This window comes from Camelus ferus, chromosome X, assembly GCF_009834535.1.
Source record: "Camelus ferus isolate YT-003-E chromosome X, BCGSAC_Cfer_1.0, whole genome shotgun sequence".
NCBI classification, from domain to species: domain Eukaryota; kingdom Metazoa; phylum Chordata; class Mammalia; order Artiodactyla; family Camelidae; genus Camelus; species Camelus ferus.
The window spans coordinates 56,648,950-56,721,038 of NC_045732.1; the positions used below are offsets into that span (position 1 = coordinate 56,648,950).

The window sequence follows — 72,089 nt, forward strand, 5'->3', positions numbered from 1 at the left end:
AGGGGAAAACTATTTAATCAGGAAGTGGATATTTTTTCACTTCTAAATTACATTTTAATTGAAAAGGATTCTTAGGGAAAAGAGTGATAAAACTGAAAGCTGATGAAAGCAAAGTTATAAAGAATGTGACTAAGAAAGCATTTTTAGAATATACTGTATCCTTTCTTTTTTTAACAAAATGAAGTTGAGGTTTCAATGCCACTTGAATAGCAATCTCTCTTAAATATATATTGTCTGATAATGGCTTTGAAACTCATGAGACTATTAGATTTGAAAATCAAAGAGCTTCTGGTAAACAAACAAGGTTCCATTTGAGATGCAGGTGACAGCTTAAATGACAGTAAATGGAAATTAGAGATTAGATGAAGGGAAATGTGAATACAGTTTAAAAAAATCTGTGATCTTAAAATGTGTTCAACTTCTAGAACAAAAAATGTGGAAGGGTTCAAAAGAGTCTGAAGAGAAAGTAATCTGAGACTATTTGGATAATTTCAAAGAAGAAAATGTCTAACTCTGATTTCAAGTGTTTTTCACTCTACTTAGAACTTCTTACCTGAGTATCTTAGGGTAAAAAATGTTTTTGAAAATTTCATGTCATTTGTTGTTCTCTCATATAAGGATCTTCAATTCAAGTCCTTTATAACATAATTTTATAAATCCAACAAAAACAGGATGGACAATCATAGCAATATATAGCCAAAGTGTTAAGATTTCTATAGATAATGTAAGTGCTGAATAGGTGAGCATAGTTACAATAGAATGGCATGGCTCAAACATAGTTATTGTATTTGATTTAACAAGGGAACTGGCAATAAAAAAAGAAATTTCTTTCCATGTGGAAAACTACTAGTTTGTCTGAATATTATACTGCATCAGGTCACAAGGGCCTTCTTATAGCCAGAAGATGCTCAAAAATTTATCAACAGCCAGAGGTTTTCTTCAATGTGATTGAATAAAATAGATTCTCCAAAGAATATATGAAAGGAACATTGAAGGGGAAAAGTTTCCTTCTTCAAAAATAAATGACTACAGTCACAATGAACTTGTTTGTTACCTGACTTCAATTTCCCAAGGAGACTTTGTCTACTGTCAATACCTATTCAGGGCTATTGCTAACTATACCACTTTAAGGAAGGCACAGACGTTTCTACAGAGCAATATCATTTTACCTCATGAAAGAATAAAACCTTAAAATGTCAATGATACTTTTCTTCCTCCAATGTCATCATCCAATCTTTTCTTATAGATTATATGCTTTTATCAAGAGGAAAGGGTGCACACAGAGAATCATAGGGGATACTGAGTTAGGCTGGATCTCCAAAAGATGCCACAATCCAAATGTCCCAGTCAATTAGCCTGGGGTGTGACCCAAAAGAAGGAAAAAACTTTCATAATATGCTGGGCAATTTCCTCTAAGTTTGTATGACATTCAAAGCAAATTGCAAGTTTTAATTTACACTATTAAGGGATTAAAGAAATTTCAATTGCCAAAAGGGAACCTTTATATAGGAGGCTCACAAGGTATTCAATAGGAGTTTTCTAGTTCAGGTCAACTCTTCTTTTGCACCTTAAACTTTTTCTCAGCTTTAATAGTCTATAGATCTATATAATACTTTAAAACTTTCCCAATAGCACCAAGCTCATAAGTGACAAAACTAGGATGAAACACATATTATCTGTCACTATTCCAAAGCTTTTCCTTTTTTTTTTTTTATGAAAAAAGTTTGCAAAATAAGGGATATAGGCGTAAATCTAAGACAAGAAGAGCCTATTGAGATAGAGCTTAAATGTGTTTTCAGTCCCTGAAAACATTTCATATTTTTTCTCTTAAATACAACGCAAACACACTGAAATGCATTTGTTTAAGTGTAGAAGTTGATTAGTTTTTTAAAATGTAAACATGACCCTAGTAAAAGCAAAGAAAATGTCCATCACCTCAGGAAGCTTCCTTATTCCTGCTTTTATTAAATCCCAACACCCATAAGCAAACACTATTCTTATTTCTAATAGCTGGGATAGGTTTTGCCTGTTCCTGAACTTCGTAAAAGTGGAATCATACAGTGTGTACAATTTTGTATCTCATTTTTTTCACACAGTATAATGTTTATACATTCATTCATGCTTTGGCATCTGTCAGTAGATCACATGTTTTCTTTCTTTTTTTTTTTTTGCGGAATAGTAATCCATTCTATGAAAATCAATAATCTGTTTATCTATTGTCCTCAGTCAATAACTAGAAGTAGAATTGCTGGGTCATAGGGCAGGGATATGTTTAGCTTTACAAATAATTGCTGAAACCTTTTTCAAAGTGACTGTACAATTTTCCAGTCCAACCTGCAATGTGTGGTAGTTCCACTTAATCTACATCTTTGTAAATATTTGGTATTTGTTGGCCTTTTTAATGTTAGACATTTTAGTAGGTGTGAAATCATATCTCATATTGGTTTTAATTTGCATTTAGCTGCTAAATAATAATGTTATATACATTTTCAGGTTTAATGAGTATTACATATCTTCTTGTCAGAGTGTCTATTCAGTCTTTTAACCTTCTTTCTCAAGATTTTTCTTTCACTTATTACTGAGTTGTAAGAATTCCTTATACATCTTGTAATAAATTCTTTGTCAGATATATGTATTATAATTTGTTTTTCAATCTGTGGTTGCCTACTCATTTTTTAAAAACTTTTTAAAATTGAGGTATAATTGACATATAATATTATGTTGGTTTCAGGTGTACAATACAGTGATTTGATAATTATATACATTGGAAAATGATCACGACAATAAGTTTAGTTAACATCTGTCACCTTACATAGTCACAAAAATTTTTTTGACGAGAAGTTTAAAATCTACTTTTTTAGCAACTTTCAGTTATGCAATACAGTATTTTAACTATAGTCACTGTGCTGTGCATCACATCCCTATGACATTTATTTTATAACTAGAAGTTTGTAACTTTTGACCCCCTTCACCTATTTCACCCCACCCCCACCTATGGCAACTACTAATCTGTACTCTGTACCTATGAGCTTGTTATTTACTTTTGTTTTGTTTTTTAAGCTCCACATATAAGTGAGATCATATGGTATTTGTCTTTGTCTGACATTTTTACCTAGCATAATGGCCTCAAGGTCCATCCATATTGTTGCAAATGGCAAATTTCATTCTTCTTTTTTTAAATTAAATTAAATTTTATTATTTTATTAGTTTTATTTTTTTATATTTTTATTGAAGTATAGTCAGTTTACAATGTTGTGTCAACTTCTGGTGTAATGGCTCAATAATGTTCCATTGTGTGCACTGTGTGTGTGTGTGTCTAAGGAAAAATCTAAGAGAGCATTAAGCTTCTACCTCTGGTTAACCTACAGGGTCTGTACAAGCAGGAAGTGAAGGCTAAGGCGTAGTGGTAAACTACAAGACTACATGCTGAGGGTGTGCTATAACATGCACACAGAATGCCTCAGCAAAGACTGGGAAACGTATTAGTCCCAGACTTTTAAGGAAGTCTCTGTGGAATCACTAGGTGACCACTAAGCTAATTGAGTACACCTCAGTGGCTATATAGGACAAGAAACATTCAGTGTGATGAATTAGTTCAGAAAATCCTGTGAAAAATCCCAAGAACTAATGACATAGCCCTTGGGGAGAGGAATCTTATTTCCAGAGTTACCACATTATATTTCTTTACATGTCCAGTTTTCAACATAAAATTACAAGACATGTAAAGAAATAAGAAAGTATAGCCGTTGACAAAAGAAAAAGGGGAAAAAAAAACCTGATGGACTCAATTGTCCCTGAGAAAACCAGACATAGCACTTTCTAGGAAAAAAACTTTAAATTAACTCTTTTAAACATGTTGAAAGAGCTAAAGTAAACAAATAACTAAAGAAATCAAGAACTATATACCAAGAAATAGAGAAAAGAGAGAAAAGCAATAAAAAGATAGTATGAAGAGGAACCAAGCAGAAATTTTGGAGTTGAAAAGTACAATAACTAAAATGAAAAAATCAGTAGAGAGGCTCAAGAGCAAATTTGTCAGACGGAAGAAAAAATCATTAAATTGGAGACATGTCAATTGAGATTATGCAGTCAGAGAAACAGAAAAAAAGAATGAACACAAAATCGAGCCTCAGAAATGATTGGGACAATGTCAAACATACAAATACATGCCTCATGGAAGTTGCAGGAGACAAAAGAGGAAGGAGCATAAAGAATATTTGATGAAATAATGGCCAAAATATTCCCAAATTTGATGAAAACCATTAATCTATATAGCCAAGAAGCTTAATGGACTTTATGTACAGTATGTACAGTTAAATCAAGGAGAACCAATCCAGTTGCTTCACAGAAAAAAATTTCAAAGCCAAAAGTAAAGAAAATCATAAATGCAGCAAAAGAAAAAAAATTACTCATTACATACAAGGGAAACTCAATAAAATATAATGGCTGATTGCTCATCAAAAATAATGAAGGCCAGAGGGAAATGGGATGACATCCTAACAGTGCAAAAAAGTATCTTGAAAAATGAAGAGGAAATTAACAGGCACCCAAACAAATAAAAACTGAGAGAGTTTGTTCCTTGCAGACTTGCCCTACAATAAATGTGAAAAGGAGAGCTTCAGGCTGAAATAATAAAGAACAATAGACAGTAACTCAAATCTACATGAATACATAAAGAGTACTTATAGAAGTAACTAGAATTAAATATAAAACATAGTATAAATAACTTTTGTTTGTAATTCCTTTTATTCTCCATGTCATTTAAAAGACAACTGATGATGCAGTAACAATAAATCATCATTGATGGACACACAATGTATAAAAATGTAATTAGTGACAATAACAGCATAAAGAGGGTTAGAAAGTAAAGTTCACATATTATTGAAATTAATTTGCCATTAATCTAAATTAGATTATTATAAATTAAGATGTTAATGATAAACCCAAGCCAAACAGTAAGATATGTGTGTGTGTGTGTGTGTGTGTGTGTGTGTGTGTGTGGAAATAAAATGACACATTAAAAATAACTATTTTACACAAAAAAGGCAGTAATGAAGAAGCTGAAGAATAAAAACAATGGACATAAGGAAAATAAATAGCAAAATGGCAGGTATAAATCCTAATTTATTAGTACTTTCCTTAAATGTAATGGGATGAAAGTCTCCAATTATACATCAGAGAATAACAGAATTGATTAAAAAACAAACTTAAACCAACTATATGCCATCTATAAGATATATACTTTAGATGCAAAGACAAAAGTAAAAACATAGAACAAGATGTTACATACAAACAATGACCAAAACAGAGCTAGGCTGATCACAGTAATATCAAGCAAAACAGACTTTAAGGAAGAAAATATTATGTGAGGAAAAGTACATACTATAACAGTAAAAAGGTCAATCCATGAAGGAGACATAACAATTATAAACATATACATCTAAGAAAAGAACCCAAAAGTACATGAAGAAAAACTGAAATAACTGAGAGGAAAATTAGACAGTTCAACAATAATAGTTGGAGAATTTGATACCCTAGTTTTGGTAACTGATAGGACAACTAGATAGAAGATCAGCAAGGAAACAGAAAACATTAGCAACGCTGTTAACCAAGTATATCTAACAGAAAACTGCAGAACACTCCACCCAACAATAGCAGGACATGCATTCTTCTGAAGTATACACTATAGGATAGGCCACACAGTAGGCCAAAAACAAGTCTCAGTAAATTTTTAAAAAAGTATTTCATACAAAGTATGTGCCCCAGTTGTAACAGAATAACATTAGAAATTAATAATAGGAGGAAATTTTGGAAATTCACAGATACATGGGACTTAAAGAACACTATTCAAAATAACTGATAGGTCAAAGTAGAAATCACAGGGAAATTAGAATATACTTTGAGACAAATATAAACACAAATACAACCAATCAAAATTTATGAGATGCAGCAAAAGCAATACACTTGAGGGAAATTTATAGCTGTAAGTGCCTACACTAAAAAAGAATGATTTAAAAACAAAATCAGTGTTCTCCTCTATATAATGCATCGCTTTCCTCTGGCTGCCTTTGGGATATTTATTACTAGTTTTTAGCTCTTTGGGTATGATGTGAATTTGTGTGGATTTATTTGTATTTATCCTTCTTAAGTATGACTGAGCAGCTGTATAATATTTAAGTTTATATTTTCCAGGGAATTTGGGGAAATAGCCACATTCACTCAAATATTTTTTTCTCCCCCATTCTCATTCTCTCCTATTGAAACTGTGTGTATGTCAAAATGATTGATATTGTTTCACAGGTCACTGAAGCTTTTTCTTTCAATCTTCTTTTTCCTTGTTCTTCCAGTAAGATAATTTCCATTTGCCTGTCTTAAAGTTCACTGACCCTTTCTTCTGCTGTCTCTAATCAAGTTAGAAGCCTACTGAGTGAAATTTTCATTTTACATACAGTAATTCACATTTCTGTAACCACCCTGTGATCCTTTTTATTATTCCCATTTCTCTTTGATAGCCCCCATCCATTTATTCATTGTGAATTGTTTAAAATCCATGAACCTACTTAGAATAGCTGCTTTCAAAATTTTGTTTGCTAATTCCAAATTGAGTCATCTTGGGCTTTGTTTCTATTAAGTGTTTTTCATTTGATGTTGGTTGACAATTTCAGTATCTCTTGCTATATACTGGACCTTTGGATACAATATTGTAGAGAACCTGGATCCTATACTCTTCCTCTGAAGAGTATTGATTGTTTTATTCTAGTATGCAGTTAAATTACTGACCAATCACCTTGGACTTCTGAAGGCTTGCGTCACACTTTCTCAGAGCCATCTATTTCATATTTGTCCCAAGCCTTAGTGAAATCCCCTTGCCCTAATACACAGACTTTACTTATAAAATTAGGCCTTTCTGGGATTTCAATGGAAAGCCTAAAGGAAATATCAAACTCTTTACTTAGAGACTCAAAATCAAATCTCTGTCTCTCTTGTGTTGGGCATTTAGCTGAAATCTCTGCTCAACTTTTATAGACTTGAAACAGCTGATTTCGGCTAAGCTCCCTTCAGTCTCCTGTGTGGGTATACAGTTAAGCAAGGATTTGAGGTGAGTTTATATGCAGATTTATGGCCCTCTATTTCTGGGGCTTCTTCTATTTTTGAACATATCCCCTCAATTTCAAGCTACTCTGCAGGTTCCCACTCTTTATCCTTGGGCACTTCATGTCAATAAACTGGAGCTTTCTATGTGAGTTCTATCTTCCCTCCATCATGTGGACTAGGAAATGCCCTCAGGGGAAAAGATTGTAAATGTGGCTCTCATCTAGTGCAGTTCTTTCTTCCAGCATTGAATCCTTACTAGTTTTTATCTGATTTTTTTTTCACTATTAAGTGCCATCACGTAATGGTGTAATATATTTTATCCAGAGTTTATAACTGTTAATTGTAACAGGTTATTCCAATACAGGTACTCAGCCACTACCAAAACTAGAAATCCTGAAAAGTAGTTTATTTTGAGCCAGCTTTTCAATGTTACTAAAGGGTTAGGGATGTAGGTGTATCAATGACCCTGGAAGAACTCACAGGAGAGACAAGATAGGGTTGCAAGGCTGCTGGTGATGATTCTTAAATAAAAACATACATGCTCTGATTCTATCAGATTAATCTGTTTGCTACATCATGCACACATTGTTTCTTTCATCTGAATGTGTGTTTTCACCTTGACAGGAATTAGGTTCTTATTTCTATTCTACCAGCTCACATACCTGACTCGTCTTCAAAATTCAAGGAGTGAAATCAGCAACATGGTAAACTAGGAAACTCCAGGGCCTCATTCCCCCATCCAGATAATAAAGGAATGACTGAAGACAAACTAAAATTACTTTGAAGAGGTTCTGGAAATCAGTCAACAATCTACAGTAACCAATCAAATGCCCAATCAGAAAAACAGTTACATTCCAAACTGTCAGAAATTGTATGGTATTTTTCTTTGCCTGTGCCCCACATCCTCCCTGGTGTGGTGCAGAACCTTTGGGAAGAAACGCTCCTACTACCAGTAGCTCTCTTGGGAAGAACACAGTCAAACCATATTCTAACCTGACTATGGGCTGCCTAAGGGACAGGTTTCTGGTTTGCCTAATCTGGCGCTGAGACAGAGAAAGAACTGTAGAAGGCAGTTGCAGCACCTGATTTGAAGGCCAGGTAGGGGAACTTCAATGTAGTTTGAATCTTCAGTTGATGGAATCCATGGAGTACAATGGCAGGCACTGAAGAGCATTAAAAATTGCACTTGGCCAGCATACATGTGGACACCTGGGGTATGAAAAAGTGAGAATAGAAATAAAATATATAAAATCTAAGGTTCCAAGTAGAAGCCACATGAAATTCCACAGGAATTAAGACTTTTATAAGTAGTTATGCATACAGAGAAACTGGAAAAAAGCACACACACAGGCTGGCAGAATAGATTAAAATATATATATATATATATATATATATATATATATAGCAAGTGCTGGTGAGGATGTGGATATGGATAAATTGGAACCCTCTGCATTGCTGGAAAGAATGTAAAATGGTGTAGCCACTATAGAAAACAGTATGGTGGTTTCCCCCAAAATTAAACATACAATCATCATATGATCCAGAAATTACATTCTTAGGTGTATTCAAAAGAACTGAAAGCAACAACTTGAACAGAATTTATAGTCTTGTTAATAGCAGCATTATCACAATAGCCAAAAGGTGGAAGCAATCCAAGTATCCACTGATGGATGAATTGATAAAATGTGATATATACATACAATGGAATACTGTTGAGTCTTAAAAAATAGAAATTTTGACCTTTGATACAATATAAATAAAACTTGGAGATATCATGCTAAGTGAACTAAGTCAGTGACAAAAAGAACAAATACTTTATGTTTCCCCTTATATGAGGTAGATTGATTAGTCAAATTCATAGAAACAGAAAGTTGACAGATGCTTGGAAGGGTCTGGTCAGAGAGGAAAACGAGGAGTTACTGTTTAACTGATATAGAGTTTCAGTTTGGCAAGAGGAAAAAGTTCTTGAGAAAGATGGTGGCAATGGTTACACAACAATATGAATGAACTTAATGCTACTGAACTGTGCACTTAAAACTGGTTAAAATGGAAAATTTCTTGTTATGTACATATTACCACAATTTAAGAAAACCTCAAGAAGTCTCTCTTCCTAGAGCCTTCCCTGATGAAGTCCACAAATTCTGGTTGCTCTGTTACTCAACCCTCAGCATTTTATACTTCACATTAAATTAAATTGCAGTGATTAAATGGTACTTTATATATGCTCTTAACCTTTAAAATGCGTTCCATTATATGTGTTTTGTGATTCGTAATATATGCTTTGAAAGTACACCACTCCTACAGTCAAGTATATAAGGTGGGCACTCAGGTTTGTTATTGTGATAAACAAAGTTGCTGTTTTATAGAAGTTGGAAAGTATTTAAAATTCCAAATGCTACAGAGCATCAGGAGGGAATTGTAAATTGAGATTATTTTGAAGATTCTGGGGAAAGAATGTGTATTCAGTATATTCGGTTATAAATACCTATTTAAATATGTTGATATTCAAAAGTAAAAATCTTCTTTTTAATCGAAGTATAGTCAGTTACAATGTGTCAATTTCTGGTGTACAGCATAATGTTCCAGTCAGTCTTTTTATTGAGAGCTGCAAATCTCACAATTGGATTGACAACAAATATCAGGGCACTATTTAAACTACAATCTTACTTACTTCACTATATTTCTTTCTTCTTAACTTTAAAATATACATAGTGACTATTTCAAAACAAACATATGCCAAAATATAAAAGTAATTGTTTGGAACTATATATTCAGATAATAAACAGAAATCATGTATTTTTAAGAATAATGACAGGGCATACTCAATATACCTCAGCATTCAGAAAAATATTACTTGTACAATATATTTTTCAGGTGGAAATATAAATTTACAGTTTGTGCTTTGGTTTTAGTGTTTCTCTAACATGAAAGAACAGAAATATATGCATCATTTGTGCACTTGTTAAAATAGAAATCTACAGTTTGTCACTTTCCAAAAGGTAGGAAATTTTGCTTTATTTTCAGTACCTTCTATTGGGTTGTACAATTTAATAGAAAAGAAAACATTTTGTTCCAGCAAAAGTTCAAAGAGGGAGAAATAAAATTTAAAATGGATTTTTGTAACCTCTACGAGAAGGAGCACTTGAATATTCCGAATATTTGTAAACAAAAATCTACAAAATAATGGTTAGTTTTGTCTTACTAGATTTATACTTTTGCAATGCCTTTAAAACTTTTCAGGGTCTGCAAATTCCCAATCAATTTAATTTTTTCCTCTGAATCTGTAGAAGTCAAAAATGGCAGGGGAAGTACTCCCATATCCAGTCTTACAGTAAAGAAGGGAGTGGCCAATTAGTTATTCATCTGGACACCACAGAATACACACTCTTGTCACCAAATCTTGCTCCTATTCCTGCTCTCACGGCTACAATTAGAGCCTTCCCTTAACAGTTACGGCATATATTTATCTCTCTTACCCAACATCCTGCCTCCGGTACCACCACTTTTGCTGCTGTCAATATTCTTACATTCACAAGATATACATTGTTTATTAAGTACTGAATGGTTTTTAGGGCAATGAAGATATAACAGGTGCATGAGTGATATGGCTTCTGCCCTCCAAGGGCTGATAATCTAGAAGGAGAGAACACAATGATGTGGTTTGTCAGTACCATCATTCTGGGTCTCCAAAGATTTTTGTCAGAATAATTCTGTGCCTTTGTAAATAAAGCCAATCATAATGCCCTTGGGACACACCTGAGTTTTTAAAAGCCAATAGTAAGTGCTTTCACTTACTGATAATTTCCTTCTGAAGATGATAATTTCCTTCTAAAGTCTTGGTTGACTTTTTGATGTACTTTTTTAAAAGAGAAGGGAAAAACAAGATTTTGCAGTTAATATATCAGAAGTGTAATTCTTAGGTAATGAAACAGAAGAGGTTAGCACATCTATAGGAAGATTTCATGGCAGACTGTTATATAAATCATTTGATATTTGTTTAAAATTTAAGCACAGTATGACTTTATTTCAAAAGACAAAATCTTTTAATGAACAAGTAAAACAAAACTATGAAAAATGTCTTTTTAACATTAAACAAAATTCAAGTTAAACTAACTTGTAAGGAAATTAGTATTTTTCTATTTTGCAAATAAATGCATCAGACGACTATCTTGTTTTTCTGAAACAGGTATGACTATGTACAGGTTCTTCAGTTACATCCAGAAAATAGTTCAGGCCCTATAAAAATCAAGTTTTATATGAGAAGCTACTAAATCCTTTGGAGAAAAAAACCCCACTATATATCTAAGGTATTCTTATGAACTTTCTCTTCCTCAATTCATGGCCCCTTCAAGACTTTTGCAAGATTTTCTTCTCAAAATTCATATGTTAGCTTTCAAATGTATTTCTGAAAAAAGTTGGATCCAAATACCCTTTGGTTCACTGTCGGTTCAAGGCTCCTTTTGTCCTTGCATATAGCAGAGACAAAGAAAAAACCTAGCAAGGTGTGTTATCTAAAAATAGAAAGACAAGGAGTGAGACTGAAATTTTTATGGTATCAGACTAGACAGCAAATCCTAATTCAAAAGGTGTATAATAAATCAATTAGCATACACCAGATGTATTTGCTTATGCTTAGTATTTTAGGCTTTGCTACCTGCTGTTAATACTCATCTCCTAGGTATTCATACATTTACTGCTAATCTGAGATAAACAAGATATAGTGATAAGCAATATAGAGAAAAAGATTCACTGAGGAAATCAGAATATAATGGATTTGATAAACATACAAGCAGAACATTATTACAGCTATCAGTTTGTAAGCATTGTGGACATTCTGCAAGAGATGCTTTATCTGCTGGAGAAAATTTACATCCATTTTTGATTCAATGAACATTTATTGAGAGTGTTTGAAGCCTAGGTAGCTGCATTAAAGTAGCTTATGATTATCAATTGATAAGTTTCCTGCATTATCTCTATTGTGCAAAGAATATACTCCAGGGACAACAGAATTGTTGCTCTTATCATATTTGGATTCTATCAATAGCACACACACCATTAATATCATCAGCTGAAACTCTTAAAAGGTTAAAAGAACAGTGTCATACTGATGTAGGTAGAATAAATTTTCACATAACTTCCATTGTCTAGCCTAAATGCTTCATTCTGGTTATTTTATTTTAAGGTATCTTTATATTATTTGGTGAGATGTCACATGAGATACATACTGCAGAACTGACGATAGAAAATGATTTTCAAAATTAGTGCAATTACTGTCCTAAAATGGTGTTAAAAAGGATACTCCCCCTATTATTAGTACTACTTCAATTACTACAAGTATCCACCAATGCTTATTAAGCACTTACCACGCACCTGGCATTGTGCCAAATGCTTTACCTACATTATTTCATCTAATCTTAAAATCATTCTATGAGTTGTCTAATGAACTCCATTTTGGAGTGAGAAGATTAAGTTTCAGAAAATTTTAGTTACTTGTTCAGGGTCCCACTACTAAGTATTAGATCCAGAGAGATAATTCCAGTCTTTCATGCCTGGTATTTTTAACCATTATTATACTATTCCATTTTACTCCATTCATAGATAGTAGTTCTTTTGTTCATTTTACTTTGTTGGTTCCCCTGCTACCTTGTACAGAACAAAAATCTGAACTTGACCAAGCTTTCAAAGATCTCAAGATACACACAAGACAGGATATGGTGAACTCCAGAACGTTATATGTATTTATGAAGATTCCAGTTTTTATTCCAAGGCTCTCACAGATTATTTTCTTCAGTTATAAAATAGCTCATCAACTAAACAATTATGTCCTAACCTACAAGGATACCAGAGAAGAAAATATTGTCAAGAATGAGATCTGTGATGTTTCTTTGCTAAACATAAGTACAAACTACATCTTATCATATCTCGACAGGAATTATTTCAACAAATATATATTAAGTATCAACTATGTCCCAGTCACTGCTTTTAGTGCTAGGGATACAGTGATGATAACAGAATTTACTAGTAGGAGAGACAGAATATTAAAAAAAATAAGAAAGAAACATGTAATATGTCAGTAAGTAATAAGTTTAGTAAAGAAAAATTAAATAGGAAAAAAGGTTAGAGAGTGAAGGCAGGGAAGGATGTTTATAGTAAATAAAATGGTCAAAGAGGAACTCTCAGAGGAGGTGATAATAATTTAAGCTGAGACCTGTATTATGAGATGTAGGTATCCAATTCCAAAATCTAAGGGAAGAACATTCAAGGAGAGGTAGCATCTGAGGCAAAGACACAGGCAGGAATTATGGTGGGTTTAAGACCAGCATGGCTGAAGCACAGTAAGCTTGTGGGAGAAGGATAGCAGTTGTGGTTGGACTGAGACCAATAAAATGAGGTATCTCAGACCCTTGGATTTTATTCTGAGTATGACAGGACTGCAATAAAGGTTTCTGAGCTGAGGAGTTATATGAACTGATTTATGTTTGTTTGTTTGTTTGTTTGTTTTTTAATCACTCTGGCTGCTATATTAAGAAAAGATGGAAGGGGTCTGAAACAGAGAAGTCGGGAGGCTATTGCAGTAATCCAGGTGAGGTGATGGTAGTTGGGCATTGATGCAAGTGGTGAGGAGTCGTCAGATCTATTTTGAAGTAGTGTTAAAAGATTTTACAATGGACTAAATTATGGAGTACAAATGGAAAGAGGGGTTCAGTTCTTTAAGCTGGGCCACTGGGTAAATAGTGATGCCATTTCCTGAGATGAAAAATGGGGATAAGCAGGTTATGCTGGGGGGTAGTTTAGGAAAAAAAGCAATAGTGATTTCCATTTTGGCTCTGTTTTGAGACGTCAATTAAACATCTAAATAGAGATGCAATTCAGGGTTCAATATATAAGTGTGGACATCAAGGCAAAAGTAGTGGTTAAGGATATTAATTTGGGTGGGATCCATTAGCATACAGGTGGTATTTAATGCTATGGGAATGAATATAATCACCCAGGGATGAGTATGAATAGAGAAGAGAAGAGAGTAAAGAATAAGAAAAAGACAATAGAGATAATCATGGATAGTTCTGTATTAGTTATCTATTATTGCATCACAAATTACCTTAAAATTAAGCAGTTAAAACAACAAATACTCATATACATCCACACAGCTTCTGAGGATAAAGAATCTGAGAGTGACTTAGCTGAATGATTCTGACTCAGGGTCTCCCACAAATTTTTAGTCAAACTATTGGCCAGGTTTTCTGTCATCTCAAAATTTAACTCTTGCAGTTGTTTACAAAAAGCTTCAGTTTCTTGCCACGTGGGCTTAGGACTGTTTGTGACATGGCAGTTTGTTGACCTAAAGGCATGGTCTGAGAGAGGGAGAGAATAAGTGTATCCAAGGTAGAAATTGCTGTCTTTTTAGCACCTTCTCTGGAAGTGTCATGCCATCACTTCTGCTGTATTCTGTTGGTTAGAAGTTTAGCACATCCTAAAAAGGGAATTAAGCCCACCTTTTAAAGGGAAGAGTATCAAATAATGTGTGGACATATTTTTAAAATCACCACAGTTTTCTGGCACATAAAAAGTTATAAAGATGAATGTTATAATAGATGCTATGATTTTATAATAACATATAATCCGTGTGTAGTTTTTGTTGTGTAGGAGGCATACATTAAATACTCTATGAAAGTCTAACTTCACCTTAAAATGATTCAAAAAATTAAACTCTTCTCCCAATGCCATAGTTATTAAGTAGAAGAATCATGTTTTCTGACTCAAATTCCAGTTTTTCCCATCAATTTTTCTGAAGAATAAGTTTTTTCTTTAATAGAAGTTGTTTTCTTAAAGGTATAGGTAAATACAATCTTTTGACAAAACCCAGATAAAGTTGCTCAGGCAAATACACTTTATAATATTTACTACAGAGCTATTACCAAGACAAACATGTCCCAAGTGAGTAGCTCAAAATAAGTTAGATAAGTTTTAAAAGTTTCCTTTCCCTAAAGCAGGAGACTCATATGAGTAATAAAAACCCCAAAAGAGGCCTTCATGTAAAGACTTGCTTGGGGCTCTAGAACTAGTTAAACTGTTTACGAATAGGGATGCTTGTGACATTTTAGATATTCAGTTCCACTGTAACTAATTGCTGCTATCATGATAAGTAAAGCCTATTTTGGGGGGTAGGCTAGCTCTAGCTAACTTGATGATATCAGCAGCAGCAGCAGCACTCAGTGTAGGTTAGTGGTCATCAACACAGGCTCTGGAGGTAGAAGAACTGACTCATCATCAGAAGGATCCAAACTTTCAGTGATAAGGTGACTAAGTTCTGGGGATCTAGTGCACAGCATAGTGACTATACTTAACAATACTGTGCTGTATACTTTAAAAAGCTTCCGTGAGAATAGAGCTGTAATGTTCTCACCATAACAACAACAACATGGTAATTATGTGAATTAGAGGATGTATTAACTAACTGTTTTGTGGTAAGCATTTTGTAATATATATGTGTATCAAATCATCACATTGTCCATCTTAATCTTACATAGCAAAAAAAACCCCAAAAAACAAAAAAACTGGCCATTCTTCAATGGATCTCCTATTGGGTTAGCTGAAGGAAAACTTAGAATGAGGACTGAAAATTAAAAGCACTTATTTATCTTTTTCAAGAAAAGACTATTTTTGGCCAAAGTCTCAAGTGGCGAATAAGTACCCAGCACTAATTAAGGTAACTCAGATTCAGGAGACATACTCAGAAAGTTAACCAATCAGTGACAGTGTCTTTCCAGTCGCCATGTTTCTAAAAATGGGATAGTCACCAATAGCCTCACTCCAGCAACTATGCCCTTCAAAGTTAGCAAACTATGACAGTTGGTGAAGTCAGCCAATGAGTGACAGGCAGTAGACAATCAGCAGATGCCTCATTCCAGTGACCGTGCTTCGGAAAAAACTGTTCCATAGCCACCTTATTCCAGTGATCACAAGCACAGAGCTGAAAATTCTACAGTCCCTAAACACTTCTGCTTCTAAAAGTCCACCAATCCCTGAACCCTCAGGCTAAACAAAACATTATACAGGTAGACCTCATTTTATTACACTCCACTTTATAGCACTTCACAGATAATACATTTCTGACAAATTGAAGGTTTGTGACATCCTTGCATCGAACAAGTCTATCAGCGCCATTTTTTCCAACAGCATTTGTGTCATATTTTGGTAATTCTCACAACATTTCAAACTTTGTCATTATTATTATATTTGTTATGGTGATCTGTGATCATTGACTTTAATGTTACTACTATGACTCCCTGAAGGCTCAGATGATGGCAACTTCTCTTGGCAACAAGTATTGTTTAATTAAAGTTTATACATTGTTTATTTTACACATAATGCTATTGCACACTTAATTGACTACAGTAGAGTGTAAACATAACTTTTATATGCACTGTGAAACCAAAACATTCTTCTGGCTTTTTTTTTTCTTTTCTTTTTTTGTTGAAGTATAGTCAGTGTACAACATTGTGCAATTTCTGGTGTACAGCATAATGTTTCAGTTATACATATACATACATATATACACTTTCATATTCTTTTTCATTATAGACTTGTCTCATTGCAATGTACACTTCATTATGGTGGTCTGGAATGAAATCTACAATATCTCAGATGTATGGTTATATAAAATTAACTTTGGCTTTGTTTGAGAAGCCTAGACTTTACAAGTACAGCTCTCTCCCAGGCAACTGGATGCAAGTAATTATAATGCAGGAAAAAAAATTTCCCTTTGCTTGTGCCATACTTTCTCACACATAGAAAAAGGCTTACTTATAAGGCTACTGGAAAGTGAAACTTTAGAAGCAGCACATTTTTGCAAAATTTTGCTTTTGGCGGAGATAATATAAATACAGATTTTAGTGTACTTTTGTGTAAAGATATAACGTGTATCCAAAGTTGAAGAAAAGCATGACTGATTGTATGGAAGGTGTTGACTACCCTACCCATACCCTGCACAATGCTGCTCATATAGTATCTGATGTCCTTTCTACGGACACTGAAGCAATTGTTGGAAAACTGTTCCCTTCCTTCTGCCTTTACTGTCTTCAAACTGAGTGACTAAAGACTTTCTTTTTAACTTTTGGTATCAGTATTCAGTATTCTTCAATTCTCTCACATTTAAAAATCTACTGGCTTGATTTAATAAATGCAGGTGAGAGAATCCTATTTTTTAAAGCCCTGAAGTCACACTAATTCTGAAGAAAAGGCTGAAAAAAAAATTGTTGACTTTTTAAATTATCCACTGAGTTAAGCCTCCTTATTCACTGTTCATAGTTTTTAATATCTCTTCAGCAACAGAATTATGCAAACTGAAGGAAGGCTAAACAGTGCTACTGAAGTACTCCACTGTTTAAGGAAATTACTAAATTTTTTAAAGAATAAAGTAACAAACATTTTATTGTTTTAGGTATCAAGGCTATTCTTGAGAGGAACATTACTTACTAATAGGAAAATAAATTTCAGCTTGAACTAAATAGTATTATGGCACTTACTATGACAATCTTTAAAAATAAATATCCTTTAATTTGACTCTTTATATGGATGCTATTAAATCCTATTCCCAAATGGGAACAAGCAGAATCATCATGTACAGTGTTGAAGAAGAGAGGGAAGAAATTGACAGCAATGCTCTTTTTTTGTCAATGAACAACATTTTAAAAAGCTGATCAAGAGATGCAAAGTGATCCTGATGAAGGGAAAGAAAGTTATGCCACAGAAGATGATATTATGCACATCTTAAAATGTTCAAAATAATATATGAAGAGCAATTCTCAGAGTTATGAACTTTATGCCAGGACATATTCAATATACAGGTTCATAATACTAATGTTGACCATGTTTTCTCACTAATGAATGTTCGACAGACAAAAGTATGAAGTAAGTTGGATGTGACCACTGTAAAAGCTATATTACAGTGTAAATAGAAGAAAGACTATAACTGTGAGAAATTTTATAAGCAAATTCTGAAAAATAGAAGACTCTTAAACAGAACCAAATTATGAAAGGAAATATAATTTTAAAAAGTTATTTAATTTAGATCCTTATAATTATTTCAGGTAAATATCAACTTCTAGTTAAAGTATGTCTCATGCAATATTTTCATTTTATCTCAGTGCTCATGTGCATTGGAAAATATAAATTATTCAAGTTTCCTGGGTATCCTGAATTTTTATTAATGACATCTGGCATCTCTAAAAGTACTTATTTTTTGAAATAAGTCAAACCGAGAAAGAAAAATACCATATGATCTCACTTATATATGGAACTTAAAACAAACAAAACCAAGATCATAGATACAGAGAACAGATCAGTGGTTGCAAGAGGTGGAAGGTGGGTAAAATGGATAAAGGAGGTCAAAAGGTACAAACTTATAGTAATAAAATAAGTCATGGAGATGTCATGTACAGCATGGTGACTGCAGTTAACAATACTACATTGCATATTTGAAAGGTGCTAACAGAGTAGATCTTAAAAGTCCTCATCACAAGGAAAAAAGATTTTTTAGTAACTACCTTTGGTGACAGATGTTAACTAGACATTGTGGTGAACGTTTCACAATATACAAATATTGAAACATTCTGTTGTACGCTTGAAACTAAATAATGTTATATGCCCATTATACCTCAATTTACAAAAAAGAAAAAGAATTTATTTTCTCAAAGCTTTACCAGAACTTTATAGAATTACACTTAATTTTTCCATTTGAAGTAAAAGTTAATATCTTGTGATTATTTTAATTTGCTGACACTAGGAGTATTTTCATCTATCTTGGGCTACTATATTTCTTCTTCTGTGAATTGACTGTCCATATATTTAGCACATATTTTCTTTTGTTGCTTTTTAAAATTTTGTAGGTATCCCTTATTTATTCCAGGCATTTATCTTTAAATGTGTACACATTTTAAACTACTTGGTAATAAAAAAAGTTAGATAATTCATACCAATGCTAAGATCATTAACAGAAGAATGTAAAAGATAAATGTAGAAAATTGAACTAAAAAATAAACTAAGAGGTGAACATTTATCTGATCTAAAAGTAAGGAAGCTGTTTTAGGTGTATATCAGCAAAGGCAAGAGTCACAAAGGAGAACAGCTGGTTAGATTACATTAAAATAAACGTTTTCATATTAAAACACAAATGCAATTAAAAGCAAAATATATAGATGTAAAATACACACACACATATATATTAATCAAATTTACCAATATCTAAAGAGATACACTGCACAGGCAAGTTATGTAAAACAAGCCAAATATATATTTTAAAAGTCAAAAGGGCTAATAATCAAAGAAAATCAAAGTGAAATAACAACGTAATACTTTTTACTTATCATATCACCAGACTTTTAAAAATTATTACATACAGTGCTAACTTGATAAACTCCTCCTGAAGATACTTCTGCCAACCCACCCTTCTCCCCTGCCTTTTAAACATCTGTCTATCTTCATTTTATCCACTCTCTTTTGTTCAGTATAACTAAATCTGTTTTCTGACAAATCTGCTCAACAAATTTAATGCACTTATATTCTTTACTAAGGGATCATTTTTTTTATCATATTGGCAGTCAACTCCAAAGGTTTTTAAAAAAGTATTTACAACCATTTCTGCTTATTTCTGCCTGAAGGATTCTCATGTGTCCTATGTGGGCCACAAGGCTACTTATCACTCTCAAGTAGACACCCATTTTCCTTGCCAGGCATCATGTTCAAGTTAAACTACAGCTGTTCTACTATTTACTCTTCATCAGCACCCAATATTTTCTTTCATATATATATAATGAAGGGCTTTCATCTTGTCACTTGCCACACTCTGCTGCAAGCTGAGCCCCTCAGTTACAAATGACCTCAAGTGTCCTTCCATTTCTATCATGACATAAATATTTGGTTTGGGGGATCTTTCCATCTACAAATCATACTTGCTTCTTACTGGCGTGTTTCAGGGATCAGAGGAATACCTATGACTTCTTGGTGTGTAATGTTCAACAGATGTTCAACATTTGCTGCTTTAACTGCTCTCAAGAAGTTTAAAAGGTCTGAGATTTCACCCTACATCAAAAGTTAACAAGTTAGCCTGCAATAATTTCAGAGATACTGGCAGAAAACCCAAGACTCCTGCATCAGAGAAGAAAGATGTTATTACTACATCTTCACAACAATATCCCCAACATTGCCCAAGTCACATGGTGGGGAAAATAGTGTTGGGTCCAGGTGGATGCTGAGTACACAGTGAGCCTGTGCCAGAGCTGAGAAACTCTGAGCTTAAGAAACACTCAGAGTCATATATAGAAGGGCTGGTAGGAAACTTGCCCACCCTTTGTCCTAGAGGGAGGTGTTTTCTTTCACATACTGGACAGCAAACAAATCTGCCATCACTCCAGGGGAAGATACTGTATCTATTTTCCAAAGCTGTTTGCCATACACATATCCTTGAAAAGCCATCAATGCCTCTGTTCACAAGACATGCAGAAATATAGGAAAGACCCTTGGAGGACTGTCTCCCAACACCCATAATGTTCTAGTAAAAACAGAACACCTGAATTATTATCCAGGAGATGGATAGGAGGGGGTCTTCTTCCCTAGATGAAGTGTTGTCCAGTTTGAACTCAAAGAAGTATGTGTGTTACTGTCTCTAGAAACTTGACAATATGTGCTGTAGAAAACAAAGGAGAAGGCTTAGGATCAGGGAACCTGGTTTTGAGTTTTGGGTACAGTGTCTTGGGGCCAATTAGTAATGTTCTTTTTTGAAGCCTCAGTTTCATCACCTGTAAATAGGGATAAAGCTACTTATCTTAAGAAGTTAGCTCTATTCAATGGCAAAATAAATGTGGAAGACAACTCTCAATTTTTAAAGGTTTTATAAATGCTATTTGTCTGTGTATGTGAATATACTCATTCGTTTTTTCATTAATTTCTTTTAATAGATAATAGTTAATATAGATAATAGATAATAGTTCCCTAAGTTCATACTTCAAAAATTTAAACATGTAGCACCATTAGCTTCAAATGCTAAAATAAATACATTTATTCAGTATAAATTACAGTGACATGGCTATCTGTCTTCCTGTGATTGCCAGTTAACACTGAGAGTTTTGACAAGCTGAGTCCTCTGGATCGTTTTTAATTTTACTTTTTTTTTCAGTGTCTAACCATTTGGTGCTTTATTAATTTTATTTTTAAATTGAAATATATTTGACATATAACACTGTAAATTTAAGGTTTACAATGTGTTAATTTGATATAATTTCATACTGTACTGGTTGCCATGGTAGTGATAATGTGCTAGCATCACCATCATGTTATATAACCATCATTTCTTTTTAGTGACTGGAATGATTAAGTTCTAGTCTCTCAGCAAGTTTGACGGTTAAAATACAATATTATTGTCTATATTCACTATACTGTGCATTAGCTCTCTAGGGCTTATTTACTATTTGTTGCAAGTCTGTACCCTTTAAAGACCATCTGTCATATTCCTCCACCCTCTGTCCCTCGGTAACCACCATTTTACTTTATTTTTACAAGTTTGGCTTTTTTTAGATTCCACATATAAGTGACATCATACAGTATTTGTTTTTCTCTATCTAACTTATCTCACTTAGCATGTTTTCAATGTCCATCGATGTTGTCTCACATCCCAGGATATCCTCCTTTCTAGTGTAGATTCAATGCAATGACAATCAAAATCCCAGCAAGTTATTCTGTGAATATCGCCACACTGACTCTAAAGTTTTTATGGAGAGGACAAAAAACAAACAAACAAACAAAAAAAAACAGAATAGGGAACCCAATATTTAAGGAGAACAAAGCTGGAGGACTGACACTATTTGACTTCAACTTTCTATAAAGCTATAATAATAAAGACAGTGTGGTATTGGTGAAAGAATGGACAAATGGATCAACAGAACAGAATAGAGACCAGAAACAGACCCACATAAATATAGTCACAAGTGATCTTTCCCAAAGGATCAAAGGGCAACACAATGCAGAAAAGATCGTCTTTTCAAGAAATGGTACAGGAACAATTGCACATTTCGATGCAAGGAAAAAAATGAATCTAGATACAGATCCTACATCCTTCACAAAAAGCAATTTAAAATAGATTATAGACTTAAATATAAAGTGAAAACTATAAAAGTCCTAGAAGATAGCACAGGTGAAAAAGATAACCTTAGGTACGGTTATGCCTTCTTAGATACAACAGCAAAGGCACAGTTGGTCAAAGACATTGATGAGTAGAACTCTATAAAATTAAAAACTTGTGCTCTGTAAAAGACACTGTCAACAAAGTAGTAAGACAAGCCACAGACTGGTAGAAAATATTTGGAAAAGATATATGTGATAAAGAACTGTTATCCAAAATATACAAAGAACTCTTAAAGTAACAATGAAACAAACAAAGCGATTAAAAATGGAAAAAAAATCTGAACAGACACTTCACATAAGAAGATATCCAGATAAATAAGCAGGCAAATAAGCACATGAAGTTATTTAACACCATATGCCATTAAGGAATTGCACATTAAAACAGCAATGAGATAACCACCACACACTTATTATAATGGCTAAAATCCAAAGCACTGACAACACCTAATGCTGATGAGGATGCGGAGCTACAGTAAAACTCATTCTTTGCTGGCGGGATTGCAAAATTGTACATCCACTTTGGAATACAGTTTGGAGGTTTCTTACAAAACTAAACATATTCATACCGTATGACCCAGCAACCATGCTCCTTGATATTCACCCAAATGATTTGAAAATTTATGTCCACAAAAAAATTTGCACAGGAATGTTCATAGCCACTTTCTTTATAATTGCCAATACCTGGAAGCAATCAAGATGTCCTTCAACATGTGAATGTATAAACAAACTACAGTGCATCCATACAATGGAATATTATTCTGCAATAAAAAGAAATGAGCTGTAAAGCCACAAAAATATATGGAGGAACCCTAAATGCATATTGTTAAGTGAAATAAGCCAAACTAAAAAGGCTACATATTGTGTGATTCTAACTATATACATTTTGGAAAAGGCAAAATTAAGGAGACAGTAAAAAGATCAGTAGTTTCTGGGCATTCAGCAGAAAGAAGTGTGGGATGAACAGGTGAAGCACAAGGGATTCTTTTAGTATAGAGAAACCATTATATTACATTTGCCAAAACCTACAGAATGTGGAACACAAACAGGGAACTATAATGCAAACTATACACTTCATGGTTAATAATAATGTATCAAGATTGGCACATCAATTGTAACAAATATACCACAATAATGTAAGATGTTAACCATAGAGGAAAATAACGGAGAATGAGCTTAGGGGGGTATATGGAAACTCAGCGTACTTTCTATCCAATTTTTCTGTAAACCTCTAGCTAACTCAAAAAATAGCCTATTAATTTAAAAAAGAAATTAAGTACAGATATGTGCTATAATAATCTTGAAAATATTATCCTAAGTAAAAGAAGCCAGTCACAAAAAGCCAGGTATTTCATGAGTCCATCTATGTTAAATGCCCAGAACAGGAAAATCCATTTAGTAAACAGATTAGTTTGTCACAGTACAAGGAAAGGAAGAATTGGGAGTACCTGCTGAAAGGTATGGGGTTTCTTTTGGAGGTGATGAAAATGTTTTGAAATTAAATAGTGGTGATGCTTTCATAACCTTGTGAATATACGAAAAATCAACAAATTGTGTGTTTTTAACGGTGAATTTAATGGCAAGTGGATTACATCTCAATAATAATTTTTGGAAGATACCAACAGATTCTCTCCACCATCATAGATAAGGATAAATTGAAAATTATATTGAGGTCCCCATTTTTCAGTCTGTGGGGATATTGGGTCTCTAAAGTAAACATAAACAAAAGCTGAGTTTTTATACAAATTATACAATGTCCTGTGTGTGAGACTTTGGACAAGATATTTAATGTATTAAGCTTCCATTTAATCACCTGTAAATACCAGTTCCTATATCATAGGGTTGTTTGAAGGTTAAATGGAATAATATATATAATGGGCGCAGTACAATCTCTGAACATATTATTAAGTGTTCAATAAATATTAACTGCTATTGTAATTCCATGTAGTCCCATGCCTTTTGGGAGAACCTTGAAGACTAGAAAGAGGAACTACAATCAGATGGAATACATGACACATATACAGCTCATCTGTTTTTCTGATACATGGAGGTCAGTAGGTAGTGATACTAGTAGTCCTCTCCATAATTTGAGGTGCCTTTCCTATCTCACTGGACAACTCAGCAATGATAAAGGGCCAACTTGCCACCAACAACTTAACAAAGCACACTGACCATGGCTAACACTACCCTGCTCAGTTAAAAAGACCCCAAGAATCTAGGATTTCAGGCCTTTTTAACATCTGTATTATTTAATATAGGCTAATTCTGTGATAACAAATAGACAAAACATCTTATCACACAATTGGGCTTCAGCAAGTATATTTTTTCTTTCACTTAACAGTCCTAGGCAGCTTCTCTCCAGGTAGTAATTTAAGGACTTAGATGAAGGAGATTCTGCTATGTCCAACACAGGGCTTCAACAGACTGCCCAGAAGATGCCACTGTAGTCAACTGAAAGGGGAAAACCACAAAGAAGATCTGACATAAAAGGATTTCATGGGCCACACCTGGCTGTGGTACAAATGCATCCACTGGAGAAGGCTCCGTTACACAGCCACATCCAAAATCAAGGCAGGCAGAGAAATGCAGTCCAGCTGAATGACAAAGAAGAACAGAACAGATTTTGATGTACAACCGCAAGTCAGCTACAATTGCCAAAATCAGGAGAAAATTTTCCATATCTCAGAACAGGTGGGTAATCCTGGTATCACTGTACCAAATCGGTATGCTTCTTCTAGGTTCATAGAAAATCAGATTCAGTGACTGGTACACAGTTATCACTCAATAACAATTTATTGAACAAATGAATGAATTCATGAGAATAAATAATGAATCTGGGAGTGGAAGCCTGGAAAAAAAAACCCTAAAATTATCAAGGAGAAGTATGAGTCTTTCAGTTAGCATAATGACTAAGAAATATATGCACTCAGACTAACATGAATTCAAATCCTAGCTCTGCCACTTAATACAATAACAATGACAACAACAACAACACTTACTACTACTACTACTGCTGCTATTACTACTACTACAGAATCATGGAAACTTGTTGAATGTAGAACCTATCTTTAACTAAGAAACTAATGCTAATAATGTTTTTTTGAAACAATTACAGATTCAACGTACTTTAAAAATAGCCTCATTCCTACTCTAAAATCCTACGACAGTTCATTTTTTTTTCCTAGCTGGCATATGTTGTAACTTTTTTATATGATCTTGGAAATGTCTAGAGCCAGACCATTTGGTATGTGAGCAGAGAAAATCCTTCTAGCACAGCAGAGAGCTATCACTAGCAGCAGAATGACATTAAGAAGAATTATCTTTTATTGATGAAAAACAATTGTCCCCTGTCCACATTGTTAATTAATATTGATTTAATGTAGGGTTATTCATAATAAGAAAAGTACAGAAAATGAACTTAATTTATTAATTGTTCTCCCATTTCTTTTTTATTAGTTTGCCAGAAATGTATAACGTCAAGCATGCCTGTTGTTTTACCAAGTACATTTGACAGCATGATAATGCATTACATATTTTGTTATTCAAAAGACTTCAGAGTCTGTAATCTCTGCAAATTGAATTGAGTATCTCGTTTCATTTTAATTTTCCATCAAATTCAGTATTCAAGCAGCAGAAAGAAATAAAAAATTTGAGAATTAGCTGTCCTGTGTCTGTTAGATCTCATTTTCAGTCAATTCTTTGTGTATGGGTGTGTGTTTTTCAAGTAGCTTGTCTTTATAAAATGTTTTAAAACCTCTAAAAACTGTCATATTGTTCATCTCTCTGGGCATCTATATGCTAGTATTTATGCTTCCCCTGACAACTTGTCACAAGACTACAGTAGCTAGGGACACAGGGTATATTTCTTATAGCCATTAGGACTTAGAAACTTACTCAATAACTGTAACTGCTTAAAATGTTTAAAATCTCAAGTGTAGCACTGAAAATGTAATACTTCTCTGGTATACAAGCTTCAAAATACACAATTCCTCTGTAATGCAGTATCTGATATTTCCAGCAAATCATCATGGGGGACTTGTGGATCATGTTTTAATGGAAGAGAGGTCACATTCCAAACACAGACGTTAGGGTTATTGGCAAACATTTAAGAATGCTATCCCAGTGTTTTCTCCACAAGAACAGTTAAAAAGCCATAATTCTTTGAGGCCTTAAACATCATCTCAGGAAATATAAAGAGTCAGAGTAGAAGAATACTAATATACTTCTAAATTCTTAATTTGTAAAATTTTTTATAAAGTAGATGAATCATATGACATCCATAATTGAGTTGGTATCATAACAATCATACATTTAAATAACAATTATCAATTTAGAGTGAATTTAACATACTGTAAAAAATATTGTTTATGAACATTATTTCCTTTGATTCATATAACTTTTAAATATCAAACTAAAAATCAACACCAGTATCTTTATTTACAGATAAGAAAATAACGACCAAAAGTTTCTCCCCAATATTCCATAGCTTGTGTCAGTATCAGAGCACAAAGACCAGGTCTTCTGACATTTTATTCTACTTGGGAGTATAGAGTACATTCAGGTAAAAAAGAGGGAGAAAAATATCCATGATTTGTCAGCATAAATTTTGTGTGTCTGACTCCATGATAATGAAGATGGGTAACTGGGTCATAGAAAGTGATGAAATACTCATACATTAAACTATTCTAAAATTATTTAATACTGTACTTATGCAACAACTTAATGAATGATTTAATGGTAGTTATTTAAGCATTGAACACCTGCTGCGATTAAGGTCAGTGGCAGTCCTTTCAGATTTCCTAGGAAAACACTGCTGGGGAAACCTCCCAGGAAATGAAGAGTGAAAAATAGTATAAACTATGAATAAAAAATAAAAATAAATCAACAAAACAAAACATACTCATAAATTTCCCAAGAGGCAGACTTGGTGACAGGTTTAGTTGAATCAAGTACTGCAATCAAATATGATTGATGAAATACAATGTGACGTACTGAAGGAAAATAATTATCATAGGGAAAATCAGCACTCTCAAAAACAAACAAACAAACTTTTAACAGCCTTTCCTCACAATGTTTTTAATATGTTTTCCTCTGTATGAAAAATTCAACTGCAAAGGTCCATGCATGATGTAAATCATCTTTGTATCTTCTCATATATTCTTATTATTTAATGTTATATGTCCTAGTAGACTGGTGTTAAATAAACAAACAGTACTGTTGCAAGGGTTATATAAGTCAGTTAATTCTTCTAAATTCCTGTGTCGTCCCCAGTTTTTCCATCTGGGGACCAGTGTGATGTGTAGCTTCAAATATGTTTACAGTTGGCCCTTGAACCACTCAGGGGTTAGGAGCACCAAATCTTCCTCCCCTGAACTGGAAAATGTGCCTATAACTTTACAGTCAGCCCTCTGTATACAAGGTTCTGCATCCATGGATTCAACCAATTGCAGATCATGTAGTACTGTAGTACATATTTATTGAAAAAAAAACCCATGTATATAAGTGGACCGAACAGTTCAAAGCCCTGTTGTTCAAGGGTCAACTGTATATCAAAACAAAATGAAAATACCTATACAAAGGATTTTGTGTATAACATTAGGATTATTCATTCACAAGGTAATAATTATTTTTATATAAATACTCTCATTTCCAACCCTTTTTTAAAGCTATCACATTCTAGCTAAAGGGAAACATGTTCCTTTGGAAGAAAGTCTTTATACCAACACTTGAATCTAAATTTTTAAAAAAAGAGTGCACTCATGCAGATACTAACAATGTGTAGTTACCTTCCATAAATATGTGTTGTTACCCTCCTTACTACCATAACAATATCTAAATCTTGATGGTTAACAAATCAAGTTGTGAGAGAATGCTAAGAACGTAGAAGACGACAGACAACCTCTGAAAAGAAACGTGAAGTAAACTGACAAATTCACCACCTTCCCTTAGACTCATTTAACAAAACTTCTCTTAACTGCCTATTTTTGACTATACATATTAACCCACAGGAAATACTAAAGGAAATATTAAAGAAAGTGGATAAAAATTTGTGTGTGCCAGTGTGTATCCACATCCTCCTATACCTTCTGTGGCAGACACTGTTAGCCATCTACCCAAGAGTCATTTACCCATTTTTCTTCCTCAAAAGTATCAGCTGTAAATCCCTTGATCTCAGGGATAGTGGTCCCACTCTTAGAGTAGTGGTAGGCACATGATCCAGTTCTGCCCAATAAAAATATAAAGAGACATTTGCTGGGGAAGGAGTACTTTTAAAAAATCATTTCCTCCCTGATATAAGATGGGCATGGAAGAAGACATTTTGTTCCATGCCTCTGCCCCTTTCCTGCCTTTAAGCACAGTTCAGAAAATGTAATAGATGCAGTCATTGTATCCATACCATGACCATGAGACAAAAGCCAATAAAAATACAGAGAGAACTATCCAAAGCCCTGACCTCATTAACATAATAAACTGGTGCCAGAATCTTACTCTCTGACTTGTTTATTGGAAAGATTCCTCTTATTTAAGGCACTAAGAATGGGCATTCAATTTCTTATACCCAATATATTACTAAATTAAACCCTCTTCTAGTCTTTCATATTATTTTTTTCCTCTACTGTTACCAATAGAGTATTTCAGGTGACCAAGATAAGGAGGCAAAAATATCTAAACATGGTTCTGCTTCAGCTGGACTGAGGCAAAACACTTGTGATAAGATTAAGAAGAGGATTATAATGTTGAAGGAAAATAAGCAGTTAAGAATGTGAGTAGACAGTGTGTCAAGTGTAGAGAATAGAATGGTGAAGGCTTAATGTGTGTGTGCTGGGTTGTCTCTACAATGCTACTTAATAGAGTGTGGCAGGGATAATATTCTTTAATAGCACCCCAGCACCCTGGTATCAAGCATATGTTGTTTACAGCATTTGTTCCAAGTAGTTGATACTCAGGCTGTATTGATTGTTAATCACTTTGAATATGGAACAATGAATTGTGGCAAACAGTGACTGACTTGAACTAAGAAAAGTCTAGAAGTTGTGGTATATTTATACAATGGAATACTACTCAGCCATAAAAAAGAATAAAACCATGCCATCTGCAGCAACATGGATGGACCTGGAGATCATCATTCTAAGTGAAGTAAGCCAGAAAGAGAAAGAAAAATACCATATGATATCATTCATACGTGGAATCTAAAAAGAAAAAAAAAAGAGACACAAATGAACTCATTCACAAAACAGAAACAGATTCACAGACATAGAAAACATACTTATGATTATCAGCAGGGAAAGGGAGTGGAATGGGATACATTGGGAGTTCGAGATTTGCAGATACTAAGTACTATATAAAATAGATAAGCAAGTTTCTACTATACAGCACAGGGGACTATATTCAACATCTTGTAGTAACCTATAATGAAAAAGAATATGAAAATGAATATATGTATGTATACGTATGATTGAAACATTATGTTGCAAACCAGAAATTGACACAACATTGTAAACTGACTATACTACAATAAAAAAAGAAAAAAAGGGCCGGCTATCTGCAGTCTATTCGGTGCGGTCATGTCTGTACTGACTCTGCTACTTCTGAGGGGCCTGACAGGCTTGGCCTGGAGGCTCCCGGTGCCATGTGCCCAGGTCCATTCCAAGCTTCTGCAGGAGTAGCTCGGGACCATGGATATTGCCATTGGGCTCACCTCCTGCTTCTTGTGTTTCCTCCTGTTGTCAGGCTGGGTCCTGTCACACCTGGACAGCTACAAGAAGCAGGAGTGAAGGGAGATGTCCTCCGCCTCACCCTGTGACCTGACCACCCCCAGCCTGTCCTGATCATGTCTGCTGCATTCCTGGCTGGCCTCCCCTGGATCATGTCCTTCAGTTATACTGACCTCTTCTGCAGTCATGACCTCTCCATTTCTCCATGGTGACATCCTGGGACCACATATTATCAGTTTATAAGGCCCTGCTCTGTAGGGCCCACCTTGTAACAATAAAGTCTATCTATTTAAACCCTGCTTCAGAAACTCAAAAAAAAAAAGAAAAAAAAAGTCCAACCAAAGACTTCGCTACAGTTCAGTATTGAAAGAAAATCCCAAATCAAAAGAGCAATTACACTTGCTATTACTTGCTTTATTTCCATTTCCTCATTTTGAGAAACCAATGCTTCTGCTTTTGTGAAGCCAAAGTAACTAACAATAGAGATCAATCAAGATGGTAAAGTAAGAGGATGTGGAGCTCATCTCCCCCAGCAAACAAATCTAGATGTGAAACAATTCTCACTGAAAATTAGCTGGAAACTGGCAGAAAGACTCCAGTATAATCAAGGTTGTAAGAAAGATACACATGTAATCAGGTAGGAAGTGAAGAAAAGAGATCAGATTAGGATCTGTGCCCCTGGGAGAGGACCTAAGGAAAAGAAAGATTACACAAGATACCCATCCTGAGTAGTGAGATTTGAGAGACAAAGATTGGATGAGTTGTGAGAGTCAAAGATTGGATGACCTAGTCTTGAGGGCATGATGAAAATAGAAACACAATACCCCAAAATATATGGGATGTAATGAAAGCAGTTCAAAAAGGGAAGTTTATAGTGATACAGTCCTTCCTCAAGAAACAAGAAAAATTTGAAATAAACAACCTAACCTACAACCTAAATGAATCAGAAAAAGAACAAAGCCCAAGGTCAGCAGAAGGAAGGAAATAATAGAGATCAGAGAGAAAATAAATAAAATAGAGATAAAAAATAGAAAAGATCAATACTACTAAGAGTCAGTTTTTTGAAAAGATAAACAAAATTGACAAACCTTTAGGCAGGCTCATCAAGAAGAAAAGAGAGGATTCAAATAAACAAAACAAGAAACAAAAGAGGAGAAATAATTGATACAACAGAGATACAAAAAAATAAGAGAATAATACAAAGAGGTATATGCCAACAAGTTGGACAACACTGAAGAAATGTACCAATTTCTAGAAACATACAACCTACCACTGAATCAAGAAGAAACAGGCAATTTGAATAAGCTGATCACTAGTAGTGAAACTTAATTGGTAATTTTAAAAATTCCCATCAAACAAAAGTTCAGAACTGGACAGCTTCACAGAGGAACTCTACCAAACACATAAAGAAGAGCTAATACCTACCCTCCTCAAACTATTCCAAAAAACTGAAGGGGATGGCATACTCCCAAATTCATTCTAAGAGAATGTCATTATTCTGATATCAAAACAAGACAAAGACACTGCAAAAAAATAAAAGTACAGGCCAATATTACCGAGGACTATAAATTTAAAAAATCCTCAACAAAATATTTAGAAACCAAATCCAACAATATATAAAAAGAGTCATACACCATGACCAAGTTGGATTTATTACAAGGACACAAGGATGGTTCAACATTCATGCAGCAATTGATGTGATAATATACCACATTAACAAAAGGAAGGCTAAAAAATCACAAGATCATCCCAAAAGACACAGAAAAAGCATTTGACAGAATTCAATATCCATTCATGATTAAAAACTCTCATTAAAGTGGCTATACAGAGAACATATCTCAACACAATAAATGATAAATGATAAACCCACAGTTAACATCATACTCAACAGTGAAAATAAAGCCCTTCCTCTAAATTCAGGAATAAGAGAAGGATGCCCACTCTCACTACATCAGTTTAACATGCTATTGAATATCCTAGCCATAGCAATCAGCCAAAAATAAATAAATAAATAAATAAATAAATAAATAAATAAATAAATGGCATCCAAATTGGAAGGGAAGAAGTAAAGCTGTCACTATTTGCAGATGACATGATACTTTATATAGAAAAACCTAGTCTCCACACCAAAACTATGAGAACTAAAAAATGAATTAAGCAAACTTGTAGGATACAAGATGATATACAGAAATTTGTTGCTTTTCTATATACTATTAATGAATTATCAGAAAAAGAAAGTAAAAAATAATCCTGTTTAAAATCACATCAAAAAGAATAAAATATTTAAGAATAAATTTAATCAAGGAGGTAAAAGATCTATATTCTAAAAACTATAAAAAACTGATAAAGGAAACTGAACATGATACAAAGAAATGGAAAGATATCCCATGCCCTTGTATTGGAAGTGTTAATGTTAAAATGGCCACAGTACACAAGGCAACCTACAGATTTAATGCAATCTCTATCAAAATACCCAGGACATTTTTCATAGAACTAGAACAAATAATCCTAAAATTCATATGGAACCACAAAAGACCCCAAAATGACAAAGCAATCTTGAGAGACCAAAGAAAGTTGGAGGTATCACTCTCCCACACATCAGACTACACCATAAAGCTACAGTAATCAAGACATATGATACAGGCACAAAAAAACTGACTCAAAGACCAATGGCACAGAAGAGAGAGCCCAGAAATAAACCCATGCATCCATAGTTAACTAATATATGACAAAGGAGCAAGAATATAGAATGGAGAAAAGATAGTGTCTTCAATAAATGGCTCTGGGAAAACTGGACATCTACATGTAAAACAATGAGATTAGAATATTTCCTCACATCATATACAAAAATAAACTCAAAATGGTATAAAGACCTAAAGTAAGACTTGAAACCACAAAACTAGAAAAGACAGATGTAGAATACTCTTTGATATACATCATAGTATTTTCTGGATCTGTCTCCTAAGGCAAAAGAAATGAAAGCAAAAATAAACAAATGGGACCTAATTAAACTTAAAAGCTTTTGCACAGCAAAGGAAACCATCCATACAATGAAAAGACAATCTATGGAATCAGAGAAAAATATTTGCAAATGATGTGACTTTCAAGGGGTTAATATCCAAAATATATAAACAACTCATACAACTCAGTATCAAAAAAAAAAAAAAAAACTACCCAATCAAAAAATAGGTGGAAGAGCTGAATAGACATTTTTCCAAAGAAGACATACAGATGGCTAACAGGCACATGAAAAGATGCTCACCATCACTAATAATCAAGGAAATGCAAACCGAAACCACAACGAGATACAACCTCACACCTGTAAGAGTGGTTATCATCAAAAAGTCTGCAAATAACAAATGTTGACAAGGATGTGGAGAAAAGGGAATCTTGTACACTGTTGGCAGGAATGTAAACTAGTGCAGCCACAATGGAAAACAGTATGGAGGTTTCTCAAAAAACTGAAAATAGAACTACCACAGTACCCAACAATTCCACTCCTGGGTCTAATACCAAAGAAAATGAAAGCTCTAATTCAAAAACATACCTGCACCCCAATGTTCATAGCAGCACTATTTACAATAGCCAAGACATGGAAGCAGGCTAAGTGTCTATCGACAGATGAATGAAGGAAATGTGTTGTATATATATGTATGTGTGTACACACTTATATACACACACAGAGATGCACACACTGGAATATTACTAAGTCATACAAAAGAATGAAATTCTGCCACTGTAGCAACATAGATGGACCTAGAGATTATTGTGCTTAGTGAAATAAGTCAAATAGAGAAAGACTAACACTGCATGATATCACTTGTGTTGAATCTAAAAAATAAAACAAACGAATGTATACAGCAAAACAGAAACAGATATACAGACACAGGAAACAAACAAGTAGTTACTAGTATAAGATTAAGAGATATAAACTACTATGTAAAAACAGATATGCAGCAAGGATAAATTTAGAGCATAGGAAATTATAACCATTATCTTGTAATAACTTTTAATGGAGTATAATCTGCAAAAATACTGAATTACTATCCTGTATACCTGAGACTAACATAATATTATAAATCAACTATACTTCAGTTAAGAAAAAGGAACCTACAATAAATTACTCTCAAAAGTGAAGTTTAAAAGGATAAAGTAAATGGGGAAATCTCAAACAAGATTATAGCACGCTGTCCCTTTCCCCCTCTTTCAGGTTTGCATTAGTAAACACAGCCATGGCAAACTATCTTTACAAATTATTTCTAGTGTATCTCAGCAAATACTGCCTTCAACAAACCAGTAAGTAAATGGTGTTCTTCAGGACCACACTGTTGTCTATTCCTTTTTTGGTATTCAGTGAATACCAATTATATATACTTTTGTACGGAGTTACTCTGAGTTACATTACAATACACTAGTTCATAATTAGCATTAATAGGGTCAACTAAAACAGCAACTGAACCTGATGTCATTAAATACAGAAGAGCGGTAATCATCTCAGTATCTTACTCCAATTACTCTGTCAAAGTTCTCACATATCATACTGTATGAAACCATGACTTCATGGGATTGTAAAATACTCAATATAACTGGACAGTTTAAGTGGAAAATCATGATAAATAGAAATGTTAATTTAATTTATAACATATTTATGATTTTTTTGCAGTAACAGCATTTCAAATAAACTTAATGTACTTTAGCAGCTAATGGAGTTTTATTCTATCAGAAAGTATCCCAAAGGAGTACAGTCAGTATATAATAATACTCATATTCAGAGAGCTAGTTCAATTATTTTAATACTGCTTTTTCAACACCCTTTTGTCTTTTAGAATACATACACACAGAATTATTAGATGCCACATATATAGTAAAGAAAATGCAACCATGATTGTTAGGTGAACTCACTTGGGTTATTTCCTTTAAAACATTGCTAAATTGGATATTAATACAAAGAATGTTTTTATTAACTCTAGCAAAGTTGTTAAAACCCTGGGTGCCTGTTAAGTATAAAATGAGCAACAATTCAAGTATGTGGATAATTTCCAGTGATACCATTGTATACTCAAACACATATTTAAATTACTTCATAAAGTAATCCAACCCCTAGATAATACCCCCATACTATACATATTTAAATATATCTTCAAGATATTTTTTGTTTGGTCATATTTCCATATGGGTTGCTAAAGTATGAATCAATGGAAATAAATAAATAAATTCCATTTTTTCCCTAAAAAGAGATGTCTTGACTTATAACTAATCTATTATCATTTACTTTGAACAAGAAAGATTAGATCAAACAGAAATACGTAGTTGGGTCTTGACAACAAATAAAAAGGTTTAAAAAATCATACAATCCACTCTATTTCAGTGCCTCACTCTAACGGGACATACTCAAAATCACTCAAATGTTGGCCATCTGATCTTGTGCTCTTACAAACAAGCCTCCCATATCCTAAATTGTGTCTCAGTTGTGTATGGAACTTCCTTATTTCCTCTAGCTCTCCCAGGTGATAAGGAATACTTTCCACTCTATCCTCAAAATTAGGCTTGCTTCAGAGGTTCTTGGAAATCCACCGAATAATAACACATCTGGCCTTAATTTCTACATCAGTCAATTAACTGCATTAATCCCCAAAGACCTTTGGGGCAGAAAGACTTGTTCAGTTTGTTTTGGAGTGTATTTTACTGCTCATTAAAGAGGACATTAAAATTTAGTAGTCTCATTACCAACATATAATTGGATTTATTCAAATTAAATTCTATACAATGTAACACTAATGGACCCCTCGTGTCACTGAAATACTTCTATTCAGGGTTATGCTGTCACAAGGGAAGTGGTGTACCCTAGTACTAGACAGACACAGGACAGGGTCAGGGGAGGCACAGGCTGTTGCTATAAATGGATGCTAGGAGACAACTGTCAAAATTCATTTACCAGTTGGTGAGCACTAAAGTGCTCACTTTTATAAGGACAGAGTGAGCATGGAGTTGTTCCTCTGTTTCTGAACTGATAATGTTCTGCTAGTTACCACCTTCTAAGTCCCTGAAGCATATCTCAGAACATAGCTGGAATATAGTGAGATCCTTTTGGACATAGTTTTTGATAGCTGGTGATACTTTGATATACATGGCAGAAATAAAAAGGATTACAGTAGTAGAGCACATGGAAATCTAGAACAGCAAAATCATCACTTGGGATCCAAGTAATTAAGATCCTCAATGTTTAGATCATTTTTTCTCATGCTCTAATTTGAGAAGAATGTGGGAAATTTTTAAAAAGACGAAAGAAAATAAAAATCTCACATAAGGTTTCTTGAATAACAGGCATAAAAGGCCTGAAAATAAGGCTCTGGGAACTGCCTTTTGGCAGGAAGCAGTACAAGATAGATGGTAAGTGGCATGTGGCAGGAAGACCGTAATGAAGACATTACAATAATGCAAGTATGAGTTTATAAACAGCTGTATGAGGGTGGGTAACGTAAAGAATGGAGAAAAAATCCGAGAGAGATTTAAAAGAAAAATATAGAGAACTCAGTGAGAAATTGTACATAGAAAAAGAGGAGATTAATCAGTTAAAATACCTTCAAACTAGAAAGAGAAAAAAAAAAGAGACCTACAAAAGATTTTTTTGGCTATTTGGGGTCTTTTTGTGGTTCCTTATAAGTTTTGAAATTGTTTGCTCTAGTTCTGTGAGGAATGTCACGAGAATTTTCATGGGAGTTGTGTTGGATGTGTGGATTGCTTTGGGTAGTATAGGCCATTTTGGTAGTGTTGATTCTTCCAACCCAAGAGCACAAGAAATCTTTCCATTTCTTTGTGTCATTTCAATTTTCAGAGTATAAGTAACCTCCTTGGTTAGGTTTATTTCTAGGTATTTTGTTGTCTTTGACATAATGAAAATGTCTCTGCTGGTTATAAAATTCCAGTTTTTGAAGTGAAAAAAAAAATGTGAATGAAGGGCTGCAAATGGCAAAATACCCTTCTTTTTTATGGGTGAGTTGTATTCCATTACATACATATATATGCTGCATCTCCATTATCTATTCAACTACTGATGTGCACCTAGGATGCTTCCATATCTTGGCAATTATAAATAATGTTGCTGTTAATAGCAGGGTGTATGTATCTTTTTGAATTAATTCTTATTTTGTGGTTGGCTTTATTCCTTTGATAACTATGTAAGTTTAAAAAGCTAAAGCTCTAAACATTCTTAGAAACAATGAACAGTACATATACGTAAATTTAAAAATATACGTGCAGTGAAAAAAAAAAAAAAAAAAGATCTATCAAGCCATGAAAGACATGGAAGAAACTTAAAAGACATATTACTAAATGAAAGAAGCCAGTCTGAAAAGGCTACAAACTGTACAATTCTAACCAAATGACGTTCTGGAAAAGGCAAAGCTACAGAAACAATAAAAAATGATTGGAGTGTATTTTATGGTTTCCACGGGATTGGGGAGAGGGAGGGAGGGAGGAATGAACAGATGGAGCACAAGGGATTTTTAGGCCAATGAAAGTACTCTGTATGATACTATAGTGGTGGCTACATGTCATTACGCATTTGTCAAAACCCATAGAATGTACATCAAGAGTGAACCCTAATGTAAACTATGGACTTCGGTTGATAATAATGTGCCCATGTTGGTACATCAATTATAACAAATATGCCACACTGATGAGGGATGTTGAGGGGAGGGGAGTAAATATGTGTGGGTGGGGAGGGCTAATGTGTGAACTCTGTATTTTCTGCTCAATTCTGTTGTGAACCTGAAACTGCTCTAAAAGAATAAAGTCTATTAAAAAAATAATAAAATTAAATAAAATACCTTCAAACCATCTAGCCTGGAAAATGGAAAGAGTAACAAAGTGTAGACAGAAACTGGAAGTTGATGTTAAGGGAAAGTAATTTCAGTTTCCAACACTTTGAATATGAGACGTCAGTGTGATATTCAGGCTATGTCTATTGGCTATGTCCCGTACAGTACTGCAGTGCATGTAAGAGCTCATGCCTATGTTGATTTGGGAGACACTTGCATGGAGCAGTAGCAAAGAATGTAGTTTGGTGCAGCCAATATGGAAAACAGTATGGAGATTCCTTTAAAAACTAAAAATAGACTTATGATATGATCCAGCAATCCTACTCCTGGGTATATATCTGGAGGGAACTCAAATGCAAAAAGATACATGCACCCCAATGTTCATAGCAGCACTATACACAATAGCCGAGACATGGAAGCAACCTAAATGTCCATCAACAGATAAAGAAGCTGGGGTGTATTTATACAATGGAATACTACTCAGCCATAAAAAATAAAAAATAATGCCATTTGCAGCAACATGGATGGACCAGGAGATTGTGATACTAAGTGAAGTAAGCCAGAAAGAGAAAAAATATATCATATGATATCACTCATATGTGGAACCTAAAAAAATGACACAATTGAACTTATTTTAAAACAGAAACAGACTCACAGACATAGAAAGCAAACTTATGGTTACCAGGGGGGAAACGGGGTAGGAAGGGATAAATTGGGAGTTTAAGATTTACAGGTACTAACTACTATATATAAAAGTGATAAACAAGTCTCTGCTGTATAGCACAGGCAACTATATTCAATAATCTCTTAGTAACCTATAATGAAAAAGAATATGAAAAGGAATGTGTGTATGTATATGTATGAGTGAAACATTACGCTGTACACTAGAAATTGACAGAGCATTGTAAACTGACTATACTTCAATAAAAAAAAAAGGAACAATAGTGAGCGAGGTATGGAGTTTAGGGCATAATCAATTAAGTGGTACAGTGTGAAGAAGATGTAAACAAAGGATACAAAAATGGAGTGGCAAGAGAAATAGGAATATCAGGAAAGTAAAATGCCATCACACTCAAGGAATATGCATGTTCTTCGGAAAAGTGGGAGTGGCTAGAAATACTGAGAAATACAGAAACATTTACTAGATTTAGCAAGACCACTAGTAATTTTTGAATGAATTGGCGGTAGAATTCAGTCAGCTGGAACTTAACAGAGAATGAGTGTATAGGGAAAGGAAGAGACGGGAAGTGTTTGGCAGTGAAATGAATTACAGTTTAGATAAAAGCTAGAAGAGGCAAGAATCATTTAGGTCATTACGACTATCACCAAGTCCTTAGAAAAAAATATAAGCAAGTATATTTATTAGATCACCACATTTTATTAGAAGACAAAGTCAGTGATTTGCTTTCTGAAAGGTTCTGTTAGAGAAGTTTAAATTATGTATCTCAGGTGCAATGCTAAAAATAAAACCATGTTTTCTTGGAAATAGTGTCTGTAAGGAAGATTGTTTCATATGTTAAGAGAACAAGGTAGAAATAATTGAATGAGTGAACAAAGAGAAGAAAATGCACTGCAAAGAAGATATATATATATATTTATTCTACTCTTCATTTAACAAGATAAAGCTTGCCCTTGAAAAACACAGGTATGAACTGCATGGGTCCACTTATACATGGATTTTTTTTCAATAAATGTATTGGAAAAAATTTTGGAGATTGGCAACAATATGAAAAACTTGGCAGATGAATGATATAGCCTAGAAATATTAAAAAAATAAGAAAAAGTTAGTATATCATGAATGAATAAAATATATGTAGATGGGGGAGGGTATAGCACAGTGGTAGAGCACATGCTTAGCATGCATGAGGTTCTCGGTTCAAACCCTAGTACCTCCATTAAAGATTAGTAAATAATTAATTTAAAAAAAACCTTTAAATACAGTAAGTCATTAAAAATAGGTAGATACTTGCTATCATTTACTACCAAAATTACATAAATCTATTATAAAAAGTTTAAACTTATTGAAATGTATGCACACAAATAAAGGCCGTACTTGGCACCATTAAATACACTAGGCTATCAAAATGCAATCATACTGCTGCTTCTTTGTTATCAATGCATGAATCGGTATACCTGTAAATACATATAAATTTCTTTTCACATTATCTTTTCATTTTCAACATCTAGTGATAGTAATACAGATAACATCTACAGGGTTTTGTATCATATAAGACAATATTGATGCAGGTACTGACAGACAACTTCATCTTGGAAACAGATGATGTAAACTTACCAATCAATAAAGGCAATACAGTACTGTAAATGTATTTTCTCTTCCTTATGATTTTCTTAGTAACATTTTCTTTTGTCTAGCTTATTTTATTGTAAGAATACGGTATATAATACATATACAAAATATGTGTTAATTGACTATGTTATTGTTAAGGCTTCTGGTCAACAGTAGTTAAGTTTGGGGGGAGTCAAAAGTTATACGAGGATTTTTGACTGTACTGGGGGAGGGGTCACTGCCTCTAACCCCCACATTGTGCAGGGTGAATTGTATTTTAACAACCATAAACAACACACTGTATTGTTTCCTTTACGGAAGTCTCCTTGTCAAAGGATAATTTTCACAAAAAAGATAAAATCATGACTCATATAGATATGAAATGAGCACATTTTAAGGATATTATGTAACCCATTAATGAGGAAACTGCTAAGATGTCACAACTAATTCAAAGGAGAATAAAAGGGACACATTCATACTCCAATACTGGACTGAACGGGCAAATGGAGACAACTAACTTCTTCAGCAGTGGGACAGGGATTCAAATTCAATCTCTGAAACAGAATCTGGATTTCTATAGTTAGGAGTTATTTTCATTTTATCTGTTAGCTATAATTCCCAGCATTGTAATGCAGCTCTTATCAGAATCAGATAACTCAGAAAGCTGTGTACTCTAGACAATACATAATTTTCCAATACATGCAAATGTCTGCCTATATCCTTTAGAGGCTAGACTCTAGTTCCAAGATGCTGTAATTATTCAAAACAGTTTCATAATCTCTCATTTATATTCCTCAAGAATCCATGGAACACTTTTTAGAGTACTATTGGTGATGTCATCATTGTCATTTGAGGGTTTACATGATTACTGAAAAAAATCAAAAGTTATAATGCCATGTCTTTTGAAAAAGATACATGATCCAAGCCTGAAATGCCACTGTAATAAGAATGTTTTGGATGACCATGCAAAGATTTGAATGAAAATTCTAAAAGAAGAATTTCAAAAATATTTTAATATACTTACATGGAAAAAAAACTCAAAAATATTTTAATATACTTGTATGGAAAAAAAATTACCATTACACTCAACCAAACTATACTGGCTTCATAATAGGTGCTGCACAAGTATGTATGCAATGAAAGATGAATTCATATTCTGGTCCTGAAAAATAAAATCAAGATATTATTGGTGGCATCACATCCCTCTCTGTTTCTCCTCTTTCTACGGTGTACACCTAGAACTAGTACTTAGTAACAGTGTTTTACTGGTGGACATAAATAAATCATTCATTGGTGTTCCATGACACTTCACAGAAGAAATAAAAATACTGTGCAGTTACTAATTTCCTACATTACTAGTTACCATCTAGTATTGAATATAATATGGTTGTTTGCAAATAACTCAGAACTATATAAACAATATTAGGACTGATTTCCTCATTCTCATTCATTGTAATTTCCATTGTTCAACTAAGATCTTTTTTTGCCAGGTAATATCTATATCTGCTTACTTACTCTGCTGAATTTACAAAAACATTAATTGTGATTTGAGATAGTGAAGTTTATACTGCAGTCAATTACTTAATAAGCATTTATTGATTTTCCATGCCATGGTATGCATTCTACTGTGCTAGGTGAAGCATAACAAAACAAACAAGTAAGAAAACAAACAACTAAAAAACGTCTAATTCATGGTCCCCAACTCAATGAGTTCACAATTTTACTCAGGTGAAAAAATTTGCATACATATAATAATTGGAATACAGTTAAGTAGAGTGATGCAGATAACAGTGAAATTATTAAGAAGAAAATATCTGGAGTAGGTTGAAGTCATCAGGAAGGCAGCATAAAAACAGAGAAAATCATCAAGAACAAAAAAAGTAAGTAATGGACAACGGACTGTTGAATTAGTCAAAATGATTGCAGTGACTTGTTAGATGAAATACTTCTCTGCATTTTACCTAGAAATATCCAGCTATTTGGGAAATGCTATTCAAATCTCTTGTATTAATGCTGATTATTGGAATCCATTGACACCAATAACACTCAGGTACCAGTTTGGTTTATTTATATCCTTGCTATATAGTTCACTAGGCCATTGACAGTTGAGGGAGAGATATCAATGTTATTCTATGGGGGCATTCTGAAGTGTCTGCAACAGCACTCATAAGCTGTAACTATTCCTCTGCTGATCTAGAAGTTGTCATGCGAAAACACTTGAGTGAAATTTGGCTTGAAATAGAACATTAGTTTGAAAAGAAGACTGTCACTTAAGATACTCCCTGGTGAAATACTTTAACATGTATACAACTGCTAACGTGTTTCATTCTGATCTGACAGCTACCAACTGCAAAATTCTCTAAAATTAAAAATTCCTTCTGTGTATTGGTTTTGACCAAAGACTATAGTTAAGTAAAATGAGAGAAAATTACTTCTAAAAGATTTGCATTGGAGTAAATTTCAGTGATGCATTAAATGAAAACTTTCATCAAATATGAAATGCGTGTGTGAAAATATAACCTATCCATTGTTTTATGGACTCACAGTTCTTCCAAATATTTCACAGTTATGGACTTAAAAATCCATTGATTTCAATTCTGAGTTTGATGAACCAAATCTGGCAGGTTTATGTTCACTTCCATTCCCTGAAGGCTAGCATTCCTTGGGCTAGAGAACTCCAGCAGAGTGGAGAAGCTCTCTATAAATGCATGCACCTTAGAATTCAACATCAGAGTGTTCAGTGCCTCCAAAGTTACAAAAGTCTTTTAAAGAAACGGAAAATAAAGGATTGCACTTGACGAAAACAGAAAAGTTGGATTGTGGTATCTTGTGATTCCCAGGGCGATGTGGGAAAACATGAATGAAGAAAAAAAAAGTCTAAAGATTCAGGATGCTCCAGATTTGTGTGCCATTTCTAATCATGTAGATTTGGGCAAGAACTTCATGCATGGTTTTCCCAGGGTGCCCAATTGAAGGTACAAATGGGGGCTGAAATCCAGACAGCTCCACTCACCAAGCAGTGTTTGCAGAGGGGGCACTATTTCTATTCCACACAAAGGCACTAACTAGGCTAGAAGCCCTGGATTTGGGAAACCCATAATAGTTGGCATAAATTTCAGAAGCTTCCTTTAGAAACCTCAATGAGTTTAGAATTTTCTAATATCAACTTTTGTGAGGATATTTTCAAATTACAATATTCCCTAAACTCCAATTTAATTGAAACACAGTAAATTCCCTATGATAACAAGTTCCAGGATAACTCTAATATAGAGATAATACACTTGGCAACTAGTTTTGGTCCTCTGCCTGCCCTCCATTCTCAAAAGGAGTAAAAAGTCTTATCTTCTGGGAAATGTGATGGAGTGGGTGACTTGATGAGAAGTATGATGATAAGATGAAAAATTAGCAGGCAACCCCACATAGGAAACTAACAGAAGTGGGAGGTGAACGCTGGCCCCCCTTCATCAGAAGTCCCCTGACTCAGTCTGCCCTATATTGAGTCACATTTTTCTACTAATATTTTCATGGTTTTTGTCACAATCCTATCTGAGCAAAGGGCATTGATATGATGACTGAAAAGCAAATACTCCTTGAACATTAGAGATAGTGTATCACTCTGGAGAGATTTAGAGACAGCTCCTGGAGACATCTGCTTATATTCTAGGGTAATATTCTGGAAGTCTCCACCTCACCTAACTGGAGAAGATTTATTTACATTCCAGCTGCCCTGTATAAGAGTTGAGGCTCGTTGCAGATCCTCTATTGTTACGCAAACTCACTGTATTTACAACTAGCATCTCACTCTCACCATGCTATTGCAGGGAAATTGGGTCTGGGAACCAGCACTAAAATGCTTCTGTCTATTTTTTTTTTTTTTGCCATAATAATCTATTTTCCTGACCCAGGGTTCTTGTATCTTTCAGGGAAAATATATACATACATACACACACACACACACACACACACACACACATATATATTATAATAAATTCTATGTCTGTTGTGGTTGAAGCAATGGGAACCAAACTGAGAGATTCTAGAATCCTTGCCTCCATCCTGGAAACCCAACCTGCCACAGGATCCAGAAGACAGAGTAGAAGAGTGACTTCACCATGATGGGTGGGGTAGGAGACCCCAGTCTCCAGTTCTCACACAAAGAACATTGACTAGATGGCCACCTACAAACAAAAATAGCTCTAAGAGTGCTCAAGTGTTCAGTTAAGAAGTTTTAGTAACACACTAAAGCAAAAAACTTGAGAATAACTGCACAAAAAGAGTAGGAAGAATAGTTTCATTTTGCCTACATTATCCCATGCTCCAGGTCAGCACTACTCAATGCTAAGAGGGAACTCCCCAGCCCAACAGAGTTCCTCTCATTAGGAATAGGAGAGTGAAGTAAGTGACCAGTTTCCCCAGCTTTCTGTGACACTGAACAAAGGACTCTCTTTGCTTTTACCCCACCAGAAACCAACAATGCTTCTTTGGTTTTACCCTACCAAGAGACCAGCAATGCTGAGACATCTAGAGATGGCTAGTAACAAGGAAGAAGGGCAGAAGCTACCAATATCAGCCATGCAGTGTGAGCAACCACAGTTCCTACTGGTCTGCTAGGCAGAGGATCCCAGCAGCCTTTGTCACAAAGGACCACCAACAACCCTTGAAGATACTACAGATGCCTCCAGCTTTCACTGAAGCTGAGGACCTCATCAGATCCCAAGAGACTGCTCCATGGAGGATCCCAGAAGCTTTTGTTACCAAGGAAACAAAAAACCAGCCCAGACACCATAGACACCCTGCAAATTTTGCCACTTAAATTTTTACCCCCTCCAAGGATTTTTGCACTTGCAGACACTAGCTGCCTAAGTGTCTCCCCATTCCTGCCTCCCCGCCTCTACCAGAGCCGAGGATACACACCTGCAGCTAGCCTTGGGTTCTGTGCTGAGCATGTGAAAGATGCTAGCCTAGAGCTGCACAGCAAACCCCCACTATCCTGTGTATGCCTATGGCTAATTCCTGTAGCTGCCTTAATGCACGGTGACAGCCAAGGCCACCACAGCTACTAGTGGGCTTGGATCCAGCCATGGCATCTGTCACTGGTCTCCACCACTGTGTATGCCAGCTGCAAAGCTCTGAAGCTGGGAACCTGCATGCCACTGGCCCAGAATCCCATTATTAGCCACCACTGGAGTGCACACACCATGGCAAACCCCTGCAGCCACACAAGTCCATGCCTATAGCCAAGGCCCCCATTGCTCCTTGTGGGCACAGATCTGGCCCTTTTTCCTGTTGCTGGCCTGCACTGTTGCACTTGGCTATAGTTAGCCTCTGCAGATGTGTCTCTGCATGCTGCCAGCTCAATTCCTGCCACTGGGATCAACTGAGATTTATCCCTGGAATGCAAAGATGGTTCAACATACAAATATCAATCAATGCAATACACCACATTAATACATAGAATGAAAGATAAAAACCATATGACCATCTCAATAATAGTAGAAAGTGCATTTGACAAAATTCAATATTTTATGATAAAAATGCTCAAAAGAATGGGTATAGAAGGAATGTACTTCAATATAATGAAGGCAAACATAATGAACTCACAAGTAACATGATACTCAAAGGTGAAAGGTTGAAAGATTTTCCTCTAAGACCAGGAAGAGGACAAGTATGCCCCTCCTCACTGTTCCTATTAAATATATTACTAGAAGTCCTAGACAGAGAATTCAGGCAATAAAAAGAAATATAAGACATTGAAATCAGAAAGAAAGAAATAAAAACATCTGTTTGCAAATGATATAATCTTGAATATGGAACATTTGCAGATGACATAATCCCGAATACAGAACATTGTAAAGACTTTACACAAGAAAACTGTTAGAATAAAGGAATTCAGTCAAGTTTTAGGACACAAATTCAACATAAAAAATCAAATGTGCTATATACACTAATGATGAAATATCTCAAAAAGAAATAAAGAAACTTTTCCCATTCATAACAGTGTCAAAAATGATATTTAACCAAAGAGGTGAAAGATCCATACACTGAAAGCATAAGACATGAATGAAAGAAGCTGAAAAAGATACAAATAAATGAAAAGATACCCATATTCATGGACCAGAAAAGTTAATATTGTTAAAATGTCCAAACTACCCAAACTCATCTATAGATTCAATGCAATCCCTATCAGAATTTCAATGGCTTTTGTTTTCACAGAAATAGAAAAAAATCCTAAAATTCATATAGAACCACAAATGACCCCAAATAGCCAAGCAATTCTGAGAAAGAACAAAGCTGGAGACATCACACATCCTGATTTCATACAATATTATAAATAGTATATATTTATATAGTATATAATTAGCAAAACAATATGATACTAGCATAAGAACAGACATACATATCAATGGAAGAGACTAATAAGCCCAGAAATAAGCCCACATGTATACAATCAACTAATATCTGATAATAGAGCCAAGAATAGTCAATGGGGAAAGGATAGTCTCTTCAATAAGTAATGTTGGCAAAACTCGATATTCACGTGCAAAGGAATAAATGTGGACCCCTATCTTACAACATTCACAAAAATTAACTCAAAATGGATTAATAACTTAAAAGTAAGAACTGAAATTGTAAAACTACAAGAAACAGAGAGAACGCTCCTTGACATTGGTCTCAGCAATGATTATTTTGGATATGACACTAAGAGCACAAGCAACAAAAGTAAAAATAAACAAGTGGGACTACATCAAACTAAAAAGCTTTTGCACAGCAAAAGAAACAAATAAAATGAAAAGGCAACTTACAGAAAGGGAAACTGTATGTCCAAACTATCTATCTGATATCCAAAATATATAAGTAACTCATACAACTCATCAGCAAAATATTAATAATAATAATAATAATAATAATAATAATAATAATAATAATCAGATTAAAAATGGGGAAAAGTACTGAATAGACATTTTTCTAAAGAATACATACAAATGGCAAGCAGGTACATTAAGAGGTGGTCAACAACACTAATCAACTGCATCAGGGAAATGCAAATCAAGAACAATGAAATATTGCCTCACTCCTATCAGAATGGCTATTTTCAAAAGGTAAGCGATTATCAGCAAGAAGGCAGGGAACCCCCTTCAAAGTCTTGGGGATCAGCCAGACAGATAGGGAGCTTCAGAAGCTCAGTGGAGAGCACAGCAGCCTGCCTGCAGCAGGTAGAACAGATAGACTAGCACAGACAGTCCTGGCCACCTCCCTGCAATCCTCAGCCCAACATACTTGTGGGCTGGGTGCTGAAACTCAGGCTGTTGCAGACAGACCTGGGGAGAAGGCCTGGAGCTGGCTATATGGAGAGAGCCTGAAGGGGCTGGAGTGTGGCCCAGGACACAACTGGGAGTGTATACAAGACGGAGCCCAGGTCCCCCACAGAAGCCCTACTGTGACACACACACAAAGGGAGGGGCAGAGCCCCACCATAGCAGCCCCATTCTCAGTGTGCTCACAGTGGGTGCGGATCTGCCTCCATGAGCTCTGGGAGCGTGCAAGTGCTGGTGGCTTCCCCACAAACTGAGGCCAGGCTGAAATCTGAGTCTGTCACCAGGTGCTACACAACTTTGCAAGTGTGGCTGAAATCTGAACCATGTCCTGGCAGCTTTGATGGATTTTCACTGCCAATGCCTTCCTAAGCTCTGCCTGCTGGACATTCTAGCGAATTACAGGTGCTCCCATGGCTAGGGCAGGTCTGATGTGTGAAGCTGTGGACTATGCTTGCAGGAGTACATGGAGGCAGGGCTGTGGTCTGGGCTAACTCCATAGCTCCCACAGCAGGTACAGGTGCGCAACTATGCACGGCTACTGTGGAACACAATGCCTGACTTCAAGAGATCTGTGCCAGTGGATCTGTGCTGGTGACTCTGTGAGCGCAGCTCCTGAGGGATATCTGGGCTGATCACCCGCATTCCCATGGCTGAGGTAGTGCTGAGGGCAGTGTCAGCAACAGTGTACTGTGTGAGTGCACATAATGGGTGACAGGAGACACCACAAAGTGCACTTACTGATGGAGAACTCCTGTAGAGGAATAGTTAGTGGCTCCTTTCCCACTGGAAGTGCTCCAGTCATGCCTACCTCATACTGCAGCTCAGAAACAGATCTGGGGGCTTCTGCTCCAACAATTGTGGAGAAGATCCCACCCCCAACAGGCCTGTGACAACCACAGAGCAAAGGGGAGGCCCTGCTCAACATCCAGTAAAAGCGCTGGTTACTTCAACACCAATCACACACCCTATCAAGGGTATAACAGCCAGCACACGGAGGAAAGATGTGCCAGATACCCATACTAAAAACAGCCCTGACACCAAAAATATTAGATTCACACAAACTACACAGGGATGCTTCCACATAAAAACAGCACTTCAAGACCACAGTAAATAACTGTTTCTCCTAAATTCATCACGGAGTCAGAGAAATATAAGTAAACTGAAAAAGCAGAGAAAGTACTTCCCCCCCCCAAAAAAAAAACAAGAGAAATACCCTGGAAGAACAAACAATGAAACAGACCTCTCCAGTCTCCAGTCTAGTTAAAAAAGGAGGTAATAAAAATATTGAAGGGTATTAAGAAAGGCTATCATAGAAATGCAGATCACTGTAATAAGAAACAAGAAACTATAAAGTGGTGTCTATTAAAATTTGAAAACTCATTTGCTGAGACAAAAGCTGAGCTAAGGCAAAAAACAGTAAACAAAATAATGCAGAAGAACAAATAAGTGATCTGGAAGATTAAATAATGGAAATCATCCAAATAGAACAGCAGACAGGAAAAAAGAAAAAGAAAAAAAAAAAGCAATATAAGTAACCTATGGGATAATATAAAGTGAGCCAATCTATGCATAATAGGGATCCCAGAAGGAGAAGAAAGAGAAAAGGGGATTGAAAATGTATTTGAAGAAACTGTGGCTGAAAACTTCCCAAACCTAAAGAAGGAAACAGATATCCAGGTATCAGAGGCACAGAGGGTCCCATGCAAGATGAACCCAAAGAGACCTACGCCAAGACATACTATAATTAAAATGGCAAAAGTTAAAGAGAAGATTCTAAAGGCAGCAAGAGAAAAACAAAGAGTTAGTTTTAAGGGAACTCCCATAAGGCTATCAGCTGATTTTTCTACAGAAAAGTTGTAGGCCAGATGTGAGTGGCAAGATACATTCAAAGTCCTGAAAGGGAAAACCTGCAAACCAGGATACTCTACACAGCAAGACTGTTATTTAGAATAGAAGGAGAGAGAAACAATTTCTCAGACAACACAAACTAAAGGAATACAGCAATACTAAACCTATCCTAAAAGAAAAACTGCAACATCTTCTCTAAATAGAAAAGAAGCAAGAATCTATAGAAAAGAGAAAATAACAACTGGAAAGGTGATGATAACTACAATGAATGGCAAAAGGATAAACATGAAGATGCAAAAGAGGACATAAAATATGGGGGAGAGAAGTAAGAAAAGGTAGATTTTTTTTTAGAATGTGTTTGAGCCTAAATGACTACTAGTCTAAAGCAAGTGGATATAGTAATGGGTTAACTTAGTTGAAAGACAGGGTTACCACAAATCAAATACATACACTAGAGTCACAAAAACCAAAAAGAAGAGAACTCAAGCATAATACACAAGAAAATCATCAAACTGCAAAAGGAAAAACAAAAAGAAAAATGAACACGGAAGAAATGCAAAATAAACTGGAAAACAAAGTTCAAAATGGCAATAAATACTTACCTATAAAAAGGACTTTAAAAGTCACTGGACTAAATGCTCCAATCAAAAGACACAGAGTGGCAGACTGGATAATAACAGAAGAGCCCACAATATGCTGCCAAAAGAGACCCACTTTAGGGTGAAGGAAAAACATAGATTGAAATTGAGGGGATGGGAAAAGATACTTCATGCAAACAAAATGACAAGAAAGCAGGGATAGCAATACTCATATAAGACAAAATAGACTTTAAAACAAAGGCCATAAAGAAAAATAAAGGACACTATATAATGATGAAAGGATCAATACAAGAAGATGATATTACACTTGTTAACATATACGCACCCAATATAGGAGCACCTAAATACATAAAACACATACTAACAGACATAAAAGGAGAAATTGATGGGAATAAAATAATAATAGGAGACTTTAACACCCAACTGACAGCAACAGACAGATCTTCCAGACAAAAATAATTAATAAGGCAACAGAGATCCTAAATGACACAATAGAAGAGTGAGACTTAATTAGTATTTTCAGAAAATTACATGCAAAAAACCCCCACAAACAAACAAAATATACATTCTTATCAAGTGCATATGGAACAATCTCTAGGATAGACCATATACTAGGACACAAAAGAAGTCTCAACAAATTTAAGAGAATATAAGTTATTTCAAGCATCTTTTCTGAACACAATGGCATGAAACTAGAAATCAACCACAGAAAGAGAAACAAGAAAAAAATGATTGCATAGAGACCAAACAACATGCTACTAAAAAAGCAAGAGGTCAACAATGAAACCAAAGAGGAAATTAAAAAAATACCTTCAACAATCTAGAAGAAATGGGCAAGTTTCTAGAAACATACAATCCACCAAAACCAAATAAAAAAAATAGACAACTAGAACAGACCAATCACTAGAAATGAAATAGAATCCATAATTTAAAATTTTTCTGCAAACAAAAGTCCGAGACAGAATGACTTCACTGGGGAGTTCTACCCAACATACAAAGGAAGAACTTATATCAATCCTTCTCAAACTCTTCCAAAAGATTGAAGAGAAGGGAATACTCCCAAACTCATTCTGTGAAGACACCATCACCCTGATACCAAAACCAGACCAAGACACTAACAAAAAGAAAATAAGAGGCCATTATCTTTGGTGAATATAGATGAAAAAATTCTCAAGAAAATATTAGTAAACTGATTCCAATAATACATAAAAAAGACCATATACCACAATCAACTTGGATTCACCGCAGGGTCACAAGTATAGTTTCAACAAACACAAATCAATCAAAAGAAAAGACAAAAACCACATGATCATCTCAATAGATGCAGAAAAAGTATTTGGTAAAATTTAACACCGATTCATGATAAATACTCTTATCAAAGTGGATATAGAGGGAACATATCTCAACATAATAAAAGCTATTTATGACAAACACATAGTGAACATAATACTAAACGGTGAAAAGTTGAAAGCCTTCCCGCTAAAATTTGGAACAAAACAAGGATGCCCACTCCCATCACTTCTATTCAACACAGTAATGGAAGTCCTACCCATAGTAATTAGACAAGAAAAAGAAATAAACTGGAAAGGAAAACGTAAAGTTGTCACTATATGCAGTGACATGATATCCTAAATAGAAAATCCTAAAGACTCTAAACAAAAACTACTAGAACTGATAAGCAAATTCAGTGAGGTATCAGGATACAAGATTAACATACAGAAATCTGTTGCATTTCTGTACATTAACAATGAAATATCAGAAAGTAAGAAAAAAAAATTTAAAAAAAAATTTTAAAAAAAATTTTAAAATTGCATTAAAAACCCCAAAATACTTAGGAATAAACCTGACCAAGGAGGTAAAAGACTTACACACAGAGGACTGTGAAACAATGATTAATGAAATTAAAGATGATTTAAAGAAATGGAAAGCTATCCCATGTCCTTGGATTGGAAGAATTAATATTGTTAAAATGGCCATACTACCCAAAGTATCTAAAGATTTAATGTGATCCCTATTAAATTACCCAGGACATTTTTCACAGAACTAGAACCAATAATCCTAAAATTTATATGGAATCACAAAGACCCATAATTGCTAAAGCAATCCTGAGGAAAAGGACAAAACTGGAGGCATAACCCTCCCAGACTTCAGACAATACTATAAAGCTACAGTAATCAAAATAGCCTGGCATTGCCACAAAAACAGACATACAGATCAATGGATCAGAATAGAGAGCCCAGAAGTAAACCCACACACCTACGTTCAATTAATCTTCAACAAGGGTGGCAAGAATATACAATGGAGAAGACAGTCTCTTCAGCAAGTGATGTTGGGAAAGCTGGACAGCCATATGTAAATCAATGAAGTTAGAACTCTCCTTCATACCATGTACAAAATAAAACTCAAAATGGCTTAAAAATTTAAATATAAGACAAGACGTCATGAATCTCCTGGAAGAGAACACAGGAAAAACATTCTCTTATATTAATTTTAGCAATGTTTCCCTAGGTCAGTCTGCCCAGGCAATGGATATAAAGACAAAAATAAACTAAAGGGACCTAATCAAACTTATAAGCTGTTGCACAGCAGAGGAAACCATAAATAAAAAGAAAAGACAGCCTCTGCACTGGGAGAAAATATTTGCAAATGATGTGACCAACATGGGCTTAACTTTCAAAATATATAAACAGCTCATACAACTCATTAACAAAAAAACAAACAACCCAATCAAAAAATGGGCAGAAGACCTAAACAGACATTTCTCCAAAGAAGACAAACAGATGGCCAACTGGTACATGAAAAGATGCTCAATATCACTAATTATAAGAGAAATACAAGTCAAAACCACAAGGAAGTTATCACCTCAAACCAGTCAGAATGGTCATCATTAAAAAGTCCACAAATGATAAATGCTGTAGAGGGTGTAAAGAAAAGGGAACTGTTCTACACTGTTGGTATAAATGTAAATTGATGTTGCCACTATGGAAAACACTATGGAGGCTCCTTAAAAAAATAGAAATAGAGTTGTCATATGATCCAGAAATCCCACTCCTGTGCAAGTATTTGGAGAAAACTCTACTTTGAAAAGATACATGCACTTCAATGTACAAAGAGCACTATTTACAATAGTTAAGATGTGGAAGCAACCTAAATCCCCATCGATAAATGAACGGATGAAGTAGGTGCAATATAGATATATAATGGAATACTACTCAGCCATAAAAATGAATGAAATAATGCCATTTCCAGCAACATGGATAGACTTAGAATATTATCATACTTAGTGAAGTAATTCAGAGAAAGACAAATACCATATGACAGTACTATATGTGGAATCTAAAATATGATACAAATGAACTTATTTACAAAACAGAAACAGACTCACAGACATAGAAAACAAACTTACAGTTAGCAAAGGGGAAAGGAAAGGAGGGACAAATTAGGAGTTTGGGATTAACATGCTTATGTACTTTATCTATGATATACAGCTTTGGATTATAGTTTCCTACTTAAATTTTGAAGACAGTGTGACTTCTGTTTCAAGGAGTTTCTCAAACAATGCAATGTGGCTCCATATTTAAAGCAGTACTCACAAGGTGAACCTAAATGTTTCTCCAGTCAGAGACTGATTCTGGTACCTCTGCATAGTTTTCCATGATGAAAATAGACAATGCACTGGTTCACAAGCAAGGGTGTGTTAAGAGTGTGTGTTTAAGATTCATACTAGAGAGCTATGGTATTTTTTTAAGTAGCATATTAGGTCATAAGAAACATGAAAGTAAGACTTTCCTTCGGTGATTTGTCTTTGCATAGTTGAACATGTATTCATCAAATGTAGAAAAAACTAACTTTTCAATATAAAAGCTATGATCACTACTTGTTAAGAGTGTGCCAAACATCATTCAAAAATCAAAAGGATGATAGCCATCAACTGTCTATAAAACTGACCAGTACTATAGTCCTAGCAGTTAAATGCATAGATTGTGAATTCCAACTGGCTGCATCAAAATCCCAGCTTTGCCAGTTACTAGTTGTTTAATCTCAAATAGCTTCTTTGTGTAGCAGTTTCCATTTCCATTAAACAGGGATAATAGCAGTGACAAATTGTGGATTTGTTTTGAGGACTACATGGATTAATACATGAAAATGCTTAAAATAGTTCTGGGAAAATATTAGGAATTCAACTAATTTTTAGCTATTATTATTGTTATTACTATTGTTACTACATTGAATGATGAAAAAGACCTGAAAACGCCACCTAATCAAAAAGAAAAAAATACAGAGGTTTGATGGAATCTGGAAATGTGTGCCCCAAAGGGGACCTCCTCCAGAGCCCCACTACCCTTATGCTTTAGAGTTAAAAGGTGCTAAGTTCTGGCACTGAAGAAACTTTTTGTCACCTAAGACAATTGCCTCCATTAGTACATATTTTCACTTTAAAAAATCTCATACAATTATGTAATCTAGACATGTCCATGTAACATTACTGAAAAAGGAGTAGTTGGAGAGGCATAAAATGACATGGCTTTTCTGACATAAGAAGGGTAAATGTTTGTATCACACATGAGCTAATGCTTTTTAGAATTTACTCCTAGGTGCACAATCTGGGTTACCCTCCAAATTCTGCTGAAATAAGGTAATAAAATTTCCTCGTATCTTTCAAAATGTAAAGCATCCAACTTTTTAAATCTCTAAATGTACGATGGAAAAAGGAAGTAGAAATTAACACAGGTGGCCTTTCAATTATTTCAGCAGTAAATGAAAAACCAGTAAGGATAGAGCCTGTGAATGATCCATAATCATGGTTATTTTATAGGAAAGAATAAGCACTAGCATTTCCCAAACCATGATCCATGAAACATGTGTATTTCTCAAGTTATAAATAAATATTCCACACCCAAACTTTTTGTGGTCAAATAATTTGGAGGATATTTTCAAACCATAGTAATGGTCTTGGAAAGTCACAACTACATTACCATATTAAAGGTTGGGAAAAGTCACTCAATAAAGATACGTGTATATACATGGTAACATAACCCTCTTTTCAGAGAAAATGTTTATCAACACTCCTGGAACAGCATTTTGGAAACTGGCATATACCGCAGTACTTTGCATTCATTGCTATTTTTCTTAACACTGAACCTAAGTCTTCAGCCTAATTGAGATTGACCTTAACTAATAGTTCAAGTTGTCTTTTTGTGTTCTACACAACATACAAGTATATATATATATATATATATTCCCTGCTCTGCAGTGATTTCTAATCTTGATGGGAGATGTGAACATAAAAGCAACAACATACTAAATTAACTATAATTATACGCTGTAACCAGGCTATAAAAAATCAAGAATTACTAAAGAAAAGACTGGATAAGAGAGGCAAAATGTGAGCTACACATTAAAGAAGGGGGGTAATTCAGGTTGGCGTCATGAGATCAAAGATCAGCCTTTGATAGTAAGCAAAACACAAAATACACCCAAGAGAGAATACTCTTTTTCACAGTCCCACAGGTTTATTGTGTTTCCTTCTGAAAGCTAGAGCAGGAGTATTGATCTGAAAGCTAGAGCAGGAGTAAGGTAAGAAAGAAGGGCATTTCATATAATTCCCCAAACCTAGCATTAATATTACCCTGATATTTTTTGAGTTCAATCCAACAGCATGCACTAAATTACTTTCATCAAAAAGATAATAATGGAAGCCTCAATTTTGCTGAAAAGGGTGAAAATTGGTACTTCTTTTCTAGAAAGTGGTCTAGTAAAATATCGAAAGCCTTAAAAAAAAAAGTTTACTTAGCAATCTCCTTTTAAGAATCCATTTCCAAGTAAACCATCAGATGTATACAAAGAATTATGTTAACTGCTGTTCACTGCAATGTTATTTTTAACAGCACATGAAAGAAAACAATATAAATAGGTGACTGGTAAAAACAAATTTGAATGCATTCATACAACAGAATATTCTGCAGCAATTAAAATGAATTTTTTTTAAATATGAGCTGGAAAATGCTTATGACCTGTGAATTGAAACCATCAGGACTTGAAACTATATACACAGTATGATCTCAACTTTGTAAATATGTATGCATCAATAATGACTAGAAGGAATCATTGAACAATACAAACGATCGTTATCTCTCCTGGTAGTTCAATGACATGTGATAACTTTCTTCTTTTCACCTTTTGCTACAAAATGAATATAATCAGAAATCAAATATTTTTAACTTTATAAAAAGTGATGGAAATAGTGGAACAATTCAGCATGCAGGTAACTGAAGGAAGAGAGGAGGGATAAAGCAAAGAGAAATGAGCATGCCTGTGGTGGCTTCAGGATTAGGGTGAGTGAAAAGGAGAAGGGGAGGTACCAATAAAGTGAAATTAAATGGACTGAAACAGACACACTTTGAGTAATAAATTACGAATAAAGTAGCAGCTCATTTCAATTTTACTCTTTACACTCAATGCTGGTAAGGATTCAATTTTCCAATTACTGTCCAAGCATTTTTTATATTGACTATCAAATTCACTTTCATAACTTTTATTCAATTTTTTGTCCTCTAGTGAGCTATAGAAGTGCCTTCTTCAACAAACATTTCATCACAGAGTCTTCAATTTTGAGACCCTCCATCTGAAATTTTAAATAAGAATTAGGTTCCATAATACAGATTTTATAAAAGAAAATATTTCTCCTCTCATCTTTCTAGTTGGATTTAACAAATTTTGGCTCAGTTGACACCCTGAAGAGAATGTTCATGCTCTCACTGAAGCTAGAAAATGTGAATAAATTCATCAGACATTAGAATTCACTCCTGTATATAAATAAAAGCCTGTGATGTCACTGACCATAGTACCCTACTAAACACACTGTGGGTGAACAATAAAAAAGCAGATAGAGTAAAATGTCACAGAACCACTTTAAAATCAAAGAAAGGAGAACACTTTCTACTAAAAAAATAAAAAATCACTATTTTTCTCTTGTAAAGATCAAACAGCTCCTTTTTCTTCTTCAGCTACTTTAATATGACATAATAACTCTGGATATTAAGACATTCATCAACATAGTAAGCAGTTTTTCTTCTAGCAGGTATCAAGATAGATTTTAAAAGAAGGAATAAATGATTCAATTTATACCTATGCAAAAGCCTGAAACATTTAGACAGGAAATTCTAGTTGTTTGGTAAAGACAATTCAAATAAACATTTATTATCAATTTAACTTCAGGAACTTTGAAAAAAATATTTTAAAATTTTGAACTTTTCCTCTGAATTCATACTGTACTTCTGGGTATAGATGCTTCATGTGCATATTTTTTTTCTTTCAAAGACTATGCCCTTTGAGAGGTATTTATTTGCAATAAATAATTACACTGATAAACACTATCTCACAGACCTCAAGGAAACTGTTAAGAGTTTTGAAAAATATTTAACAATGTATATGCTTTTGCCAAGGTACAGAACATTACATGACCATATCTCTTATAACTGAAATATATGAAAATTGACTTAAAATAGTGGAAATAAAAATCAAGTGGTAAGACTCTCAGACTAAGGGTCTAAAGCCAGTGAACTTGCAATAAAATAGAGAGTCATAGTACAAAACTAATTTTTCAAAGATGAAATTTGTTCAAGTTTTTTTTTATTTTAACCTAAAACCACTATGAGTTTACCAACATTTTTTCATGTTACACTTTTATAAAGGATCTAGTATCTCCAATTATCCTTCATTCTACTTTTGTAAAGGATCCTAGAAACTGATTTCCAACCCAGCCTTTCATGGGAAATGAGATAATTCCTCACAACTTTTATTGGAACAGTATTAATGATCGTTTCATGAAAGCAAGCAGAACCGCACTTGTTACTCATCAAGTCAGCATAGCAGATAATGAATGAATGTCCTAGTTGGAAACACTGCACTGCATAAACACAATTTCCTATCTGCTTAGCATAACAAGCATCTGTTTGTATTTATTTTCATTTGTGGATCTCTACTTCACTAAAAAAAAAAGCTTCCATTTTTTGCCCCCTTAAAGGTAAAGAAAATGTTCTCATTTTCAAGCCTCTTTATTTGAAATCAGTGGAATGAGTAAAATTGTAAAAATTCTACTGTTTTTAGACCAAAATTAAATTTATCTTGTCTTTGATATTCCATAATTATAAATTACATTTTATTATAATTCTTTCTAAATTCCACTAATGTGTCACTCTTGTCTTTATTTTTACTTAGGAGACAGGGGGCATAGTACTTCAACAATAATATATGATTAGATTAGTGGCAAGGCAATTCGTTTAGGTGATACAAGTCAAATCCTATTGGATAAATGCTCAGGTATAATTCTACTTCCTTATGCCATACATGGATAGGAGTACCATTAGAAAATATGACATGATTGTTATTTAAATAGTCTTTCCATTAGATAACCTAGTGGCCATCCCATTACCAATTAAATTCAGTACAATTAATTCATATAAAATTCTGTATGTGATCAATGGAATGGTGGGATAAAAAAAGAATAGATTAAAAAAAGAAACAATCAATAGTGCATGCCTTGTATTACGTATTTGAAATGCTATGTTGTGGTAGTTGTTCTGGTCTGGCTCAGGGCAAGTTGACTCCAGGCCTGACAACAAATAATATAGTATCTGATTGGTTTGGGTCAATCTGGGATGATTTAGATTCTAAATAACCCAGATCTGAACAGAGATCTAATTTGATGGCTACATAAATCCCCAAATAATTTCAGAACTTCACAATTGGAAATTATTTACTAGCTGGAATAGACAGCCTAGGTTCAAGGCTCCACAGACAGGCCAGGATGATCTTCTAATGATTATCAAGGTGTAAAGGGAGTTAATCAAACAATTCATTAATTAGGCTACTCTATTCAGTGCTGGACTTCTTCAAAATGGTATACTAACACCAATGGTATAATAACATCAAGAAGACATGAATTTCTTAGCTGGTGAGTATTTCATTTTTCCTTTCTATGCCTTAATCGTACGTTTTCTGACAAACAACAAAAAAGAAACTTTTTAGAACTTAAAGGCAAAGGATGAATCAAAATCATCATAGCATTGTATACCTAGGTAATTTGTTCTCTACCAATTGTACAGGCAGGGAGGATTATGGTATAGATTTTTTCCCAACACTGTGAAATGAATTTAATGATAAAGAGATTAAAACCACGTATTCATTAGCTCAATATATGTTATTTGAAAATATTGACTATCAAGATCCTTCAACTTTCCTCTTTTATTCCTTGATAAAAATGCTGCTCTTGCATTAAAGAGAACTGCCTTGATATATACATGTACTCATTCTGACATAAGTTTCAAAGTCAGCTAATCAGCTAACTTTTAGAGGTGAGATGTCATTTGTAAAATATACTCTAAGGAAGAATTTTGCTGATGCTACAAATTGCATGGATGATCGCTAATCAAGAGTCTATAGCAAATTTAGGGGGAAAATAATAAAGAAACAAAGTAGAAGCTTCTCTGAACTATACATTAGGTACTACTCCTATATTTCCTTAGCATTACATTTTCAATCTACCCTGAAAAGTTTCTCTTTAAAAGAAATCACAAAAGAACAGTTAGCATTTCTGCCCCTTATCAAATAAATTATCTGTAGTTATTTATACCTGGGTCTTGAGAAACTTCCCAAGACAATGTTCCAGTTTAACTTTTTCAAGAATAAGAAAGATGCTCTATGCAATAAAATAGGATACTGCTGGTCTGCGGATCAGACTTTGAGTAGAAGTATTTACACAGAGATAAATGGCAATGGAAACATCTGTTCACTATGATAATAACATTTGCCATTTATCCAGTGCCTACTCTATGCCAAGCACTCTACTATTTTGCGAGCATTTTGCATGCGTAATCTCAATTTATCCCTCAAAATCTTTATTAGTTATTATTATCCTCATTTTACAAATAAGAGAATTGAGGCTAAGAGGAGAAGTAATTGCCCAAGCTCTGACAAATACTAATTGGTAGAACTGGGATTTGAGTAAGATTTGTGTCATCTCAAGGGCCAGATTTTTTTTCCCCCTAGAATTACAGCTTCAACCTCCCCTGCAATGTAAGGAGAAACAAATAAATAGAAAGCTATCCTGTGTTCAGGAATTGGAAAACTTAATATTGTTAAAATGTCCATACTCCCCAAAGTGATTCAATGCTATCCCACTGGAATTTTTTACAGAAATAAAAAGAAAAGCCATGCTAAAGTTCATATGAGACTACAAAAGACCCAGAATAGCCAATGTGATCTTCAGAAAGAAGAATGTATTAAAGAAGTAAATGTAAGGCCTGAAACTATAAAGCTTCTAGAATAAATCATAGGCAGTAAGTTATTTGACATTGGTCTTAGTAATTTTTTTTTGGACTTATTTCTTCAGGCAAGGGAAACACAAGCAAAAATAAACAAATGGGATGACATCAAACTAAAAAGCTTTCCCACAGTGAAGGAAAATAACTACAAAAGGAAAAGGCCACCTACTGAATGGTAGAAGATATTTGCAAATGATATATATGATAAGGGATTAATACCTAAAATATATAAAGAACTCATGCAACTCAACATCAAAAAAAAAAAATTCAATTCAATTGAAAAATGGGCAGAGGGTCTGAACAGACATTTTCCCATGGAAGGCATACAGATGATCCACAGGCACAAGAAAAGATTCTCAATATCACTAATCATCAGGGAAATGCATATCAAAACTACAATGAAATAATACCTCACACCTGTCAGAATGGCTATTATCAAAAAGCAACAAACAGTAAGTGTTGGTGATGATGTGGAGAAAACAGAACCCTAGTGCACTGTAAGTGGGAATGTAAATTGGTCCAGCCACTATAGAAAACAATATGGAGATTCCTCAAAAAATTAAAAATTGAACTACCATATGACCCATCAATTCCACTCCTGGGTATTTATCCAAAGAAAATGAAAACATTAATTAGAAAAGATATATGCACCCCTATGTTTACTGCAGCATCATTTACAATAGCCAAGATATGGATGCATAGATAGACATAAATGTCTATCAATAGATGAATGGGTAAATAAGATGTGATTTTATATATATATATATATACAATGGAATACTAGCCATAAATAGGAATGAAACATTGCCATTTGCAATGATGTAGATGGACCTAGAGTATTATCCTTAGTGAAATAAGTCAGACAAAGACAAACACTGTATGATTTCAATTATATGTGGAATCTAAAAAACAAAATGAATGAACAAACATAAGAAAACAGAAATAGAGTTACAGCTAAGAGAACAAACATGGGTTGTCAGAGAGCAGAAATAGGTGAGAGAGGTTAAGAGATACAGATTTCTAGTGGCAAAATAAATGAGTCATGGGTATGAAATGTACAATGCAGGGAAAATAGTCAATAACTATGTAACATCTTTGTATGGTGACAAGTTGTAACTACCATGGTGATTGTTTTGAAATGTTATGAAATAGCAAATCACTATGCTGTATAACAGGAACTAACATATAACTATGCTAGTTATTATTATACTATAATGTACACCTAGTTATATATTATACTATGAAGTATAATGTAGGTCAATTATACTTCAAAAATAAAACAAATAAACTCAGAAAAAGAAATCGAATTTGTGGTTACCAAAGGTAGGGGTTGGGGGGTAGTGGGAGGGGGAACTGGTTGAAGGCAATCAAAAGGTACAAACTTCCAGTTATAAGTACTAGGGATGCAATGTACAACATGATAAATATAATTAACACTGCTGTATGTTATATACAAAAGTTGTTAAGAGAGTAAATCTCATCACAAGGGAAATAACTTTTTTATTTCTTCAACTTTTTTATTTCTTCAATTTTGTATCTATATGAGATGATGGATGTTCACTAAACTTATTATAATAATTATTTCATGATGTAAGTCAAATCACTATGCTGTACACCTTAAACTTACACAGTGCTGTATGTTAATTATATTTCAATAAAACTGGGAGAAAAATATAATACATATGGTAGAAAAAATAAAATGCATCCTCATAATATATTCAAGGAAATAAATAAATAAATAAGTATTTTTAAAAGTATGGTACTGTCATAAAGACAGACATACAGACCAAATGGAACAGAATTAGAAAGCCCAGAAATAAGCCTTCCCATATATGGTTGACTGAATTTAGTAAGGGTAGCAAGAACACACAATAGGGAAACGATAGTCTCTTCAACAAATAGTGCTAGAAAACTGGATGTCTACATGCAAAAAAAAAAAATGAAATAGGACCCCTATCTTAACACCATTCATGAAAAATCAACTCAAAAGAGATTAAAGACTGAAAAATAAAACTGAAACTGTATAACTGCTAAAAGTAAATATCGGGGAAAGAAGGCACAAAGAAACAATCAGCATTCCTATACTTATCAAAGAAATTTTCTGTAGCCATTTACACCTGGTCTTGAGAAGCCTACTAGGATATATGAACTATATATATTTGAGATATATGAACTAGTTTGCCTAAAACCACTTGACTAGAAACTGCCATGAAATAAAATACTAAGTTTTCAAAAAAAAAAGAGGAAAAAAGCCTTTCAGTTTTAACCACTCTGGTAATATGTGGGGAAAAAAATCTAAGTCTACACCAAAAAGTGAAGTCAAGTTGAAATGCAAAGAAACAAAACAGAAAATTTCACAACAGAATACTTTATCTTAGTACAGTGCCTGGCATATAGTAGGAGCTTAGTGCTATTAATGAAGATGACAACTGCATTTGCTCTTTTCAGATGTATATTGTTCAATATTACATGATTAAAGGGAGGATATTTTTCTTAAAATGATAGGTACAAACTATAGCAGGTTTGTATGCTAAAGGTAATGATCTAATTAAATAAGAATAAATTAAAGGTGTAGGAGGAAAAAAAGAGGAGAGCATTAGGAGTGAAGCCCTGAAAAAAAAAGAGACGGAATGGAATCTAGAACACAAATGTAGGAGTCTTTGATGGGAGCAAGGATACCTTTCATATTACACAAGAGAAGGCAGAGAGTAAGAACACAGACAGTTGATTTGACATTTTGAGTGATGAGAAGTTACGGAAGCTTCGTATGATTTTTTTTCTATTTTCTCAGTAAAATATGATACATCATCTTCTTACATCAAGAACATATTAAAAGTTTGCTATTGGAAATATTGCTCAATTTATGTCCTGCCAACTTAAGAAAAAAGTCTTATTACTGTAAGTATTGACAAATATTTAATTGATGTTATCTGTAACAAAAATTTTGAGCTCCTTGGGGCTAGCTAAGAACTGTACTTTATTAATCTTTGAATATCCCATTAATCTTTGAATATCCCATTGTGCTTAGCAGAGTGCTTACCAATACACAGTAGTTGACTAATGTGATACAGAACAAAAAGATGAGTTTTGGAATCAGACAGATTTTGTGTCTAATCATGGGTCTGCCATTTATTAGCTATGTGTGATATTAGGTAAGTTACTTAGTATCTCCAAGCTTCAGTTTCCACATTTGTAAAATGAAAATAATATTTTCTTCAGAGTGTTATTGTGAAGATGAAATAACAGAATGAATTTAAGTAAATCATGTAGCATAGTGCCTAAGAGTGTGCTCATAAATGTTTAACAACATTTCGGGAGTGGGGAGCCCTGATTTGTAGAATTTACCAGTTTCCATGATGTAAATATTCCCAACAGACCAATTTCAAGTTGTCAGTGTTACGTCATTGAATGCAGAATTGGGAAGAGATGTGTATAATCAGTTCTCAGAGGCTGGCGCCAGCTCACTCCAACATGGCAATGGAGGGGCACAATAAACATCGTTTCAACATTATAATTGTTAAAGATGTCCAATCATTGTTGAAAATGTGATTAAGAACAAAACATTGTCATTTGTCTGCATTTGGCACTATGTGTGAATTTTATCAGAAGCTTTATCATAGTCATGGCAATGGTGTAATCTGGAATTTGATATAAGTATGCATATCTAACTCAAAGTTCCTTCTTCTGTTACAAGAAACAACTGACTAATGATCCAGCAAAGCTTTGGTGGGGTAACAAAGTAGAAATGACTATAAAATACTGTCGTCAAAATAGACAAACTGGAAAATACAGGCTATACATTTGAGGAGGTCTTTATTGGAAATGAGCAACAGAAACTCATAGGAGAACCAACTTTGTTTTGACTTGTGAAAGATGTGACAAATAGGACCGTAGCCAGGAACCAAATTTGTATACCTCATATGAAATTTATAAAATTGCAAATGAGAAGTGAAAGTTTGAAAAACTATGTTAAGATAAATGTTAATTATCCTGTTTCCACCATCTAATTTACTAATTAAATAAAATATTATACAACATACGTAGAGAAACTTTCAGAAGTCTTCCTCAAAATATAAACAGTTAATATCTGATTAGTTACATCTTACAATCATTGAATTGGTATTTAATTGACATCTTCAGTTTTTCCTCATAGCATTCATGATCCTCTTCCATTTTTAATGAAGTGTATAAGAAAAGGCTTTCAACATGCAGAATTACCTTTATATGATGTACAAGTTATATCTAATCATAACTACAGTCGTCGACTGCTCTTAGGACAGAGCTCACTATTTGCTATCAGAATATTTCTCTTGCTGTCTCTCACTTCTTCAAATAAAATATTTTCAGAAATAGTAGTATGACCTTTCCTTTATCCTAACCTTTCATCATTGATTTTCAAATGTTTCAAGTGTTTTACTGATGCTTAGAGACGAATTTCTGACTCACGAAATATCCTTTCAACTCAAAACCTGGATGGACTTTAAAATGCCAACTCTATGAATAAAAGGGATGTTTTCTTTATTGCTAGAATTGCTCTAACTTGTTTTTCAGAGTATGTCATCTTATAGAGGATATTCAGTTATATCCTAGAGCAGAAGTACTGCTTTTGGAACCAAAATAGAATTGAGAAATTTATAGGCATAGGAGTCTATGCAATGTGTTTCTCTCAAGATCATAGGGCTGGAGTCTGTTTGAGTATGTGCATTACTCTTATGGAGCCAGGCTTCATCACCCTGCAGGGAGGCAGAAGCTATGAGTAAACAGATCCTGAATATACACTATGAATTTGGTTATGATGCTGACATTCTTTCATTCTAAGTATTTTTGAGTAATCTATGTTGAGTCATGTTGCATAAAAATATGTACGTACGTTATTAACATACACTCCTAATATTCAAAGTCATATACCATGCAACCTTTCCCTTATTCATAGAAACCACAAAAATAACTTGATTTGTTTACTCTTAATCATGACTTTAAATATGCTTAAGTGATTCTTAATAGTGTGTATCCAAAACGTCTGGGGAGCTCCTTTAAAAAGTAGATAGGAAGACACTACCCTTGGAAATTCTGATTCAAGGTCTGAATTGTTGCCTGAGCATTTATGACAAAGCTCCACAAGTAAATCTAATGTGTAGCTGGGGTTGTGAACCACTGTCTCAAATAGTAACTCAAAACTATAAGGCAGAAAGTACAATGTTTGTTTTCTAAGAGGCCTGCTACTCAAAGTGAGGGCCCCAAATCAGCAGCATCAGCATGACCTGGGAGCTTGTTAGAATGCAGAACCCTGGCCCCACCCTAGACAAACTGAATCAGGATCCGTATTTAACAAGCCCCAAGGTCTCCTCATAAGTACATTAAAATTTGGGAATCACTGAATAGGGTGAGCAGATTTAGCTATTTAAAAATGAGAAAGAAGGCCAATCTTTCTTCCTAGGAAACAATAATAAAGCTAATATCTCACTGTTGAAGTATAAGTGATCTTTCCTGAATACAAACTCTAGATCTCTAAGTGGTGGCTGAATACAGCCTCTTTACTCATCTCCTGAATGAACTTGAATGGCTTCCTGTTCTTCAGCTAAAAGGTTTTTAGATTTCACTTTGGAAAGAGACTCTTGGAGCTTTTGGATCACAGCTGAACAAATTTGGGCTCTGTGCAAGTAGAAGTGAATTCATGTGTAATTTTGTTGAAGTTAGTAGAGAGATGATTCTCTATCCTCACAGGACACGTCTATGGGTGTTGAACAACAGGGCCAAAATGAGGCAATTCTTTCTGCCTTTCTCAGATGACATGATGTGACAGAATTCTCCCCTACGCTCTTTGCTACTATTTACTCTGTTTGCAAGGCTAACATAAGTAATTCCACTCCCAACATCATATATGTTGAAAGTGAAATAATTGGTCTGATATTTCAAAAATCTATAAACAATCTGTTCACAGTAAGGAGATTTGTTGCCTGTATCAAATAACATAATATATGCTACTTGGGTTTATCTCACTGCATCTATTTCAAAAACTGGTCTTTTGTTATGCTCTCCCTCCCTTCACTGTACGGTCATATATCAAAATTCATGATTACATGTAAGCAAAAAAAGGTAACAGATTCATAAAACAAGCTATTGCTATAAACTGTACTATTTGTGAGTGTGTATTACACAAATATAATTGCAGCCTAATAGAATTCTGTATGAATGCAGATTACAGTTTTTAAAGTTGGATTGACGTTACTTGAAAAGAGTAAATTAAGCATTTAAGTTTTAGGGGTGTAAGCAAATGAAAATGTAATTCAAATCTAAGGAAGAGTTATGGTACTCAAAGGAAACTGCAGAGCACTCATTTGCATTTTAGTAATCAGTAATAGGGGTGATGAGGTGTCGATTATGTTCCACGTATGACCTTTTTAAGTTTCTAGGTAATGTACCTCAATTAATTGTCTGTGGCATCATAAAGAACCCTTTTCACTGCAGCATGACTATGAAAAGCAATAAAATTCTTTCAATGCAGCTGAAGTATGAAATGCACAACTGACCTTAGCACTTAGCAGTAGCTCACTGTATTAATGCAGATTTTCTGTTCGCATAAATTACAGTGCGGTCAAAAATCTGACTAGCTCAACTAATGCTTTCCTATAAGACATGCTGAGTTTTGTGAAGTCATAGAAATGACCACACTTTAAAATTTATATTTCATTACCAGCTGTCTAAATATACACTGAAAACTAATTAAGAATTTTAGTACTACCATATAGAGCCGAGTTACAAGGTATTATGGATGAGACAACTTTAACTCTTATTGAAGGCTTTTCTATTTGTCCCTAGGCTTGCCACAGACCATGAAGAAAACCCAGAAATCATCCGCTCACCATTCATTTATTGACTGTCTACTGTCTGCCAGTCAATGAGTATGCATGTTTAGTGACAAAAAAGTAATAATAACAAGAGGTAGATAAGACATAGTTCCTGCCCTCAAGGAGTCTACAGAATAAAAGGAGGCATTGATAATCACTATGCAAATCTAACCACCTCTCTTCCAGAAATAAACAGTAGTTCTGAAAACAGACATTATGAGTAGATTGCAGGCCTACAGTATGTTGGTGTTAGGGGTGGGAGGAGTGGTAGGGAAGCAGAATGTCTTAAGATCTATTTCTTGAAAGAAGAATGACAATACAGAACTCAAATGAAAACAGGGGCAATCTGGGAGGCTCCCGGCCTGTCATATCTTGTTTTAGGAACCTGTAGTATTCCAAACTTAAATGCATTAACACCACTTCTGTGGCAGCAATTTATGAACTCCATTCTTCCATTTATCATTCATTTTAATTAAAATTATACAAGAATTTATCATGTAGCAACAGACGGAACATTACTGCCATTCCTTGGCACTGTATTTATATTTCATGTACTACAATTAGACAAAAAGATTATGTTTGCCTTGGCTTAATCACTGTGGTGAAACTGGGCTACCACCTATTAAAACCCTGAAATAAACGGTCATTCCATTATGACAGCCTCTGTGTTCTAGGACCAGTCTTTCTATCTTGCTCATAATTCAGGATTCTAGTCTGAGATTCCCATGAATATGTATGTGCATGTGTGTGCATGGAAGAAAAGCTTTCTCTAAATTCTCATATATGTATACTTAAGATTACTTGTATTTATTTTTTGAGATAACAACTGACAGAAAAAAATTACTTTTAAAGAATTCTCCAGTTTCTTGAGTTAACAGAAACAAAATAAGTGATATTCAGAAGTATCTTTACTAATATTTTATTATAAAATACAAAAAGACATAACTAAGAAAGTAAAAAAAAAACCTTACTTATGTCAAAGGTAATGATGGTTACTGTTTTATTTATTTATGAATTTTTTCTTTGAAAATGTGCATTAGGGTTACACCTTACATAAAATTTTATACCTTACTTTCCATGTCACTTTATATTCTTAAAGTCACTTTAAAATGAAATTTACTAACATTTTTGAGGTTCACATATTAAACTTGTATGTCATTATCTAAGCTATTATATTATGAGACCTAAAAATATACCCTTAAAATATGATCCTACATAAGTGGTCAATTTTAAATTATGGCATTAACAAATATATTATGTGTGCACTATTTCATTTTAACCCACTAGACTATGGACAGAAAACAAAAGTATTTGAGATACTCTATGTACAGTTTGAAAATACAGAAGGGGAATATAATTTTGGAATCATGCATTTACTCATTAAAAAGTACCTAAATTCATGTATGCATTTTTTTCCTATTCAAGGGGTTTTTCAAAGTCCACAACAGAAATTTAGTTGTTCATTCACTTACGAAAAATCATTGTTTATATAATGTTCAAATGTACAAGAAAAGTTCCTATCTAGGAGTTTAGAATAAAACAAGATTTAGGAAAACAAATTCTAAAACGTTGTGTATTTAAAGATTAAGAATAACATCACTGAAAAACAAAGGGCCATTTTCTAAAATTCTCTGGCATTCAGGGTCAGAACATTGTAAAGGGTAATTTTCTAGTAAATGTCAGTTGGTGTTCTCCTAGGAGATAGTGGAAAATAGGGATGGAAGGGTTGTAATGTTGGCCCACAAGTAGTGCCAAAAGTCCTTGGAGATAGGAGGTAAAGCGTAGGGAAAAGAGGCCAAGGGTAAGGTAAACCAAGAAGCAGAAGTTGGGAGAATGGATGAGTTTACAGCAACAAAAAGTAGGAAAGAAGTAGAGGTCTGACCAGATCAACATGTAGACTAGCTACAACTTAGGTTAACAAGTGGTTGGGAAGGCCCTGCACACATAAACATTCGCACATACGTACACACACACAAATACTCAGAGGTGGTACTAAAGGCTATAATTTGACTCCTTTGAGATGTTTCAAAGGAAACAAAAATAAGATGGTTTTAAAGGAAAACAATCATAGGGAGGCTATTAATTCAGCACTTCTTTGTCAATTCCATTTCCCAGAGAGATTATAAGTATGTTCAGAGTGAAAGGGAAATATCATAGCAGACTTTGTTAGACATTTAATTCTGCTGATCGTCCTCTGAATCTACTACCGAGAGGAGAAAAGAGGTATATAGCTTTTGAAAGGGAATGCAGGCTTGCAAATTAACATATTACATCATCTCTCCTTGTCAAAATCATTTTCACCCTTCAATATACCTCTCACTACTCCTAGGAGGCCTATTACGATGAGATTTATTTTCTTTTGAACTCACCCATGGCTTAACAACATAATCTGCTTCAGGTTAAATGTTGGGTATGTTTGTTGTGTCTCCCCCGCCCCGCCGCCACTCCATGAGCTTCATGAGGACAAGAACCTTTAACTTTTTATTCTTTTTTTTTTTTTTTTTCAATCCATTGGATCTCTAATGTTCTGTTAGTGGAAACCTTACTCTCCTCCCTCAATATTCTTCCCATTGTTTAAATACTGAATCTCTGTCATCATGGTGAAGGAATCCCAAACTACCAATTATATTAAACAGTGGTTCTCAATCATTTGGGTGCATCAGAATCATCTGGAGGACTTGTTAAAACATAGATTGCTGGTCTCCACCCCCAGAGATTCTGCCTGGGGCGGGCCTGAGATTTGACATTTCAAACATGTTACCGTTTGCTGCTGGTGGTGAGGAGCTCTAAATAGAGCAATCCTATTCTCCAGGGGTTGCCAAACTATGGCCTTTGGCCAAATCACATCCTCAGCTTTTTTTTTTTTTCCACTTGCTTAGGACTATTTATTTTTATAATTATTTTACTGATATATAATTCACATACCATGTAATTTACACATTTAAAGTACACAATTTAACGAGTTTTGTTAAATTCACAGATTGGTGCAAATATCACAATTTTTAAAAATTTAATTATTTTTTTAATTGAAGTATACTCAGTTTACAATGTTGTGTTAATTTGTGGTGTACAGCATAGTGACTCAGTTTTACATATATATGTATGTATATTATATATATGTATATATATATATTCCTTTTCATATTCTTTTTCACTATAGGCTACTATAAGTATTGAATATAGTTCCCTGTTATCATCACAATTTTAGAACATTTTTATCATTCCCCAAATAAACCCATACCCATTAGCAGTCACTCCTCATTTTCCCCTCAGCCTGTTTCTGTAGGTCTGAGAACTGAGCACAGTATTTTACATTTCTAAAAACACATAAATCAAAAGCAAAGATGAACATATGACAGAGACCTTATGTGGCCTACAAAGCCCAATATATTTACTATATGCCCCTTTACAGAAAAACTCTGCTCACTCTTTTGGACAAAAGATTACACCACCATTCAATATAAAAATTCAACATCTCAGAGTCAGACACTAATAAGAAAGCTAAAGCAAATTCTTTTTCACAATATCCTAAGAATTGCCTCCTGCCTCAGTCTATGGTTGATCTATCAGAGGCAATAATAAATTAATTATGACAAAACCTGATTAGCTACCAAGATAACAGTCATCCCAGTGAAATGACCTTAGGGTGGAAGAAGCTTGGAGAGACAATGTGATGGGTACTGGACTCTGGGTCTAATTTCTCTACTAAACTGTCTGATTTTGGATCCTCATTTCCTAATCTCTCTGAGCCTTTTTTCTCTGCCAAACAGAGGTAGGTGCATATTATTTATGTATCTTTACTATTGAACTCAAAATTGTTGTGAGACTAACTAAATGGTGGATGTGAAAATGCCTTATAAAATATAAGATATAAAATATAGAAGTATAAAGTTGGTATTATTATTGGTCTACCTTCCTAACTAGTTGAAGAAAATTTAGGGCTGCCAAATAAAATATTTGTATACATACTTATATTAAAATATTATTAGTTGTTTATTTGAAATTTATATTTAACTGGGCATTCTTTATTTTTATTTGTTACCTAATAGCAATCCTAATAATAACATAATCTTATTTGCACATTATATTACATGCTTTAGAAAGTAATTTAACATGCATCATTAAAATAAATGAGTATCTGCAATAATGGTTATATCATTACCTCTATTGTACACAGAAAGAAAATGAGGCCTAGTGAGGTTAAATTACTTGTCAAAAGTAATGCAAAAAGTAGGTATGTGTCAAGTGTTGGAATCAGTTTTGAATCCAATTACTGGGAGCTATTTAAAAATATGTTTCCTAACCCTTCTGGACTCAAGAATCTCTTTCAGAGCAATATATAATTTTGAGAAACTCCTAGGAATTAAGTAATTACTTAATTAGTTTTTTAAAGTAAAAAGAGTGAAAAAGTAAAAACCACTTTTTAAGTTTTTCTTGGTATATGATAAAGAAATGATGTTAAAGGTTAATTTAGACCAAACATTTTATTATAAGGTTCATTTAAATACACTTTTTAAATATGATACATTTAAAAACAGTTTTCTCCATTCCCATTTACCAAGTGACTCATTGTGATAACAACTGGAAATTGTCTCCTAATAGCTATTCTCCTCTTCTTTTGAAATAGAAACTAGTTTTTAGCTAGGCACATGGCTTCTCAGATTAAATACTACATTTCTCAGCCTCTCTTAGCTAAGTATGGCTTTGTAACTAAAGACTGTTTTTTAAAGGAAAGGACCATGCCTTTTCTTTGCCTTTGACTCATTCCTGCTGGCTGAATGCAGATGTGATGGGTAAACCTTTTGGATCATTAGGTAGACTATCTAATAAGAATGGGAGAGCAGCAAGCTAGAAAAAGCCTATGTCCTTGATGACTGTGTGAGGCAACCTCACCCTTAAACTGCCCACCTACAGACTTCTTTCCCATGAGAGACACATAAACTTCCATCTCATTTACGCTGCCATTGCTGCTGATTATGAAAGTTGGTGAACAAGGGCCCATACTGCCTACTGTACAATTTTCATTAGCCAAAACTTTCATTAGCCTTAAAACTTGCATCTG

General features: G+C 34.3%; 1 long non-coding RNA gene and 1 pseudogene across 1 annotated transcript; one reads left to right on the top strand and one right to left on the bottom strand.

The window, feature by feature from the left end:
* The first annotated feature begins 29,834 nt into the window (after positions 1-29,834).
* LOC116661827 lies at positions 29,835-43,107 on the top strand (annotated as a pseudogene).
* Positions 43,108-60,662: 17,555 nt separating this feature from the next.
* On the bottom strand, positions 60,663-68,203 carry LOC116662123. The gene is made up of 3 exons (XR_004318107.1): positions 68,131-68,203; positions 64,180-64,182; positions 60,663-60,674 (listed from the first exon to the last, which is right to left on the bottom strand). It is a non-coding gene; the product is annotated as an uncharacterized LOC116662123 (long non-coding RNA).
* Between the last annotated feature and the right edge of the window lie 3,886 nt (positions 68,204-72,089).